Genomic DNA, 72,089 nt, shown 5'->3' on the forward strand with positions numbered 1-72,089 from the left:
TCATTGCCCGTGAGGAATTTGGAGTTGAGACATTTATACTTTCGAGATTTTTCGATACTATTTGTGTTATGACTTGCAATAAAAAGAATATGATTTGATGCACACACACACACAACTCTGAAATCGCAACTGAAATAGCTTAGATAGTCATTTCTGACTTCTTGCTGATACTTTGAAAATGCTTGGATGATTTTGCTTGGTTTGACTTGATTATTCAACTTGATAATTTTATTTTTCGCTTGAATTGCTAGGGACTAGCAATAGGTTGGTTGGGGGTTGTGATAAGTACTAAAAAATGACATTTTACTAAGCTTAAAGTTTAAATTAAATTATGTTTTAATTAATATTTTCTTAAAATTATTTTGATATATTTCTTTAATGGAAAATTTTAATTTTAATTTAATTTGTATAAAGTATGTTGCATTTTGACATTAATAAAAGCAAAAGAAAAGAAAAAGGGAAAAGAGAAAAGAGTTGAATTAAAAAGGGAATTTTTAAGGAGTAATTTTTTGTTTTGTAGCAGCCGGCCCAACTGAAGGAGAGGCCCAAGCCCAGCAACCCAAGCTGCCAGCCCCTCCACAGCCAGGTGGCGCCTTCTCCTCACGCCACGCAGCCCAGCACCTCTCGCCTGTCCTTAGCCATTCGAAGCTTATCCCAGCGGGCCTAGCTTCTCTCCAGTGGCCCATCAGCAACTCACGCCCCAGGTCCTCGAAGCACCCAAGCTTCTCCAACAACCAACCCACGTTAGCAACCCGAGTTCAGCACCTCCCAGCAGGCCCAAAGCCAGCCTCTAACACCCAGTGACCCAAACTTCCAGCAGCCCAATCTCTCCAGATTTCTCTTCCCAGCTAGTCGTCCACGTGTCGTCTCCCCATTGGCTGGGAATGGGTCAAAACCAACTTCTACCACCAGCCACCTTTAACCCATATTTTGTCGGTATTGAGCCTTGCAAATTGTTATTTTGAGCTTTAAAGTTCACACTTTGTGGTATTTTAGAAAAAGAGCATTTTAAACATGCACCAAAATAACTAGGTTAATATTTATAATAAGATATGATTTTTCAAAATCATATTTTATTATTAATATTTCAGATTTATTTTGTAAACCCCATTTTGTTGTTTAATTTCTTTTTAGCCCTTTTCTCCCTCTATAAATAGGGACTCTTTCTTTCCAATTGATATGTAATTTTTAGAGTAAAGAAACTATAGCAAAATTTCTACTCACTTTCTTCTCATATTTTCTTCTTATAATTTTGTGAGAATCATGAACATAATGGTCTAATCTTCCTCGGAAGGTTAGGGATGATTCCATATGCTAGTGATGTTATTTTGCTACTTTGAGTTACTATGTTCTTAATGTAATGTATTTGAGTTATTTATGTTCTTTCATCTCCATCTCTATTTTGTTATCTTTATTTACTTATGCTAATAGTATATAGGATTAGTCATGCTCTTTCTATGTGCTTCTAATTAGTAAAAATAATATTGACACACAATTTTATGTCAAATCTTCTATTGCATTATTGCCCTTGGGTATTTTGTCATTTTTAGATTTTTCATAAGATTAACATTGTGCTTTTAAAGTAAAGAACTTTATGACTCAAATGGACTTTTGTTAGAAAAGAACATGGACTTTAATGTAAGATTTTCCAAGTAAATATTGGGATGTGAACTATTTACTTGTGTATTTTTGTAAATCAAGTAACCAAGTAACTAAACAAGCATATGGATGATTCTTGAAACCTTTCCATTTCTCAAACTCTTGATTACATCTTACCTTTATTTCACTTACCTCCTTTATCATTTCATCAAAAAGACAACACCAAAATCTAATATCTCTTTTCATTTACAATTTTATTTATCTCTTGTTACTAACTTTTTGTGTTATTTTCTACTAATCTTTCAGTTTTAGGTTACCTCCTTGTGGATTGACCGCTTCGATTATACTACAACCACCGCTTAGTGTTGTCACGATTTGGGTGTTAAACACTCAACCAAACAAAATAATTAAAATTCAATTCCTATTATCATTACCATTACCATTAAAGGGTGTTTGGTAAATTTATTTTTAATGACTTGGGTGTTTGTGTTTCCAAGTGAGTCTCATTTTTTTGCTTGATTCGAGGGTAATATTAATCCTTTTAAACACTTCAGTTTCATATTTGTAACACCCTACTTCCTTAGAGCTGTTACTAAGTGAGAGTAAAATATGCAATTAACTCGCTAATCGAGATTTTAAGACAAAAGTGTAGTTAAAACACAACAGAAATCACATACTTTAAAAATATATCCATTCATTGAAAATTATAAGCATTTAACATTTGGGATCCCAAAATACTGTTTAGAAATGTTTACAACTCAAAAATATAATTAAAGTCGACTAAATGACAAAATTAGGTTTAATACAAACATCTCCCCAAAATACCCCTGGCCGTGGCAGCCAGGCAGGCCAAACATGTACGCATCGCCTCACACTCTCCGTACTCATGGTTGGTCAACTCTCCCCTTTCCCTTACCTGCACCATAGAGCACCCGTGAGCCGAAGCCCAGCAAGAAAACTCACACAAGCAGATAACATATGAACATCAATCATTCAACATATAATCAAGCCGCCAACAGGCTAAACACATACGGTTATGTCATCCTAGGTGCTTAACCAGGCTCTGGGTTCGCAGTCTACACCATGAGGATATCCCACGTATTTTTTAGGGTCTCGCCCTGGAAACTCGCACTCCGCATGCTAAACGCTGCTCCTGTCCCCTTGCCGTACTCAGCCTTGCCGTTCTCGGCCCTCGCCATTCCCGACTCTTGTCGTTCATTCACACATGTATGCACACATAGCATAATTAAACAAATACTTCAACATGTATAAACATAATCAATGGGGCTACACCCTGCAACACAACTATATAGGGACGTTCCCTGCAACACAAACTATAGGGCATCGCCCTGCTCTACCAGTACAACAGTTTTCTTACCTGTGTCCCGAGCTTTCCAAGCACAATCCCCTAGTCCGAGTCTCACTGAAACCCTAGTTACAACGCATCAACAATATCCATCCATCAAGTTCTAATCCATTAATTAACTTTGGGTTACCTTTCTAGTCCCCAAAACTTTGAATTATATCAATCCGGGTGATAAAATCCATCCTGAGCCTTAATAATTGGGTTCCCAAGCCAAAAACCCACAAACACCCAACATTTTGAACTAGGGCCGCGGAATGCCTCAAAAAAGAGGCAAAACACCTCCCTGGAAGGAGACACGGGCCATGACATGCTTAGCCAAGCGTCGCGGCGCGCCTTAAGATTAGAGGCCTCTCAAGGCCTCGCGTGCACACGAGCCACGACATGCCCCTCCTAGGGCCGCGGCTCGACCTGCAAACCCAGAAAACCAACCTTTCCTTCAAGTTCTTCCCTGAGCTTAATCCCATTTCTCATACCCCAAACTTCAGCCAACCCCAGAATTAAGTCTAGAATTCATATCCATATGGCCTAAACATCCCACCAAGCTCATAAACTAATTCTTACACCCATAAACATACAAAACCAATCTTGAGCACCAATCCATGCATGCCTAAGTTCTAGCAATCAAACCAGCAGAATTTCAGCTTGTTCATCAAGTTAAAAGCTTACCTTTGAGCTTGATTAAATCCTTGAATTACTCCTCTAAGTTCCAGCTTCTAGCCCCCAAAGTCAGATTTGAATTCCTCCAATCATGATACTGACTCATTAGTCAGAATTGGCAAAGGTGTTAGTATCAACTGTGAAGTTGTGACTCATTAGTGAGGTTCAACAGTGGTACTGGGCACTGGTCACACGGTGCTGACTCATAAGTTAGGACGGCCTTAGCGTGTTCAACGCAAGCCAATAAAGATTAGATCTAATCGATATCTGCATTGGATGACTCAAAGAGCATTAATGCCGGACCGACCTCAAGTTCGATGAATATTATAAGCACTTGTGTGGCTTACCCATCAGTCACTCATCTGTTAAGTTAGAGACTTACCTATATGTCTCTCATCTGTTTAAGGCTAGTGGCTTACCTAGCAGCCATTCTTCTGTTTAAATTAGTGACTTGCTTGTCAGTCACTCAGTATGGTTTTCTAGAACCACAAAGTGATATTCAATCATCTGGTCAAAGCTATAAGCTCTGTATGATCATTTTGATCATCATATGCATGGCCTTGGGTGCTGAGCCCCGTAGTGACTTGCTTGTTGGTCACTCAGTATGGTTTACCAGAACCTCAAGTGTGGAAACACTTATCTGATTAGGATTGACTTAATAGTCATCCAATTAGAAGGGCAGGATTTCTTATCCTGGATACCCCAACATTGTTTGAATTCATTTGCATGCTTGAATAAAGTTATATTTGCTAGGCATGCGAGATATGATTTGATATCATGATATGACTGTTCATGAGCATGTTGAGTTTTCTTGCTAGGCTTCAGCTCACGGGTGCTATGTGGTGCAGGTAAAGGCAAGAGAAAGCTGGACCATCCTTGAGTTGGAGAGCTTAGGTGACAATGTGTACATATGCAGCTGCTCGACCGCCACGGCCAAGGTTTGAAGGAAAGGAACCAGGGCTGAACCCTGTTTTGCCGCTTAAATCGGCTGGTTGTAAATATTTTCTTGTAATAGACCTTTAAATTATATTTTCGGGATCCCAATGTATACAGTAAACGTTCTAGTGAAACGTTATATCCTAACCGAAATTTTTAATCCCTAAACCGCTAATCATACCTAGTTACACGTTTATGGCCAAATGACTCGATTAGCGAGTTTAGCACTGTTTACAATATGCACCATAGCGGTCCCTGGAGTTGGGGTGTTACAATTTTGGTATCAGAGCCTGTCAAGGTTTATGGGTTCCTGAAGACAAGCTGGGCATGTACACCCATCACTGAAGATAGCTTCTGTAATGCCCCAAATTTCCTAATAAGGTTTAGGACCTTGATTAGGAGGCCGGGAGGGCCATAATTGATTTATTATAGTATTTAATGATTATATGCATGTTTACGTGAATTATATTATTATATGATGGTGAATGCATGCATATGGGAGAATTTATTATTGTGAGGGTATTTCAGTAATTTGGCCACTGTGGGCGTAATTGTATATTTTGGGTGCATGGTTGTGATTAATTAATATAGCCACATTATAAGGTGGATTGGTTCGAGCTAATCGACATGAGACGATCATGAGATGTAAGTGTTCGGTCTAGTCATAACAAGTTTAAGTTCGGGGCTCGGGGTGAGTCTCGGGGTGAATTTAATGATTAAAGCATTACCGGGAATTCAAGGGTAATGGGATATGATTTATTGGTATTTGGGATTATTGAGAATAGCGGGAATTGGAGAGCGTTAATTATAATTAACGAGATAGGCGGGAAATGACAGTTTTACCCTCGGAAGCCTTTAGGGGGAATTTATTTGGCTTAAGGGCATTATGGTCTTTTAACCCTAAGGATATATATGACATGAAGGCTGTAGAAAATATAGAACTAAAATAGAGCCATCCTCACCCTCTCTTCCTTTCTCTCCCGTACAAACTCTCCTCCATCTTTCTTCCAAATTTTGAGAGCCATCTTGAGGTTTTGAGCTAGGAAATCAAAGGTGGCAGCTAGGGAGCTTGTTTTAGCCATTAAAGGGGATTCAAAACCATGTTTGAGGTGAGTTCCAGTTATGAATTTAATGGTGTGCTCTGTTTTTAAGCTTTGGTTTTCAGCCTTTGATTCTTGTTGGAAGTTTGGATTTAAAGGGGTTTTGATTGATGGTTAAATTGGGTTTTGATGAGGGAAGGTTATGGGTGATGTATGGAGGTTTGAATGAGTGTTTGGAAGAGGTTTTGGGCTGATTTGAGGGGCTAGTTTGAGAGGAAAAACACAGGGGAAGAACTGAGATCGCGTGTGGTGCGCCGCGGCCCTTGGCGTCTGGCAGGGGGGAGCCCTCTCTGTTTGAGGGCGCGCTGCGGCCCTTAAGGCCATTTTGACCAAAAACATGTTTTTAGCTTGGGGATTCAAGCCATAGGCCTCGGGGTTGAACCTAGTACCCGGTTAAGTGGGGATTGATGTTCCGGAGGCTAGATATTGATTTGGGAACTTATGTTGATCATTTTTATTGATGATACCTTATATTTGGTTATGAATAGGTGACCGCTAAAGGACTAAAAGTTGATCATTCTCATGGGTCGTTCTTTTAATCGTTCTAGCTCGACTTTGAGGTAAGAAAATTGCACCCTGTGTATATGTGACATGCATGGCTATTATTGATGCATGTTGGTTGGTTAACGAGAATGATATGCATGGCTATTATTGATGCATGTAGGTTGATTAATAAGTATGACATGCGTAGCTATTATTAATGCATGTTGGATTGCTGGATATTGCATATAATGCATGAGGAACATGTGATTAGGACATGCTTTGTATACTGAGTATGATATCATCCAGAGCTTGAGCCTCTGTGTTTATGCATGGTCCTAATTGTACTAATACCTATTTAGTAAGCATGTTGTATACCTTGTTTATGGATATGGAACATGTGATATATGATTGGCGGCGTGACTTACTTGTGTATGACACTGACTAGTCAGAGACCGACTCTAAAGTCGAGAATCATGCATTGAGTGGCTCTAAGGCACTAATGCTAGACCGACCCTAAGGTCGATGAATCATGCATTGAATGGCTCCATGGCATTAATGCTGGACCGACTCTAAAGTCGAGAATTGTGCATTGAGTGGCTCTAAGGCACTAATGCCAGACCGACCCTAAGGTCGATGATCACGCATTGAATAGCTCCATGGCATTAGTGCAGGATCGACCCTAAGGTCGAAGAACTTATAAGTGCTTGCCTAGTCTATGACCAGATGTTTATAGCCAAGGTATATGACCCCGGTGACTGTTTGTCACATGGATAAGGGACGCTGTCCATAGCACGACTCTAGAGTCGGGAGGAAGGTTATGTTGGTGACCATTCACCATGCACCTGTCCTGATCAAACTTATGAAAGAATCACTTATCAGTTAAGCCCTGGTGACCCTATCGTCACATGGCAAGAGGGAGCTATGCTCATTATCGTGACTTTTGGCTATTGTCACCTATTTGCTTGGACTGATAGTCCTGAATGGTTATTATGATCGTTGTTGATATTATATCATGCTTTATCATGTTTTCTTGCTGGGCTTCGGCTCACGGGTGCTACGTGGTGCAGGTAAAGGCAAGAGGAAGCTGGACCACCCTTGATTTGGAGAGCTTAGGTGATGACGTGTACATATGCAGCTGCTCGTCCGCCACGGCCGAGGTTTAAAGTGGAACTAGGGTTGAACCCTGTTTTGCCGCTTAGAACGGCCTGTTGTAAATATTTTCTGTAATAGACTCTGAAATTTTATTTTCGGGATCCCAATGTATATATTAAACATTCTAGTGAAACGTTACATCCTAGCCAAGGTTTTTAATCCCTAAATCGCTAGTCATACTTAGTTCACGATTTTGGCCAAATAACTCGATTAGCGAGCTTAGCACTGTTTACAAGGCACACCGTTACGGTCCCACGAGTTGGGGCGTTACAGCTTCACTCAGGGAATTGTAACTATTTTTGTAGTTATGTGCTTAACTACTTAAATAGATTGTAAATGCTTTACCTGCATATTGTATTAGGGAGCATGAGATTCTGATAGAGCTTGGCTCTTGACTATATGATTATATGCTCTGTGAATATATCTATGAACATGATCATTTGATTACCTGCTCCATGATTACATAATTATACTATTTGCATGCTGGAGTTGGAGGCATGGTGTGAATGATGGAAGAGCAGGGAACATGATTAATGTATGAATGTCGTGGGCATGTTTTAAGCACAGCAAGTGGTTTGTGATTGTGGTGTGGTAAGATTTATCCCGTGGGGGAAAGCTCTTGATATGCTCATTATGATTAATGGGTCAAGTTATTGACTACAGATCCAAACAACAGGTTTATAGCCAAGGCAGATAATGAGGCCTGGTGGTGGTTATACAGAGGCTGGAAATTACAGTCAAGGTATCATTTTTTCATCTGCTCCTATGAATTTTCAACAGATAGTCACAGATTTGCAATCAAGATTGCAGAGGCATGAGGAAGAGATTATGTGTCTAAAGCAACAGCGGAGTCTGTTGGGGAGCACTTCTTCCTTGGTTATGCCAGGAGTGGCATCAGCTTTGGCTCAGCCTAGGGTTGAGAGCAGATGGGAATTTCTCTGTGGAAGATTCCAGGAGTATTACCCTCCAGTGTTCGAGGGAGGCCTAGATCCATTCAGAGTTGAGAAATGGATGGCCATGATCAGTTCCATTCTTGACATTATGGGGCTGGTAGGTCACGTTAGGGTGGCTTGTGCGACATATGTATTGCGGGATGATGCCCAAACGTGGTGGGAAGTAGTGTCCCAAACACGAGACACAACTGTGATGGACTAGAAAGAGTTTAGGTAGCTGTTTAATGAAAATTATTACTGTGATGTAGCCAAGACAGCTAAGATGAATGAGTTTCTGAATATCGTTCAGGGTAAGGCAACAGTAACCGAGTATGTAAATAAATTTGATGGGTTGGCCAAGTTTTCTTTTGATTTGGTACCCACAGATGTAGCTCGGAGGGAAAGGTTTATTCAAGGATTGAATCCTGGAATAGCTCAAGGCATTAGAGCTGCCCCAATGCATGAAGTCTCTACCTTTGCTCAGGTGGTAGAGAAGGCTCTTGCCGCTGAGAGCATAAGTGATGAAAAGAAGAGTGTTAAGGAATATGGAGCTCAGATGGTAGTATCTCCACTTATTGGAGCGAGCAAGAAGAAAAGCTGGAAGGCTTATTCGACATGCACTCGGTGCAAGAGGCGTCATCTAGGAGAATGTCGAGCAAAGGCATGTTTCACATGTGGTATGGTTAGGCATATTGTGAAGAGGTGCCCTGTGTTAAGAAAGGATGAGAAAAAGGGGATAGACAGCTCGACTCCAGCTCGAGTATTTATTCCAAGGCAGTCAGAGTCTGAGACCGAGACTAGCTCCTCAGGAGTGACAGGTCAGTTTTCTAGTTTTGAGTTATGCTAATTGGTTTTGGTGCCATGTTGTTCCTTTGTTTGTTGTATATATAGAAGCATAAGGATGACATGTAGATCACATGGTCATGTTGTGATAGGAAGATGATACTGTATTGGTGACTTAAGGAATAAGTGGGGGTTGTGAGAAAAAGGACTCCTCAGTGGTTTGGATAAAGCTGGTTATGACTGGCTTTGGTTTGATCTGAGATATGGATAAATTAAGTAAGTATGGGGAAATTTTAAATGGCAAGGAAAGAATAGTATTTCTTGGGCTTGAGAGTGGAAAGCTTTGTGGCAGTTGGCACTGTGCATAGATTTGGTATGTTGATGACATCTGTATTGAGGGCTAGAGTTTTATTGCAGAGAGATGCATAAAACTCTTAGCTAGTGTGGTGGAAACCACTTAGGTTGTGCCAGTGAGATCAAGACAGACTGGACTAGTCTGTGAGTTTCTAGATGTGTTTCCAGGGGATTTGCCAGGGTTCCTTTATGTGAAAGAGATAGAATGGTGACTGGATTGGTATCAGGAATGGATTCAGTTTTAGGGCACTGTATTGAATGGGATTTGTGATTGACTTGGACAATGATTTGTGGTATTTTCTTGACGGAAATTTTCCAAGGTTAGGGAACGCCCTAGGGGCAGGAGTGTCCTTGGGTGGTAAGGATATTACAGGTGCCTTGGGAAATAGTTCTAACTCTTCTTGCATATCAGAACCAGTTAGTGGGTTGTTATGATATCTCAGTGACAAAGAAAAGTAATTGCCTACACAACATGTTGGTTAAAGTATCTGACTAGAACTAGAGTAGAATTTCTGGTGGACCCAGTGGTCAGTTTTATTGTTTGAGATTATTATCTCAGAGAAGATCAAAAGGAAAGATGGTTAAGTGAGCCACATATAGGAAAGATCGAATGGAAATCTTAGCTGGATTAGCTAAGGGTTTTGCAATATCAGGTATGCGTTTATTGTGGTGTAAGGATCGGACTTGGGATCTGATAGACATTGAGATTTATTGGGAGATTCTGGATGAATCTCATGTTACTCTTTTATTCTCTTCATTTAGGTATCATGGGAATGTGACATGATATGAAAGTTTTATAATGGTGGCCTAAGATGGAGAGGGATGTAATGGAATGCGTGGTAAAGTTCTTAGCCTATTAGCAAGCCAGATCAGAGGGTCAGAAATCAGTGAGGCCATGGTAGCCTTTGAGTGTTTTATAATGGAAATAAGAAAGCATCGCGATGGGTTTCGCGGTGGGATTGGCCAGGTTAGTGGGCCAGTATGAGTTGGCACTGAGTCAATGTGGGCCATCAGTCCAAATGAGTTTGTCTTTATCGGTAAGGATAAGTGACACAACCGATCAGTACTCAGATCTCTTTGAGGGAAGAAGAGAGTTATTCAGTGTTGAAAAGGTATCTTATGAAATAAGGTATGATAGAGTGTATTCGTCACCCATGTGTTGGAATGAGATGGGAGAGATGTTATATTTGGATCATGAGATGGTTCAAGGGACCATTGAGACTACTAGAGGTTGGAGCTTCGATGCTCACTTCTCATAGTAAATGGAAAAGTTTTGCTGAATTGAAAAGCAGGAACATAGAGTTCCAAGTAGAAGGTTATGTCTTCTCCAAAAGTATCACCATGGAAAGGGGTGATGGGTTAAGGGCAAGTTGAGCTCTACAAAAGTATAACAGTTTGAGTCCTGAATAGGACTGGTCATGTTGACTTGATTCGATCATGTTTTGGTACTGTCAAGTATATACAGTGTATTTTGTATTTACATGCTGTGAACATGGGTTGAAAGAAACTCATGAGTTGAGTTATGGGAATTTGGAGACTGAGGCTAAGTTATCTTGAAAAGAATAGCTAGTCTAGATATGAGACAAAAAGAATAAGGTTCTGAGGAACAAAGTGTACCTTGAGTCAAGGTATGTTGCAGAAACAATGAGGTCGAGGGAACGACCTGGGAAAACTGGAATTAGTTGTGTGGAATTAATATTCCGGCAGTGTGGATAAATTTCGAGGACGAAATTTCTGTTAGGAGGGGATAATTGTAATGCCCCGAAATCCCTAATGTGGTTTAATGGCTGGATTAGTAGGCCGGGAGGGCCATACTTGTTTAATTATGCCATTAAATGAATATATGCATGTCTATGTGAATTATATTATAATATGATGTTATATACATGCATGTGGGTCCACAACTGTTTATTAAACTGTTTTGGCAATTTTGGCCGTTTAGAGCATAATTGTGTATTTGGGTGCATTTTGTGATTCATGAATGAGATCCCATCATTATGGAGATATATTCAAGCTATTTGGCATGAGACGGTCATATGTAATGGATTAGCGGTTTTGTCATAACGGGGTCAATTATTGGGTAATAAGAATGTTTATTTGATGATAAATTGGGAGTATTTGAGATCAGGAGGAAATTCTGGAAGTTTTGACTATAATATCCTCGGGGGTGTTTTCGGGACCCCGAGCACTAGGTTTTATTTGAGGTTACTTAAGCTTGAAGTAGCTTGTCAGATAGAACCGTACGTTAGAAAACATTTCCTCTCTCCTTCGTTAGCTCATTTTACCGTTCGAAGCCTTTTTGAAGAAATCTTGAGTTCTAGGAGTCGGAATCAAGTAAGGATCGAGGCATAGTGATCCTAGGAAAGATTAGAAGCGTCTTAATCAAAGGATTTTATGGAAAACAACTCAATTGAAGGTAATCTAAGTTTAAGTTTTGAGTTTATAGAGTTTCTAAGCTTTGAATTGGATTTTGTGAATCGTTGAGTTTTTAGTTCGTTTGAACCTTGGGTTTTAATGGTTTTGGACCATTGGGAAGCTTGGGAACTTTGATTTGATGATTGGGTAATGTTTAGGTATGTTTTGGAGGATTTGGAAAGTTGAAAAGTCGAGTTTGGGTGTGTTCTGGGTTGGGCGCCACGACCCAGTTCTTGGAGAGTCGCGGCCATAGCTCGAAGAAGCAGGTGGGCGGTTTTGTGCTTGCTGGGCACCGCGACCCTTGCTTCAGTGATGGCTGGGGGCCGCGGCCCAAGGTGCCAGGGCTGCAGCCCTTGAGCAGGGTTGAGCCCGTTTGAGTGTTTTGGCCGCAGGAACATGGTTTTAGGCCTCAAGATCACTCTTACTACTTAGATTAGTTTAGATTGATGTCCCAGAGGCTAGATATTGGTTTGGGAACCTATATTGTTCATTTTATTGATGGTGTCCCATGTTTGGTTATGGTTAGGTGACCGCTAAAGGACTCAAAGTCAGATCGTTCTCAAGGGTCATTCTTTTATTCATTCTAGCTCGAATCAAAGGTAAGAAAACTACACCTCATATGTGACATGCATGGTTATTCTTGATGCATGTTGGATGTTTAAATGTAAACATTGATAGCATAATGAATGCTTGACAATCTTGCTCATTTGCATATGGTTATTATTGAGGCATGCTGAATGATTAAGTGTGATGCATGAGAAATATGTGATTAGGGCATGCCATGAGTATTAACTGTGAGATTGATCAGAGCTTGAGTCTCTGTGTTTGTGCATGATCATAATTATGCTAGCAACTGTTAAGTAAGCATGTTAAATGCCCTACGTTTGAATATTCAACATATGACATATGTTTGGTAGCAATGCTTACTTGTGCATGGTACTGACTCATTAGTCAAAATTGGCAAAGGTGTTAGTATCAACTGTGAAGCTGTGACTCATTAGTCAGGTTCAGCAGTGGTACTGGGCACTGGTCACACGGTGCTGACTCATAAATCAGGACGGCCTTAGCGTGTTCAACGCAAGCCAATAAAGATTAGATCTAATCGATATCTGCATTGGATGACTCAAAGAGCATTAATGCCAAACCGACCTCAAGTTTGATGAATATTATAAGCGCTTGTGTGGCTTACCCATCAGTCACTCATCTGTTAAGTTAGAGACTTACCTATCAATCTCTCATCTGTTTAAGGCTAGTGGCTTACCTAGCAGCCACTCTTCTGTTTAAATTAGTGACTTGCTTGTCAGTCACTCAGTATGGTTTTCTAGAACCTCAAAGTGATATTCAATCATCTGTTCAAAGCTATAAGCTCTGTATGATCATTTTGATCATCATATGCATGGCCTTGGGTGCTGAGCCCCGTAGTGACTTGCTTACTGGTCACTCAGTATGGTTTACCAGAACCTCAAGTGTGGAAACACTTATCTGATTAGGATTGACTTGATAGTCATCCAATCAGAAGGGCAAGATTTCTTATCCTGGATACCCCAACATTGTTTGAATTCATTTGCATGCTTGAATAAAGTTATATTTGCTAAGCATGCGAGGTATGATTTGATATCATGAGCATGTTGAGTTTTCTTACTAGGCTTCGGCTCACGGGTGCTATGTGGTGTAGGTAAAGGCAAGAGAAAGCTGGACCATCCTTGAGTTGGAGAGCTTAGGTGATGATGTGTACATATGCAGCTGCTCGACCGCCACGGCCGAGGTTTGAAGAAAGGAACCAGGGCTGAACCTTGTTTTGCCGCTTAGATCGGCTGGTTGTAAATATTTTCTTGTAATAGACCTTTAAATTATATTTTCGAGATCCCAATGTATACAATAAACGTTCTAGTGAAACGTTATATCTTAACCGAAATTTTTAATCCCTAAACCGCTAATCATACTTAGTTACACGTTTATGGCCAAATGACTCGATTAGCGAGTTTAACACTGTTTACAATGTGCATCGTAACGGTCCCTGGAGTTGGGGCGTTACAGCAGAAAAGTAAATTCTCCCAATATTCCCTCCTAAACATTCTAACCTCAAATATATCTCCAAATATTTATTTTCATAACCCGAAAACGCAATAAAATATCTAGTACCCGAAATACCTCTCGACTCGCCCCGAGTCGGGTTTTCGACCCCGTTATGACTTTCTAGCTAACTGCTCCCTAAGACTGTCTCGGATCGTGCAACACAGATATATCACAAATATATCATAATAATCACATTTATGCCCTCAACAGGCTAAAATTAAAAACATGCCCCTAATAACCAAACGGGGCTTACATACATATTTAATTCACCTAAACATGCATTTATAATCACATATTCATGAAATTCACACATTAGCACATTAAATCACTTATTTCCCTCTACGCACTCTAATCAAGGCCCTAAGCCTTATTAGCAAATTTGGGACGCTACAACTATCCCCTCTTTACAGAAATTTCATCCTCGAAATTACCTGAAAACCTCGGGATACCGCTCCCGCATCTCTGATTCAAGTTCCCATGTCGCCTCTTCAACCTTGCTGTTCCTCCACAGAACTTTCACCAAGGCGATGGTCTTGCTTCACAAGACTTTATCCGTCTGATTGAGAATCTGAACCGACTTCTCCTCATAAGATAAATCCTGGTCCAGCTACAAATTCTCATAACTCAGGACATGCGTCGAATCTGATACATACTTCCGGAGCATGGGCACGTGAAAAACATCATGAAACCCTAATAAGGCTGAAGGCATCGCCAGTCTGTAAGCAACCTGTAACACCCTAAACTCCAGGGACCGTTACAGTGTGCCTTATAAACAGTGCTAAACTCGCTAATCGAGTCATTTGGCCAAAATCGTGTAACTAAGTATGATTAGCGGTTTAGGGATTAAAATTTTTGGTTAAGATATAATGTTTCACTAAAACGTTTACTGTATACATTGGGATTCCAAAAATATAATTTAAAGGTTTATTACAAGAAAAAATTTACAACCAGCCATTCTAAGCGGCAAAACAAGGTTCAACCTAGTTCCTCTTTCAACCCTCGGCCGTGGCAGTCGAGGAGTCGCATATGTACATATCGTCACCTAAGCTCTCCAACTCAAGGATGGTCCAGCTTTCTTTTGCCTTTACCTGCGCCACATAGCACCCGTGAGCCAAAGCCCAGCAAGAAAAATCAATATGCTCATGAACAGTCATATCATGGCATCAAATCATATCTGGCATGCCTAGCAAATATAGCTCTATTCAAGCATGCAAATAAATTCAGACAATGATGGGGAATCTAGGATAAGAAATCATGCCCTCTTGATTGGATGACTATCAAGTCAATCCTAATCAGATGAGTGATTTAACACTTGAGGTTCTAGTAAACTATACTGAGTGACTGACAAACAAGTCACCATGGGGCTCAGCACCCACAGCCATGCCAATGATGATCATTATGATCATACAGAGCTTATAGCCCTGAACAGATGAGTGAATATCACTTTAAGGTTCTGTTAAACCATAATGAGTGATTGACAAACAAGTCACTACGGGGCTCAGTACCCACAGCCATGTGACGAAACTTCCACCTAGACTTTCTGGCAATGACTTTAATCAGATGAGTGACTGTTGGGTAAGTCATTCGAGCTCAACAGCCATAGCCATGTGACTAAACAGTCACTGGGGCTCTCTGGCCCTGGCTCTAAGTGACTAGCCTTTGGCAAGACAAGCGCTTTTAGTTTTCATCGAACTTGAGGTCAGTCCGACATTAATGCTCATTTGAGTCATTCAATGCAGATGTCGATTAGATCTAATCTTTATCGGCTTGTGTTAAACACGCTAAGTCCATTCTTGACTTTTTAGTCTTTACCAGGTGACCAGTGCTCAGTACTACTGTCAAACTTGACAAGTAGATCACAGCTTCATAGTTAATATTGACACCATTGCCAATTCTGACTAGTTAGTCAGTGCCACGCACAAGTAAGCAATGATATCATGCATATATCATATGTCAAATATTTAAATGTAGGGCATTCAACATGCTTACTTAACAATTGCTAGCATAATTATGATCCTGCACAAATACAAAGACTCAAGCTCTGATCAATCTTATATTCAACATTCATGGCATACCCTAATCACATGTTTCTCGTGCATCACATGCATTGCATTTAAACATCCAACATGCATCAAGAATAACCATGCATGTCACATATGGGGTGTAGTTTTTTTACCTTTGGTCCAAGCACAAGTTACCAATAAATGAACCACAAGCACGATCCTGATTTCAAGCCCCTAGTGATAACCTAGTCACAACCATAATATAAAACCTTATCAAAATGAGTAAATAAATACTTCCAGACCAAGTCCTAGCCTTCGAGACGTCAAATCCTACCAAACCGGGTAGTAAGATCGATCCCGAGCCCTTAGGTTTAAGCTCCCATGATTAAAAACCCATTTTGGCCATTTTTCCCCTTTTGAGTCGCGACCCCAAACATTAGAGCCGCAGCCCCACTCAAGTCAGGCCCAAAAATCTTCTCTGACAGCAATTAGAGCCGCAACTCAAATAGCCCAGCAGCCCCAAACCACCAGCTTCTTCAAGCTTGAGCCGCGGTGCCCAAGAAAAGAGTCGCGACTCAACCTCGAACCCAGCCAGAAAACCTCAATTTCTTCATTTAAAAACCTTCCAAAAACCTACCCAAACATATCCAAATCCCAAAATCAAAGTTCCCAAACATCCCATGATCCAAAACCAACAAAACCCAAGCCTCAATCAAATAAAAAACTCATCAAAACACAAAATCCAATTCAAGCTTAAAAACTTTAAAAACTTAGAACTTAAAACTTGAATTACCTCCGATTGAGTTGTTCCCAACTAAATCCTCTGGCTAATAAGCTTCTAATCTTCCCTAGGATCGCTATGCCTCGATCCTCGCTTGAATCCAAGTCCTAGAACTCAAGTTTCCTTCGAAAATGCGATCGGGAGACGAATATGGAACTTAGAGGGAGAGAGAACTTACTGAACGTTCTTTTTATTTCTTAAAAGGTTACTTCAAGCTTAAGTAGCCTCAAACAAAACCTAATGCTCGAGGCCTTGAAAACGTCCCCGGGGGAAAAATAGTCAAAACCTCCAGAATTTCCCCCTGATCTTACTAACTTCCAATTTATCATCAAATTCTTATTCCCATTACCTAATAACTCGGTAATACTCTAAAAACCCATTGACTCACTTCGAGTCAAGAATAATTCCCGTTGTGACTTTCCCACTAACTTACCTCCTAGGATCGTCTCCTGCTGAGTAACCCTAGCGTAACCAAATAATAATACAGCACCACACACATATCACACATATGCCAAATATGCCTGAAATGGCCAAAATATGATAATCACCCAATTAATCAGAAATGGGTTCACATGCATATTTAATACACCTAAACATGCATATTATCATTAAATAGCATAATAAATCAATTATGGCCCTCCCAGCCTCCTAATCAAGGTCCTAAACATTATTAGGAAATTTGGGGCATTACACTACCTCTCCAACCCGTTCCAAAATCTCAAAGGGGCCAACAAACCTAGGGCTCAGCTTGCCTCGAACATCAAACCGTTTCACTCCCCTCAAAGGTGAAACCCTAAGGAACACATGGTCACCGACCTGAAACTCTATGCTTCTGCGTTTCAAGTTTGAGTAACTCTTCTGGCGACTCTGGGAGGCGAGCATTCGAGCTCTAATCTTTTCAATCGCCTCGTTGGTCAACTGAACCATCTCAGGACCTAAGTACCTCCTCTCACCCGTTTCATCCCAATGAATAGGTGATCTGCACTTCCTCCCATACATCATCTCATATGGAGCCACTCCGGTAGTTGCCTGATAACTATTATTGTACGAAAATTCAATCAAAGGGAGATACTTGCTCCAAGATCCCCCAAAATATAGCACACAGACTCGTAGCATGTATTCCAGTATCTGAATCGTCCTCTCAGACTATCCATCTATCTGAGGATGATAAACAGTACTAAATTGCAACTACGTGCCCATAGCCTTCTGCAGACTCTCCCAAAACTTGGAGGTGAATATGGGGTCCCTGTCGGATACTATCGACCTCGGAGCCCCATGAAGTCGAACAATTTCCTTCACATATAACTTAGCATACTGCTCAACAGTATAAGTCATCCTGACAGGTAAAAAGTGGGTGGACGTGGTATACCTATCCACAATCACCCACACTGAGTCATGCTATCCCACGGTCTTCAGCAAACCAACCACGAAGTCCATGGTGATATCTTCCCACTTCCACTCTGGAATCCCTAGAAGCTGCAGTAACCCCGCTAGCCTCTGATGTTCAGCCTTTACCTGTTGACAAGTTAAGCACTTGACCACATAATTCACCACATCCCTCTTCATGCTTGACCACCAATACAAGGCTCTCAAATCTTGGTACATCTTTGTCGTACCTGGATGTAAGGAATAGGGAGTGGTATGCGATTCATCCAAGATCTCTCACCGAATATCAAAATCCATCGGAACACAGATCTGACCCTTGTACTCAGTAACCTCATCTCCGAGATAGAGAAGTCCTTAGCTACTCCGATTAAGACATTCTCTCTGTGCCCTCTCATCTGGGAATATTTCCCCTACGCCTCCTTGATCCTCTCAAGGAGTGTAGACTAAAGAGTGATGTTGGCTAACCAACCAACCACCAACTCTATACCCGCTCTAGTCATCTCCTCAGCTAGCTTATCAGATATCTATCTCAAACTGAACAACTGTCCTGGGCCTCTCCGACTCAATGCATCAGCCACAACATTAGCCTTCTGAGGATGAAATAGGATATCACAATCATAATCCTTTACCAACTCTAACCACCATCTCTGTCGCATATTCAGATCCTTCTGAGTAAAGAAGTACTTCAAACTCTTATGGTCGGTGTATATCTCGCACTTCTCACCATACAGATAATGTCTCCAAACCTTAAGTGCAAATACCACCGCTGCCAACTCCAAATCATGTGTGGGATATCTCTACTCATACTCCTTTAACTGTCTCGATGCATAGGCTATCACCTTTCCAGCTTGCATCAGCACACACCCTAAACCCTGTCTGGAAGCATCACAATAAACCACAAACTTCTCATTGTCTGTCGGCAAACTCAACATTGGAGCGGTGATCAGACGCTGCTTCAGTTCCTTGTTCTCACATCTGTCCATCCAAACATACTTGTCAACAGCATAACTATCCTGGGATACCCCTCAACAAACCGCCGATAATATCCTGCCAATCCCAGAAAACTCCTAACTTCAGGAACACTGCCCGGTCTAGGCCAATCTCTCACTGCCTCAATCTTACTTGGGTCAACCAGAATCCCCTCCTTACTAACAATATGGCCCAGAAATGTGACTTGCGGTAGCCAAAAACTCTCACTTGCTGAACTTAGCATATAACCTATGCTCCTTCAACTGCTGCAATACCAAACGTAGATGTTGCTCATGCTCTGTTTCTGACTGAGAGTACACCAGAATGTCATCAATAAACACAATCACAAACTTGTCTAAGTATTCCTTGAAAACTCTATTCTTCATGTCCATAAAAGCTGTTGGGGCATTGGTTAATCCAAAGGACATAACCAGGAATTCATAGTGTCCATATCTCGTGCGGAAAGTGGTATTTGGTATGTCCTCTTCTTTGATCTTTAACTGATGGTAACCTGACCAAAGATCAATCTTGGGAAACACTGTCTTTCCCTGTAGTTGATCAAATAAATCGTCGATCCTAGGTAGTGGATACTTATTCTTAATGATCAACTTGTTTAGCTCCCTGTAGTCAATACACATCCTAAGAGATCCATCATTCTTCTTGATGAACAACACTGGAGCACTCCATGGCGAGAAACCGCTTCTGATGAAGCCCAAATCCTGTAACTCCTGCAACTGAATCTTCAACTCTGCCATGGCCATTCTGTAAGGTGTCCTAGATATTGGCTCCGCCCCTGGCGCTAACTCTATAACATACTCAATCTCTCGCTGCAGCGGCAACCCTAGCAGGTCTGCTAGAAATAAATCTAGAAACTCATATACCAATTTGGTCTCACCCGGTCCAACTGACACAACCCTAGAGGTATCCACAATGTTCGCTAGGAATCCTATGCAACCTTCCTGCATCAGGTCTCTAGCCTTCAGTGTTGAAATCATAGGTACCCGCGGTCCACTAACTATCCCCACAAATACAAAGGGTACCTCCCCTTCTTATTCAAAAGTCACCATCTTGCGCTTGCAGTCAATCATCGCCCCATACTTCGATAACCAATCCATCCCTAGAATTATATCGAAGTCATCCATCACTAGCTTAATCAGATCAACAGACAACTCCCTACCATCTATCTTTACTGGCAATGCTCTAACCCATCTCCTAAAGACCACCAGTTCCCTAGTTGGCAACAAAGTCTGAAAACCCCTAGCATACAAAACACTAGGTCTACACAGCTGATCTATCACTCTAGCAGACACAAATGAATGAGTAGCTCTTGAGTCAATCAATGCAGTATAAGAAGATCCAGCACTAGAAATCTAACCTGTCACAATAGAGGGGCTAGCCTCCGCCTCAGTCTGAGTCAAGGTGAACACTCTGGCAAGAGCGAGACTATCACCCTGCTTCAACTCCTCTTTCCTGGCTTGTGGGCAGTCCTTCTACAGATGATTGGCACTCCCACAGATAAAGCAGGACCTAATCCTACACTCTCCCTGATGTTGTTGTCTGCACTGTGGACACACTGGAAAACTCCTCCAGTTGTCACCTCCGCCTTGGCGGCTGCAAAAAGCACCCTGTGCCATCCTATCCGAGCTAGGAGGAACAAAAGAATCTGGGGCCTTTCTCTTCTGCTCACCGGAGCCATTACCCCAGCTAGATCCAATAAAAGCAGGCACCGTCCTCTTGGCATCGCGCCTAACTGCGCTCTCTCTCCAAATATGATCCTCGACCCCCTCAGCTGTAAGGGCCTTGTCCACGACCTGGGCATAAGTAGTAGTCTCTGGATCCAAGGTAATATTCACATCATGGGCGATCATAACATTCAATCCCCGCACAAATCTATCCCTTCTTGCCGCATCCGTCGGCACTAAATCCGACGCAAACTTCACCAACCGGTCAAATCTCAAAGCATACTCAGCAACTGTCAACCGGTTCTGAGTCAGGTTGATGAACTCGTCAACCTTCGTAGCTCGAACTGCAACACTGTAATATTTCTCATTGAAGATGTTTCTGAACTCTTCCCAAGTCATATCTGCCACATTCCTCCTCTGAATCACTACATCCCACCAGATGCGGGCATCCTCTCTGAACATGTAGCTGGCACAAGCTACCCTCTCGTTCCCTTCCACCCTCATAAAATCCAAGATGGAGGAAATCATATTCATCCACTGCTCTGCCCGCAGTGGGTCTGGTCCACCCTCGAAGGTGGGAGGATGCTACTTTCTGAACCTCTCATACAAAGGTTCCCACCTGTTCTCCACAACAGGCTGAACCGGCACTGACATCACAGCCTGTTGAACTGACAACCTAGTGGCCTGAGGAGGGGCCTGCCGCCTCAACTTTCGAAGTTCTTCCTCTGTTCGTTGCAGTCTCGCTTCCATTTCGGCAAACATCTGTTACCAATTCTGTGGGGCAGGTAGAGGGTCCTAACCCTGGTTGTCATCCTTGGTCCTACTGCCGCAGAGTCTCGATGATTGTCGAGGCATCTCAACAATATGCCTGCAATCAACGACGCCGCTCATCAGGCATGATAACAACATCCAAAACCACCTCCCAATCACAACAGCCAACCACAAACAACAGTCCACATAACATACAAATAACATATAACACTCAACAGGCCATCCCTGACATCATGCATATGTTAATTCATTCATCATGCTCTATATAAAATATGCAGGCAAACAGAGTAGCTAAGCACATAGTCAAGCATAGAATTCAATCATTACCAACCAACCCTGAGTTGAGCTTGTCACTGACAGCGAGCGTACATGTTCGGTCAATCTCCAGGAACCATAAACCTTAGCTCGCTCTGATACCAAGTTATAACGCCCTACTTCCTTAGAGTCGTTACTAAGTGAGTTTAAAACGTGCAATTAACTCGCTAATCGAGGTTTTAAGACAAAAGTGTAGTTAAACCATAACAAAAATCACATACTTTAAAAATATATCCATTCATTGAAAATTATAAGCGTTTAACATTTGGGATCCCAAAATACTATTTAGAAATGTTTACAACTCAAAAATATAATTAAAGTCGACTAAACGAAAAAATTAGGTTTAATACAAACATCTCCCAAAAATAACCCTGGCCGTGGCAGCTAGGCAAGCCAAACATGTACGCATCGCCTCACACTCTCCGTACTCATGGTTGGTTAACTCTCCTCTTGCCCTTACCTGCACCATAGAGCACCCGTGAGCAGAAGCCCAGCAAGAAAACTCACACAAGCAGATAACATATGCATATCAATCATTCAACATATAATCAAGCTGCCAACATGCTAAACACATACGGCCATGCCGTCCCAGGTGCTTTACCAGGTTCTGGGTTCGCAGTCTACACCGTGAGGATATCCCAGGTATCCTTTAGGGTCTCACCCTGGCAACTCGCACTCCGCGTGCTAAACGCTGCTCCCGGCCACTTGCCGTACTCGATCTTGTCGTTTCTAGCCTTCGCCATTCCCAGCCCTCGTCGTTCCCAGCCCTCACCGTTCCTGGCCCTCGCCGTTCCCAGCCCTCGCCGTTCCCGGCCCTCGCCATTCCCGACTCTTGCCGTTCATTCACACATGTATGCACACATAGTATAATTAAGCAAATACTTAAACACGTATAACACATAATTAATGGGACTACGCCCTGCAAGACAATTATATAGGGTCGTGCCCTGCAACACAAACTATAGGGCCTCGCCCTGCTCTATGGGTACAACAGTTTCTTACTTGTGTCCCGAGCTTTCCATTCACCGATGTCCCGAGCACAGTCCCCTAGTTCGAGCCTCGCTGAAACCCTAGTCACAGCGCATCAACAATATCCATCCAGCAAGTTCTAATCCATTAAATAACTTTGGGTTACCTTTCTAATCCCCGAAGCCTTGAATTATATCAATCTGGGTGAGAAAATCCATCTCGAGCCTTAACAATTGGGTTTCCAAGCCAAAAACCCACAAAACACCCAACATTTTGAACTAGGGTCGCGGCCCAACCCTTAAGGGTCGTGACATGCCTCAAAACAGAGACAAAACACCTCCCTGGAAGGAGACACGGGTCGCGGCATGCTTAGCCAAGCGCTGCGGCGCGCTTCAAGATCAGAGGCATCCCTAGGCCTCGCGTGCACACGGGCCGCGGCATGCCCCTCCTAGGGCCGCAGCTCGACCTGCAAACCTAGAAAACCAGCCTTTCCTTCAAGTTCTTCCTCGAGCATAATCCTATTTCTCATACCCCAAACTTCAGCCAACCCCAGAATTAAGTCTAGAATTCATATCCATATGGCCTAAACATCCCACCAAGCTCATAAACTAATTCTTACACCCATAAACATACAAAACCAATCTTGAGCACCAATCCATGCATGCCTAAGTTCTAGCAATCAAACCAGCAGAATTTTAGCTTGTTCATCAAGTTAAAAGCTTACCTTTGAGCTTGATTAAATCCCTGAATTACTCCTCTAAGTTCCAGATTCTAGCCCCCAAAGTCAGCTTTGAATTCCTCCCTTGATCCTAAAGAAAATCAGCTTTCTTTTTCCTTCCTCTCCTAGTTGCTTTCCTCCAGAGTTTTCAAAAACAGAAAGTTCAAGTATATGCCCCGTAGTAAAAACGTGAAGAATTTCCCTTCAGCCTCAAGTCTATCCACCCTTTAAGCCAAATTACCCTTTTGCCCCTTAAACCTATCCTTAACCCTTAAGTAATCCCAAGGGTAATTTAGTCATTTTCCAAATCCCGTTAAGTCCCCGAGGGCAGAATAGTAAATTCCCCCAATATTCCCTCCTAAACATTCTAACCTCAAAATATATCTCCAAATATTTATTTTCATAACCCGATAACCCAATAAAATATCTAATACCCGAAATACCCCTCGACTCGCCCCGAGTCGGGTTTTCGACTCCGTTGTGACTTTCTAGCTAACCGCTCCCTAGGACTGTCTCGGATCGTGCAACACATATATATCACAAATATATCATAATAATCACATTTATGCCCTCAATGGACTAAAATTACAAATATGTCCCTAATAACCAAACGGGGCCCACATGCATATTTAATTCATCTAAACATGCATTTCTAATCACATATTCATCAAATTCACACATTAGCACATTAAATCACTTATTGCCCTTCAGACACGCTAATCAAGGCCCTAAGCCTTATTAGCAAATTTGGGACGTTACAATATTCCCTTAATCTAAATCCCCTCTAACTCTACTCCCACAAACCCAAATACCAAACACCCCCTAATATAATATAGAGTAAATGGCTCCTAAAATACTCAATGTTTTCAAAATGTTGCACTTTTATACCCAATCTTTTTTTTTTGCGGTAGATATACTTAATGTCTTCAAAATGTTACACTTTTATACCCACACTTTTTTTTGGCGGTAAATATACCTAATTTTTTTAAAATTTTGTACTTTCATACCTATTTTTTTAAATTATTTTGAGAAATAATAGAAAAAGTGAAGGAACAATATAGGATTTTAGTTATTTTTAAAATTTTAAATTATTTTCACTTTCAAAATAATAATAATAAAAAATATTAGTAAAATTAATCAAAATAATTAAACTTATATTTTTCCTTTATTTTTTTTAAAACTTATATTTCAAATTGATGAAAATATATAAGTTTTTAATTATTGTTATCTTGAGAAAGAATAGAAAGAGAAAATAATTTAAAATTTAAAAAATAATTAAAATCATATATTTTTCATTCACTTTCTTATTATTTATCAAAATAATAAAAAATAGGTATAAACGTACAACATTTTAAAAATATTGAATATATTTATCACAAAAAAAATTGGATATAAAAGTGCAATTTTTTTTTTAAATATTAGATATTTTAGCTGTAATATACCTTTTTGTGCAAATTTCCAAAATATAATAAAAAATTATCTAAAAAAAATTTAAAAATATAAGCCGCAAATGTCACAACTAAAAAGGACATGACTGCATTATTTAATTACAGGAAATTTGCGGCAATAATACTTATGTAGTTAAGTTTGTTGCACTTAAATACTTATGTAAAAAAATTGGCAGCAATAATGCCTACCGTTAATGTTTTGGTGCAGTCGTTGGTCCCTAATTGTTAAGTCTAACCAGGGACGTACGTGGCTGCCACGTGATTGCACCTAATTTGTCTTTTTTAATTTATTAAATATATTAAAAATCATTAAAAAATCTAATCATTTCTAATTTTTAAAAAGTTAAAAATAGAAAATAAAATAAAAACAAAATATTTTTTTTCTTAATTTCTTTTTCTCCCCTGTTCTTCTCCATGTTATTCATTGGAATGAAAAAAAAATGTTTATCTTCATCCTTTCAACCTTGCTCCTGGATTGGAGCTAACATTTTCTAGGTTTCGGGTCCCATTCATCCAACACTCAAGAACATAAATAGAACAAATTTATATTCTAAGATTTTCGAAGCAATTTTTTTTTTTTTGCAATCAAGATCAATCCTAAACTACACATAAAATCAAAAAAAAAAAAATAATCTATTAAGTGATAATCACAAAATCACAGACCCACCCAGCCATTAATGAGAAGCATGTGCTCAAGCAAGAATGCAGTGGCTTGAGAAAATCTAGAACCTATCAAATGAATAGAAACACAAGCATATTAACATCATAAATTGGGGTTCAGATCAGCTTTCCTAACATTGAAATGCTTTCAAACCTTACGAAGAGTAGATGCCTATTGCAAAAGATGTTGCATTGTAGAGTCTTTAAAGCCTAATATTTGAAGCTTCTGTCGCCTCCCTTTGCCTAGGTCCACCCAACCATTATGTTGTACATCGTGAAGCTTATGTTGCTTGTCAACCAGCCATGGCGTCGATGACCTCCAAGCACGCCCAAATCACTGTCGACCCATAGACCTAAATATTTAATTTCTCTCGTTGTCTAGATTTTTGTTGACCCAAAGACCCAAATGCCAAAATCCTCCAAGATGCTGAAGAAGAGTCGTCAAAGAAGACTCGAAGAAGAAGAATTGTCGAAGAAGAAATAAGCTTTTTTTTTTCTTCTTTTTTTAATCATACTATTTCTTTTAAAATTTGTTTTTTTTTAAGATAAGATTAGTTTATTTTTTTTGTTAAGTTTGATTAGACTTTTATTTAAGTTAAATTTAGCCTTTAGATTTTATTTTAATTTAATTAACAAATATATCTTGTTTTTAATTAAATTTTAGATTTTTTTATTATATTTTAAATTATTTAAATTTTAAAAATATTTAATAAATTAAAAATTAGAATAAATAGCATTTTTGCCCCCCGAACTATGACCATTATATGATTGTGCCCCCTGAATAATTCGCGATGTTAAAAATTCCCTCCGAACTATGCACGTTACTAAAATATGGGACTTCTGTTAGATTTCGTCTTATGTGGCCAACAGATTGATGACGTAGCATATTGTTTGTTGATGTGGCAGTCCATATGTAGAATAATTATCAATTTTGCCCCCCGAACTTTGACCATTACCAAATTATACCCCTTTTATAAAAAAAATATATATATGTTTTTTCTTAAAAATAATAATTAATTCCTTGATAAATAAATTTTTTTAATTATCAACAAATAACTCTTTTTTTACTTTTTCTTAAACAATATTAATTAAAACTATTTTAGAATGAACATTTAAAATAAATACTAAAACAAAGAAAAAACTTTTAATTAAAGAGGTGGATAAAAGACTTAAATAAATAAATACAAATTTTAATTTAAGAAGAGGACATAGGGGAAAAAACTTTATTTTAGGATTTATTTTTTAATTTTTATATTAACATAGATATTGTTAAAAAAAAAAAGTAAAAAAAAATTTATTTGCTATTAGTTAGATTTTTATTTTTTGAGTATTTTAATTTTATTTAATTAATTTGAAACTTTTAATATTGATTATTTTTTTAATCTTTTAAAATGATTTTTTTTATTTTTAAGAATTTAATTATCAATTTAAAAAAAAAATTAGTCTTAATAAAAATGGTACAATTTGGTAGTGGTCAAAATTCGGGGGCAAAATTTCTAATTATTCTACACATGGCACTGCCACATCAAGAGACAAAATGCTACATCATCAATTCGTTAGCCACCTAGAACGAAATCTAATCGAAATCCTATATCTATATATATATATATATATATATAAAGGAGAGTTTCAAAGAGATGATGTGACACTCTAAAATTACTCCAAACTATTTTTTCTATTTACTCCTTAAATCTAATTTTTTTATTCATTTTTATTAATAAGGAGATGATGTGTCATTCTAAAATTACTCTAAACTATTTTTTTTATTTTCTCCTTTAATCTAATTTTTTATTTATTTTTATTAATAATTATTTAAACTTTATTTTTTTAGATATTTAAATAAGATATTTTTTTAATTAAATACCTAATAAACTAACAAAAAATAAAATAAAACAAAAACTACATTAAACTTTATTTTTTTTATATATTTAAATAAGATATTTTTTGAATTAAATACGTAATGAACTAACAAAAAATAAAATAATAAAAAAAACTACAAATATATACTACATAATATACTAATAAAATAACATCTTTGAAGCAGTATATAAAAGATTATCCAAACGAGTAATCAACATTTTGATAAAACACAAGATCCACGAGTTAATTTTAAAAAATAAAGGGTCCAAAAGGGTAATCAGCTAAAATACAAAGTCCAAAATGGTGTGTATATATAGTTTACTTTCTATAAAGAATTTTTAACACTTTGAATAAATACATAGTCCAAAGGTTAATTTTTAAAAATAAAGAGTCAAAACAAGTAATCGGCCAAAGTATAGTGTTCAGATAACCAATCTATCTATTCCTATTTTTAACATCTTGACAAAACTTGAGGTCCACAAGTTAATTTTTAAAAATAAAGACCCCAACGAGTAATCGGCTAAAATACAATGTTCAAAATGATGTGAACCCTTACAAAAAATCATAAATTATATATAATTTAATTTTTATAAAGAATTTTTAACCTTTTGAATAAATATATGGTCCAAATGTTAATTTATAAAAATAAAGGGTCAAAACGGGTAATCGGCCAAAATACAATGTTCAAATAATCGATCTATCCAATTCTATATTTAACCTTTTGACAAAATACGAGTTCTAAAAGTTAAATTTTAAAAATAAAAGGTTCAAACGGGTAATCGCCCAAAATAAGTCTTACACAAAACATAAATTTCTATATACATAATTTAGACTTTTTATAAAAAAAATCACGTAAATCGTATAATAATGATAATAATAATAAAAAATAAATGCACACTTACAACAAATTTTTTTAATTTTGTTTTCGGTACTTTAATTATTAAGAATTTTTCAAAAACTTGTAACAGATTTTATATACAATGGACACCATTATGAAGAAAAAAAATATTGTATTCAATAAGCCTTCACGTATTCATATAAGGAACATATTGTACGAGTAGAGTGAAAAAGAATCCATGTCGTAGCATTCTCCTAAAAGTATTTTAAAATATGTATATTTTTTAATAATTACAAAATACTGCTATGTTTTCTAGTATATTATAGTTTGGGGTCAAAAATCTATTTATTCTAAAAATTATTTGAGCTATTAGTTGCGGTCACGTAGCAGCAGACTGGGTGACGTCTGCACCAAAAACTTAACCGTAGGCATTATTGAGGCAAATTTCCATTTAATTACTTATTAATTAACTTACTGGACTCAACCGCACCACCGCAGCACACCACACCACTCCATTTCATACGTTTGCCGCGTAAGTTGCTGCGTCTCGTCTCGCTTCCGCCCCTAGGCTGGGACTGGTCCAACGACCCACTCAATTCAATACAATTTACAGAACAAACTGATGAAAATCTGAGCGAGAACCGATTCCATCTTTTTTTGTGGAGAATTTAGAAGGAAAAAAATGGTAATCTGGGGAGAATTACTAAAGTGGTTTATTCTTCTCTCCACGATTTCATACGCCTCCGCCATCTGCGAATTCAGTGTTACCGACCGTAACAAGCTTTACAACTTCAGCTTAGCTTCTCCTCTCCCCAAATATCCTCATGGCATTCTCAGCGAGGATGGGTATTCTCTTCTGTCTCTTATTTCAATTACTTCATTTTTTCACGATTTATTATTATATTTTCAAATCTGTGATCTGTGCTATTATCTCAACTGGGTTATAGCTCATTTTTTTGTGGATTTTGATGTGGTCTCTGTAATTTGGGTTCCGTTTGTTGAAATGGGCATTTCTTTTTTATTTATTTTTTATTTTCTGTTCTTTGGTATTTGCATTTTGTTTCCGTTGTTGTAGACGCTTTCCAATGTAGATGTTGCTTATTGTTAATATCTTTATTGGGTTTCAAGCAGGGTTTTGAATATTTCAACCGTAGTTGCTATTTTAGAGTAAAATGCCCTCTTGAAAATGACATACGCAGTATATTTTATTTTCATGCTTATGTTGCAGAAAGAGCTTGACAACGATTGATTTGGAGAAACTAGGTTTTGTACCTCTTTGATTTTTTTTGTTTTAAATTGTCTGAATGACAATTATTTCTTTATGTACGGAACCCTATACCCCAATGAGTTGATAGTAGATGTCGTTTTTCAAATAACAGTGAGATTCAGCTTATATAGTGGATGAGCAATCCGTATTATATGGTTGCATTTGTATACATATTTTTATATTTAATGAGGCCAAATTCTAATTAATTACTTGGCTTTTTTCTTGCCACTTCAATTTCACTTCTACAGGTTTTATAAGGTGGCAGTAAACGGGACTGTGATATGGTTTCAGGTTGGCTCCATCAGGTCACACATCTTTGTTTTTCTTTGAATGTTCTTATTACTGTGGTCATCTCGAATATCAGTTGTTAGGCTTAATTCCAATAGATATGGACTTCAGTTTTTCTTTTTGTATTATAGGTTTATTTAATTTATTATTAGCTAGGGGCTTAAATAAACTGGCTTTCAAACTGACACAAAACTTCTCTAGACTTAGGTTCAAGCACATTGATCTAAACCACTGCCAAAAAGCTAAGGAACTTTTTTTCTTGGGCTCTGTCTTTTCCTTTTTTAAATCGTAGCTTTGTACTAGAAATCATTGATTTTGTTTTGTTTTTAAATTTTTTTTATTTTAGAACGTATAATTTCTTATATTGAGTTTTTCTTCATTGGTCTCCTTGTGCAGCTTTGTGATGGAATGGTTTTTAACCACGATCTGCCTAGATGTCTTGACTGCAGGGTAATGAATTAAAATAGAAAAATTTATTTTACAAACACAAATTTACCCCCTTCCTCCCAAAAAAACTTCTGCTTATTTATTTCTTCTACTCGGTATTGTAGGATTGTGGGGGCCCATCACATTGTGGTATGGAGTGTAGTGCACTTGTAGCTCACAACATAGGAGGTAATGATTTTCTGAGGCTTCTTCCCTGCGTGTTTCATCTATTGTGTATTGAATATTGATATTCTGGAAATATTCAATTCCTGCTGCATAATTTTAAAACATGCTCAGTACGATGAGCAAGTGTTGGAGTGATCAATTTCTTATTGACTTTAAAAAATGTAGTGGTTGTTCATGTTAAAATTAGCTTTAAGTAGTTCTAATATGCTTGAGATCTATATCTTTTGCCTTCTAAGAAATCTAAATTATGAGATAGATATTGAAAATATAAATGTCTCTTGGATGTAGCTGTAATATATTGCTGTTTTAATTGGATTCATGCTTGATACAGGTTATCCTCTGTGCACTACCATCGGGCATGCATTAAGCACAAACATTAACATTATTGGTAAATGTTCCTATTCAAAATGGCGTTTTAAGTTCAAGTGAACGTAGGCTCGAACTACCAAATGGAAATGAAATTTGGATATTAAAGATTTGTATCTTATTATAATTTTTGGCAGATGAGAAGAATCCTCACAAGGGTGTCATTGTTAAGATGTCAAGCATAAAGAACAACTGTTCGCTTACAGTGTCTGTGATTTGTGATGTAAATGGTGTTCAGGTAGCAGATTTTTTTCATCATATCTTTTGTGATTCATAATATTCTAGAGGTTTAATACCTTATTGGTAACTATTGTATCTTTTTCTCTTCAGGGACCACAGTTGCTTAATAAAACTGGGATATGTGATTATGTAAGTGCTTTTGACTGAATAGATTTATTTTTTGTAGTTTTAGTTTTTTATTTTTATTTTTATTTTTTGGGAAAGAAAGAATAAAGAAATGCTGATTTTACTGTAATCCATGAAATTGATTTTGATAGCTACTCCTATAAATCACTTTTCATTTTATTAAGAAGAACATAGCCTACAGCTTAAGTGTCAATCCTTTGTATGCCAGGAATATTTTTGATAATTTTTCTTTAAATAATGAAGCAATTCTTAATAACTTTTTACTGGAGGTTCAAACCTGCATGCCAGTATATTTCTAACTCTTCCTACCTAGTTTCTTAATTAGCTATAATCTGGTTTAGTAGCCAGCTTTAACTTGGATGATACAGTCAGGGAGTCTAAGAAAATTATTTAACTGGACCTATCCCATTTAGATTTTACAGAATTTTTAATTGAGTTTGTGAACTTATATACAACTGCTCTGATTTTGTATGGATCAACTTCTTGCTAAAACTTTTATTAGTGTTTTGCTATGTATTATTTACGTTTTGGCATTCCTAAGCCTATTTTTAAGGGATAATTATAGTTGAGGGAATATGAAAAGTGTACAATTGCTTTATTATGTTATTGATGTGGCTCATAATAAACTTAATTGGGTGATAATGATGGCGAATATGAGATTCCATGGGGTAAAATTTTCCTAATTTTTATGTTTTTCACTTTGCACTCTTTCCATCATAATTTGATTTGACAGGCTACAGTGCTGAGACATCCTTCTGGCTGTGCTGAGATTGTGGATATTCATGGGAAAGGATGGGGCTGGTTTAGCTTTTTCTTATTGATGTATGGGCTCTAATTTTACAACTATCCAGCTTACCCTTTATCGAGCTGTTCACATGAACTAATGTTTTTTGTTGGGTTTCAGTTCTGCTTGTCTTTTAGGAGCGTATCTGCTGGTTGGTGCAGTATATCGCTACTTTCAAGGCATTCGTGGCATAGATGTATGTTTCTGTTTCAAATTTGAGCTTCTTGTTGTGCATGTGAATTGTGAACTTAGCATGATTTTGACCATACATAATATTAAATATATGCTAAATTCATGAGATTTTGGTATTTGCCGCATAATGTTCTGAAAGGGGAATGCATTTTCTTGAGATTTATGCTTCAGGTATCTAATATTCACTTCCTACTCCCTCTCCAAATTTGTTAAAGCTTGTAGCATTTGTCTCCCCAAGTTAATTATAGCAAAAAATTCTTTAGATTTTCTTCATTTTGTTATGGTGTCGAGTTCAACTATTTTCCAGCTCCTTGATTCATTCTAAGACAGTTATGGTGCCAGTATATTAGCAGCAGGGGGACTGAAGTCCCACTCAATATATGTATATTATTCATTTATTTATAATGATTTTTATTAATTAGGGAACGTTTTTAATATAGAATCCCCTAGAAAATGGCAACCAAGTCCTCCCCGAAAATTTGAAAATATAAATAGTCCCTCGGTGAGAAAAGATGGCTTATTTCTATTCTGACAGCTTACTTCTTGAACATTTCATTCATAACAACCTAAGTTTAATGCACATTATTCTGGAAAATGGAAGTAGTTGTCCTAATATCTGCAAGCCATGCCCACAAGAACTTCCCATCATGTTCCTTTACTTCTAATAATATTTGACATCTTGTTCCCTTTTTTTTTCCTTAGATAATTCCAAACTTAGAGTTTTGGAGCAGTCTACCACAAAGAACACAGGTAATTTGCCGTGTTTTTCAACACTCCTATACTTCAATTTTTATTTTATTATTTATTCTATATAATACTTAGTAACTGGAACATTTCTTTTTGTTTCTGACTGCAGAGTCTTTTTGCATCTCTGGTGCGAAAATTCAAGGGACCTTCTCAAGGTCACCGTAGCTCATATTCTGCTGTCAATTTCTGAGCATGTTTAAGATGGTGAATTCATTTTGGTAATTTCTTCTCTGACATGAACATTTCGGCAATGAAGTACAAGTTGAGCATTTTTTTTTCCTTCCGAAGCAGCTCACTCTTTCGAATTCCCATTGTTTGTTTCATTGAAACCGGTGTCTAGAATATGTAGCAGAACTAGGACTTGGATCATGGGCCACAATTATATTTAGGACGCTCAGTAGCTGCAGTCCCTGGATTCTTTATTGTAACTATTGCTAGCATTGTTCTTATTTTGAATATACTGAAATCCCTTTAGTCTTGTTTACACAATTTTGTGGTATAATACATGGTATACTATACACCGTTTGTGAAGTTGTTTTAATAAAAAAACACAAGTATTTTCTGAAGTATCTGGATGCACTTGTATTTTATTTTATTGTTCCTTGTTAAAAACGCTCGTATTCTAAACCTGTATAGAAAATTTGTAACTCAAATCACTTCTGGTTCAGATATGTTTCTTCAGATTTTTTTACTTTCTTTTTCTTTTGGAAGGTGGATTCAAACTGGGTCATTTATAAATTATTTGTGCTATATCGTTTGTTATCAAATATAATATTATAGGGATTTTGCAGCCGGTTTTCATAAATATTGATTTAAAATATTTGTTGGTAGATACATTTTGACAATGTGATTTGAATCTTACATCTCAATATTGAAAGTGTAGTATGGTTAGTATTTTAATTATTTTATATATTGTGGTGGATGGAGGAATTAGATTGCTAATCAACTAAAACATACTTAACAATTCTAATATCCAAGAGCCAACATATAACACAAGAAGATCCTTGAGAAATATATGTGGAGATTTTATTTGGTTTTTTTTATTGTTGGATCATATAATAGTTGGTGATAGTCCTATTCCAGCATTTTTTTTTTAAATAAAAAAGGTTGCTATGAACTATGAATTTTCAAGAAATTTGAAGATTTTTTAATCAATGAAACAGGACAAAAACATACCTGATACAACATTGCAAAGCCTGGATAGCATAACACCTGCCATAACCTAATAAACAATATGTTAACCCCAGAAGAAGGCTATGTAGAAGGAATTCAATGACAAAAGATGATGATGTAATCACTATTTCACTCTTCATTTTTGAATCTTCACATTCTGTTTCTTCCATCAAATATATATTTATTGACTTGTGCTGGCTATCCTCATTTATAAACTGGATTTCCATGATATAAATATATATAAAAAAAGATTGCTAAAATAGCTTTGACTGCAAACTACTTTTGTTTTCCTTTTCCTTTAATACGTTCCTTCTTCACATCCTATCAAAATTAGGACATAGAAAATGGCTGATGTTTGGTGCAATAATTTTTCCACTAAACAATCACTAATGCTGTTCATCTGTAGTTGAATAAATTATGAGGCACTAATCACTAATTAGTAGTTAGTAAATTAAAATTATATTTGTTAACACATCACCATTACCAGTTTCTGGTTGTCTGTAAGTGAACAGCCTAGAGCTAATTGGCCCAGTGTGTTCTGGTTGAGAAATGAGAAAGAAAGCAGGTGAGACTACCAACTACTTGAAAGCTGAAATCCCACCAGTTTACCATATTGCACTCTACCTCAGCCTATTCATAAATTTAATTGAACTATGGTCATTCCTCAAATATTCTATTTGGAAAAATGTATAATTTATTTTGTTATTAGTGATGTATTAGTTAAGAAAAAGAAATTCAATGTTCCATTAACACACTTGGCTTAGAAGGCAAGCAAAATCATAGCCTCAATTTTCTAAGTACAACATCATGTACACCCCACTACTGCACTTCCTTGTCACGCCCTTCATATCTTAGTTTTTCCTTTTCTAATTACCAAAAAATGATAGTTGACTGACTCTGCATACAATTGAATATTAAAGAAAAAACAAAATCTGAATAATACTATCAATAACAATTGAATGTAATCATAAGCCGGATTCTTCAATAATTAGTACTTGTAGGTAAAAGCATTATTGCGCCTTAATTATGCTAATTAAAAAATAACAGAAAATTAAGAACAATGATCTGTTTTATTTTATTTTTCTCAAGCGTTGATGTCACCAACTCATAGAGCACATGAAGTAAATATTTTATATTTAACACATTTGATACCAAAAATAAAATAAAAGGGTAATAATAATAAATAAATAAAAACTTCAACTCAACTCAACTCAGCTCAGCTCAGACGTAGTAAATAAATAAGAAGAATTTGTGTTTAAGGGCTTAAAAAGCAAAACCCAAATCGAATAATAATATTATTAACAGTTGCAACAGAGGCAGGCAGAGGGAGCGAGGTTGGTTTGAAACAATGAAACCGCCTCTGTCTTCGTCTTCATCTTCTTCCTCTGTTCTCAGAAAGCCTCGCCACCTCTCTCCCTACCTCTTCTCCTTACTAGCTTTCATTGTCTTCGTCGCCATCCTCTACGGCGAGGACTTCGTCTGCATCTTCAACCAGCAGCTCCAACTCGGTCCCGACTCAACCCGATCCTTCTCCGGAACCCGTGAGTCCTTTTCTCAACTCGTTTATGCTTCCCTTTGTTTGTTTATGTATTTTAATTAGAAACCGTGGTTCACTGAAGCGGGTTTAGTTTTCGGGGTAGAGAAGAAGAGAGAGAAGGTTCTTCCCTTCGCCATCGGTAAAACTGACCCAGGTTGCGACATTTTTAGCGGGCGTTGGGTTTATGATGAGTCTCGACCGCTTTACGAAGAATCGGAATGTCCTTATATACAACCTCAGTTGACCTGCCTTGAACACGGTCGACCGGAGACGAATTATCAGCACTGGAGATGGCAACCTGACGGCTGTGATCTACCCAGGTAAAATTCTAATTAGTTTTCTCACTATCCAAACACTCCTTTATGCTGAACAATCAATTAAATCTTTAATTAACATAATTCACATTTTAGATTTTACATTTCCAGCTTGAAAAATGAGAATCGAAATTCAGCTTCTGACTTATGTTCATAATTGAATTTTTTATTATTTCTTTCATTGCTTTCTCTTCAATTATATGATTAAATTTTCATCTTCGGAATCGATCTCTCTTTTCTGAAAAAAGTTTCGATTCTGTGCAAACTCACCGACAACGAGAAGAATGAGTACGGCTTTCCTGAGCCAGTTTAATTTCTTGTCTTATTAGCCAAGCCGGTTCTGTATCTTCTCATTGGACCGGTTCGCCGCCGGCAAGTTAGATGATCATGGTCGTACACGTGTCAAGATTTGGTGGGTCTTTATTGGTATAGATGGTCAACTGTTTGGTGCTATGCATTTTTATTTTCTGTTTGTGTAGTTGGGAGCCCAGCAATCTGTGCGTAAGAAGTAATGGAGGGCCCGTTTGGGTATGGGCCTACTATTCGTGGGCTTTGATCCACGTGTCAGTAATGGGGTAGAGTGTTCGAAATGCCAGTCCCTCTTGAGGTGGGGTGGCCTAAGTTGGGCCAGTTGCCATATCTATTGTGCGTGAGTGAACCCACATGAGGTCCAGAGGAGTTCGCTTTAACCTTTTGATAATATTTTCTTTAGAGATGGGTGGGGTGGGGTGGGGTGGGTGCGGAAACATTATATGGATATGTGTAGAGAATGTCCGTGATGGGTTCAAAACGTTCAAATGATTTGGTGCCCATTTTGGTTCGCTAATTCCAGTTCACAAAACCCATTTCTGATCTGTTTTGTAAGGAAACAAACAAATTTATTAATTTTTTTGTCAGATCAAAATAATAATTCTATGATTCTAAATTGTCATCATTTTTGTTGCTGTGGCTCCTCAGTAAAAAGTTGTGCTCTTCAGTGAAAAGCTTAGTTGAGACAATCATATGGGCCAGTAGGAGTGAGCCCAAGAGAAGCTGCGGGCCTTCTTTAATCTGGGCCCCTTTATTTAGATGTGGTTCCCACAATAGCATTTTATATCTATAAGTAGGAAATTGATTCATTTTTATATGAGAAATTACTATTCAGTTTTCAGAACAATTTTTCTTTTTTTTCTTCTCTTCATAATTGTAGGTCATGTAATAAGAACAAAGCATGTTAGTTTATGTTGGATTATTGTTTAACTGTAGATTACAAAACAATTTAACGTTGTTGTCACAAATCCTAAAAGGTTCAATGCCACGCTGATGCTTGAGACCCTGCGAGGGAAGCGGATGATGTTTGTAGGAGATTCTCTGAACAGGGGTCAATACGTCTCCATGATTTGTCTTCTTCACAAACTCATTCCTGAAGATGCCAAATCCATGGAAACCTTCGACTCATTGACAGTTTTCACTGCCAAGGTGACTATAGTTTCTTTTACTTGAAACGATGTCTTCTTCAAATTGCCCAGCTTTTGGAAAACTATCTTACCAACCATTTTTATCTTCTTTGTTATCTGTATAGGAATATAATGCCACAATTGAGTTCTACTGGGCACCATTTATTCTTGAATCAAATTCAGACAATGCTGTCATCCATAGGGTATCTGATAGGATTGTGAGGAAAGGGTCTATAAATAAGCATGGCAAACATTGGAAGGGCGTTGATATAATGGTGTTTAACACTTACCTGTGGTGGATGACTGGCTTGAAGATGAAAATATTGTACATTTCTTTCTCTTGGATCTAAAATATCTATCCCATTATTAATAATCTCAGTTAATTCTAGCTTAACTTGTCTAAACTTGCTCATTCGTATTACTTTTAGGCGTGGATCTTTCGATGACGAAGCTAAGGATATCGTGGAGTTATCAACCGAAGATGCTTATCGAATGGCAATGAAGAGTATGTTGAGATGGGTGAGGATCAATATGGACCGGAAAAAGACAAGGGTATTCTTTACTAGCATGTCACCTACTCATGCAAAGTAAGATTTTATTTTCTGTTTCCCCTTTTTTGTTTATCTATAGCTACCCTGACTTCCCACGCTTTGTTCTGAAGTAAAATAGAGAAGAATAGTAGAATGGGGAAAAAAACCATGTATCTTATGTTACTTCTAAAAGAGTAGTCATTTAACTCAAATTTTGGAAGAGTTACAAATTGATTTTCCCAAAGGCCGGTAAAGTCTAATCCTAGAGTAAGAGCACTCATATTGGGTGAGTTATATTACCAAAATATGTAAAAAATAGCTAAAACTAACAAAAATGGGTATACATTGGATGGATGATGTATTTTACAAATATTTTTACATATAGCTACAGTACCAAGCTATATTTAATATATACTATTCTTCCTTTAACCCAATATTATAATATTTAAATATATTAGGATATTATTGATAGTTATAAAAAATATTTGAAATGAATAAAAAATGTTTGAAAATATAATATTTAAATGATATAGATAAAAAAATAGAGAATCTGATGTATGTTAAAATATAAAACTTAGAGGTAAAATAAAAAAATGTGTGTTTTTTGAAGGTATTTTAAAAGTTGAAGTAGAGCATCGGATGGGAGTGCTCTAACACTGGAAAAGGACTACTTTTCAGAAAGCGATTAGTTGATCATGTTTGGGTACATAATCATGATCTTATCATTATAGGATTATCTTAAACGATGTACTGTTATAATTCGTGACAAACTTGGAACTGTTTAGGGGGGTCCTTTAACAGTAGCTACGACATAAAAATTCCAGTTCCTAAGTTTCATTATGAACTAAACTCTGAGGTTTTTGGCCTGTAGGAGCGGAGATTGGGGTGGCGTCCCAGGACGTAACTGCTACAACGAAACAAGAATGATAGAAGATCCAAATTACTGGGGTTCCGATAGCAGAAAAAGCGTAATGGATGTGATTGGAGACGTGTTCAGTAAATCAAAGTTCCCCGTTACATTTCTCAACATCACACAACTCTCATTATACCGCAAAGACGCCCACACATCAATCTACAAGAAGCAGTGGAGTCCATTGACTCCTGAGCAATTAGCCAATCCCGTCAGCTACGCCGATTGTGTCCATTGGTGCTTACCGGGTCTTCAAGATACTTGGAATGAGCTTCTTTTTGCCAAACTCTTTTACCCTTGATTTTTTATTTAGTCCAAAAAACAGCGAGCCATAATGATCATTTGACTTCCTGGAATGTACATGTAGTCACGTATTGGTGAGTGAGCTATTGCGGGAGGGGGGGTCTTTTGATTTTCTCGTTTCCAAAGTGTAACAGTAACAATGATTAAAGGGAAATTTTGTTTTTTGGGGAGGAGTGGGAGAAAGAGGAGGTTCGGTGTAAAAGCTTCATGCATATGATAGGGCATAATACAAGAAAATTTGTTTGATTGATTCATCAAAATGAGGATGTTTCTCTAGTTAAATTCACTAATATTCGAGTATTATTATTATACATATATTATTCCAAATAAGTACACCGAGATAATGGTTTTTTTTCTTCAAAATATACTATATTATATTTTTTCTATTCTCTAGCATACCTATTTTGCTAATATTATATTATTTTAAAAATATAAATAATTAAATAATGTTCACTTTGATAAGGTTTCGGTCTCCATTTTGTATGCTTTACAACACTTATGTCCTAAAATTTGATTTTGTATTAATTAGGTCCCAATTTTTTAAAATCGTATTATTTAGGTCTCTAAATATTATTTTTATTTCTTTCAAAATACATAAATAAAATATAAAAAATAGTGAATCAATTTTAAAAAAAATTGGATCACTTAATTTATGACAATATCAAACATGACATTAAAAAAAAAATTCATGACATTTTATTTTTTTTAATGGTTTTATAAATTAAATTAATTTTTCATCATCGTTATTACCAATACTTATTATGCCTCCTGAACTATTACCAATACTTATTGTGCCCCATGAACTTTTCACATTGTTTTAAATTCTCCTCAAACTATTACCTTTACCTTATTGCGCCCATTCTCTTAGTTTTCATCCTACATGGCTAACAAAGTATTGATGTGACACTTTAGGTAGTGAAGTGGCATTGCACATTGAAATTATCACAACAGAGTTCCAAATAGTAACCAAGGCATGGCCACAAGGTATACCAGTACCCTATCAACCAAATTGACAGAGAGCCACTCTTAGTCACGAAAATGTACTTGGAGTTTGTGTGAATCTATCCTAGTACACTGGCAGTGTCAGGCCACATGCTGGATCTTCTCTATGACCTCCATAATCCTCTTTTCTACAAGATGTACCCATTTGGAAACACTCTCCCTTTTCACATAGAATCTACTCATTAACCATAATTGAATCTTCTCTAACAATGTAATGATAAGCTTCTCCCTCACTTTACCCTAGACTCTAGCCCAAATCAACTTCTGGCTAGACTTGACTTTGCCTTGAACTTTGGCCCAAATCAGCCTCTTGATGGACCTGACTTTGCCTTAAACTCGGGCCCAAATCAGGTTATGGTTGGACCTGACTTTGCCTTGATCTCTGGCCCAAATCAACATGTTCTTGGACCTCACTATGCCTTGATCTTTGGGCCAAATCAGGATCATTTAACACTTGACTTTGATTCCCATGTCATCAACATCCTATACAAAGTTGGCTGGAGAATTACTTGTGCTGCCAAGGTGTGGTTGGCCATCTCAGCTTCAACTTGGGTAATGACACGCAAATCATCATCATCTTTAGCCATATCTTCCCCACCTCTGAATTGTTCCCACTCCTCACGTTCCAAAATCAACACATCTTCATCATCATCCTCTACACTTTGCACATCTTTATTATCTTTATCTTCATAATCAAACTCATCATTCTCTTCATCACTCCCCCCCCCCCCCCCCCCCCAAAATTATCAGGCATATACATAAAAAAAAATCATTTGAATTGTAACACCCCACGTCACTATGGCTGGAAAACTTCCCAGGAGGTCACCCATCATAAGATTGCTACAGGTCAAGCACACTTAACTTTGGAGTTCTCAAGTGATGGGCTACCGAAAAGAAGATGCATCTTGTTGGCATAGGTAGTACCCATCAATCCATTTAAGCCCTTTTCAACTGTGTTGTCCCATATCTACACAGTCTTAGAATCATCACACTTGACCTTCCCCAGGCAGTGTGGGATTGCACAGCTTTACCCGATCTTTCCCCTTGCGGATGACGGGATTCTGACTGTCACAATCACCCCCCTTACGGGCTCGACGCCTCGTCGGCCACACTTCCGGCTGGGTCAATGCTTTGATACCATTTGTAACGCCCCACATCACTATGGCTGCTTCCTGGAATGATGACTGGCCCTGCAAACCAACACGAGTCTTTCCAGCGTGCTTTGTCCTCACTCGCATGCTTCCTGGGAAAACTTCCCAGGAGGTCACCCGTCATAAGATTGCTCCAGGTCAAGCACGCTTAAGTTTTGAGTTCTCAAGTGATGGGCTACCGAAAAGAAGATGCATCTTGTTAGCATAGGTAGTACCCATCAATCCATTTAAACCATCTTCAACTGTATTGTCCCATACCTACACAGTCTTAGAATCATCACACTTGACCTTCCCCAGGCGGTGTGAGATTGCACAGCTTTACTCGATCTTTCCCCTTACGGATCACGGGATTCTGACTATCACAATCACCCCCCTTACGGGCCTGACGTCCCCGTCGACCACACTTCTGGCTGGGTCCTGTTCAAGTAAGGTCGTACCTCTGTGTCCTTGAGTTCTAAGGAGACAGGAAACCAAACCTAGTGGATGATTCATGACCTTGTGATCAGAGCGTGATTAACAAATTGATGCACTTCGGTTCATTGTTGCTGTAGAGGATCGTTCTCATCTAGTTCTCTAGCTGGGGTGGTCGCACTGTTGTCTGACAGTTTGTAACGCCCCATGTCACTATGGCTGCTTCCTGGAACGACGACTGGCCCTGCAAACCATCACGAGTCTTTCCAGCGTGCTTTGTCCTCACTCGCACACTTCCTGGGAAAACTTCCCAGGAGGTCACCCATTATAAGATTGCTCCAGGTCAAGCACGCTTAACTTTCAAGTTCTCAAGTGATGGGCTACCGAAAAGAAGATGCATCTTGTTGGCATAAGTAGTACCCATCAATCCATTTAAGCTCTCTTCATCTGTGTTGTCCCATACCTACACAGTCTTAGAATCATCACACTTGACCTTCCCCAGGCGGTGTGGGATTGCACAGATTTACCCGATCTTTCCCCTTACGGATCACGGGATTCTGACTGTCACAATCACCCCCTTTACGGGCCTGACGTCCCCATCGGCCACACTTCCGGCTGGGTCAATGCTCTGATACCATTTGTAATGTCCCACGTCACTATGGCTGCTTCCTGGAATGACGACTGGCCCTGCAAACCAACACGAGTCTTTCCAGCGTGCTTTGTCCTCACTCGCACGCTTCTTGGGAAAACTTCTCAAGAGGTCACCCATCATAAGATTGCTCCAGGTCAAGCATGCTGAACTTTCGAGTTCTCAAGTGATGGGCTACCGAAAAGAAGATGCATCTTGTTGGCATAGTGTTGACGCCGTTTTTCGTCAAACAGTGAAAGAAGAGCACATAAACAATAACTAAAGATGGCCAATTGAAATAAGACAACTCGAACACACGATTTTTACGTGGTTCAGCAGTTAAATCTGCCTAGTCCACGAATCTCTGTTATTAAACTCAAGATTATCTCTGGGAATTCTTCAGGAATGAATTCTCCAGAGTTTTCTCTCAAGGTTCAGAATTTTCCGTCCTTTACAATGGTGCATGGCCTCTCTATTTATAGAGAAGATCGAAGAATACTATCCCACATATTTTGGGTAGTTACTCTTTTTGTGTAAATCAAATAAATGGCTTTAAATGCCTATAATCAGATATAAAAGGAAACGTCCCCTGAAGACCAAGGGACGTATAACTGACCAAATAATATCCCACGATTCTAGGGGATTTACAATAATAAATGAGGATTACATTTCGTATAGACATCACTTATATATATTCAAGGTGGTTATCAGGTATCTCCAAGGCTTTAACTTCCCAGGTTTCCCGTCATCTGGCGAGCTAAAGGCATCTTTCGAGGTCACATGGCTTTCGAGATCGTATGTGCGTCTAGCTCGGGACCCTTGATCCGAGGTCATCCCTGAAGATGAATGCTTCCTCGGAGCTGCCTTTCGAGATCATGAACACTCCGAGGTCACCATATTCGAGGTCGTCTATGTCCTGCAGGCTTGATATTTAATCCTGGAGCATACTTCCAACTTTATGAGTCCACTTGTTTGCGAATCCAAATTTCGAGGTCATATTTAACATAGCTCGAAATCTGGGTGTAACACATAGGTAGTACCCATCAATCCATTTAAGTCCTCTTCAACTGTGTTGTCCCATACCTACACAGTCTTAGAATCATCACACTTGACCTTCCCCAGGAGGTGTGGGATTGCACAGCTTTACCCGATCTTTCCCCTTACGGATCACGGGAGTCATACTGTCACATGAATGGTAACCTTCTTCACCATCTGCCTCTTCTCATTCTACATTATCATCACCATGTATGACCCTTTCAAACTCTCTTTTATCCATGACATAATCATCTGCTTTAGCATAACAAATACGTCTTCCATAACATTATCATCATCATGCAACTCCTCAATGATACATCTTTTCAATGGAGTTAGGGGGGGGGGGGTACATATGGTGCTGGTTCCTTACAGCTATCCCAACCAAGTTTCAACACTGTTTCAGGCATAATTAGATAGACATCAACAATTCTATATTTTCACACCTTCATATCTTTCAACATCTCAAACACATCCTCATCTATCACTAATCTATTCCCATCATTCAATTCTACATCCTTCGGTCTGAACTAGACACCAAAAGGAAACTCATAACCAAGCTCCTTGACAAGTACATGCCTAACAAGCGAAAGTAATCTATTACAAAACCATCAAAACAAGCCACCTGTCCTCCCTCATACTTCCTGTTTCTAGATGGATTAAACCAATTACCCTCGTGATGTACATTTAGGGTAAACATGGATGAATTCAATCCTAACCATCCAAAATGGTCAAATATGAATAATCTCACCTACTTTTAAACTATCCTTATGTGAAACAAAAGACAACCCCATTCCAATGCAAAGATTCCCCAAAAACAATGCGGGACAGTAAAAAAACCTCACTTTATTGCCCAAATTTGTCCAACAATATTATTAATGTACGTACTAAGTATTTAGTCAATAAAAAATATATAAAACACTCATTCCATGCAAGACAAACTCTTGTGGTCCCAAAACCCATTTATCATTTCATACAAGTACAAAGGAAAAAAACAGTAGAAGAAAATATGACTTTGCAGAAACATTACCGTAAATGGGTCCTGGGTCTGCTGGTTCCCTCCACAACATTGTGCATTGTCTTCTCCGACAAGTTCCACCAAAAAAATTCCTTCTCTGTCGTCATCTTCATTAAAGCAACAATCGGGTGTTTTGGGTTCTCTGAGTGAGTAGGAGATTTTATTCTTTGGGTGTTTTTTGTGGGTTTGGAACGTTTGGTTTTTATTTTTTAGGATTTAAAAAAAAAAAAAATTTTATAAATTAGTTTTAAAAACCATTTTATTAAAATTATTTAAAAATAAAAATAAAAGTGAGTTTAATCTATGTCATACATGTGTACTCCATGACCTACTAACGAAGACCCTACTGACGGAACTTGATTGAAGTACTATTTTATGGACACTGAATATTTACTTTACCCATTAAAAAGAAGATTGGGTCTATGCCGATTACAAACCCCAAACATTGGGTACTTATGTCGCAAATGTTATGATTGGTTAAATACATTGTGAAATTGGTTAGGCACGAAGATGTGCAAAAACCATAACGGTTTCACTAAAGTCAACATGTGTGAGTTGACTTTTAGTATAGACATTTGTAAATCATCTTTTTGGGCCCAAAGTTTTTCTTTGGAGTATATAAGAATACCCAAAAAGTTTGGAGAGATTTTGAGATGTTTTGGGGCAAGTTTTGGGGCACCAAGTCAGTGGGACATGTGTTGCGTTGCTGGTCCATTGAAACACTACACATGCGACACATCGCTTGTGCGGTTCATACAAGACTGTACCGTGACATGTTTTTTACCCCAAAATTCAAATTGAAATGTTCTAATCTCATTGGATGAGTCTAATGAGGGTTCATATACTATTTAAAGGGGTCATTTGAGTTAATTGGTGAATTGATCACTCACCTCTCTCTCTCTCTCCTTCTCTCTCTTTCTAGCTTTCAAGATTTCTAGTTTTCTCCAAGATATCCATCAAGAAAGTTTGACTTGCATGAAGATCCAAGGCTTGTAAATCTCAATCTCATTCCATTGTAGTAGCTTCAAGCAATCTTAAAGGGAAGGCTAAGAATAGATATTTTTGGATATGAAATCTCAATTTGTGTCAAGCCTTGTTACATTTGTTGATTCACATAAGATCATAGACTTGTGATTTTACGTAACCAAGGTTCTACAACTCAAAGGTCAATTCTACTATTTTTTTCTTATTTGTGTTATTTCCATAATTGAAGAGTATATTATCTTTGGTTCATTCTTTTGAATTGCAATATTCAAAGTTTTGTGTATAGCCATATCCCCAACAATAAAAAATCTCTAACCCTAAACATAATCTTTATGTCAAAGATTGTCTATCTCTAAGGTTTATCTACTAACCAAGGCTATGGAAGAAAGCTCTTTGATGTGTGTCGTATGCTGTATCAAATTTAAATATGCATTTTATCAATCACTTATACCAACTACTTTAGTATAGCGGTAAATAAGGGTTGAACTATTGAGATTGGTTAAATATAATGGTTAAGATATTTACACGTTGAGGTGCAAAATAGTTAACGTTTTTCACTTAAAGATAAGTGAAGACATGAGATTGTGTAGAAGATATCTAAAAGTGACTTTTATGGGTCTAAAGTGATATAATGAGGTATCCAAACATTCACAAAGAGTTTGGTATCATTTGGAGCAATTTTAGGACCATTGGAGGGGTCAAAAGTCAAAGGGGGTGGCGATGCGTCGCCCCTTAAGTGGCGTAGCATTGCCAAAATACAAAGGGCTTCAAAAGCCCTAGTAGGCGACGTATCGCCTGTTAGGCGATACATAGCCTGGGCGGTCTTTTAGGGTCATACAATTTACGTAAAATACTCCAAATGATGTGTTTTAAATGCTCTAATCCTATTGGTTAGAATAATGATGATGCCTACACTATATATATGTGTGTGTGTTATTAGAGTTGAAAAAAATTGATCACACTTTCCAACTCTCTCCCTAACCTCTTTCTCTTTCTAGCTTTCTAAGACCAAAAGTTTCTCCAAGAAACTCATCAAGCTTTGCTTGACTTGCATGAGTTTTAAGGTTTGCTCAATCCCAAATCTCACTCTACTTAGTTAAAATTTCAAGCAATAAAGTAAGGCTTGGAATAGAGATTTTGGACAACAATATTCTTATTGTGTACAAGCCTTAGAAGTTCCCCAAGTTTGAAGATTCAAGTTGCTCAATACAAATGTTGTATCTTTCCAACCCTATTCTTGTATTTTGTTATTCTATCATATTTTCATTGTTAGTATTGATGATTAAATGTATCTAAGTTCATCTTATTATCATTTAATCATTTAGTTTTTTATATTCAAGATTCACATTCATAGTATGAACATGTTTATTTGATTATCAACATTAATATTCATACTTTGAATAAGATTCTTGCTTAGCTTTTAGGGTTTCAAATATTGAACTATTCCCATCATTAATTGTTGATTTGCAAAGAGTAAAGCCATATATTCCCAACACAAACTCACGAGGACTATGATCAAATTATTATTCAAAAAAATAACTAAACAGAAATTAGATAGGGGATTTAGTTTTAAAGACTAAAAACATAAGATAAAATGATGATTAAAGATTAAATGACTAAGGATAAAATGATATTAAAGAAATAGTCAAGAATCACTCTCCACCTTCGACAATCAGTCTATCAACAATGATAAATTCCCAATAAAACTATTAACCCCGTAGATAACACTTAAGCATTCAATCATCTCAGTTTCCCTATTATAATTAATTAAAGCCAAACACTCTTAATTAATCTTTTTTACCAAGCAATAAACCCATTAAGCATCTGATCTATTTAATCTAGGAAAAGCATTACATTCTATGGAAACAAATTAACCTAGGCAACAAATTCATTAAGCATGCAATTTATTTAACCTAGGTTCTATTTTTCATCACAATCAAGATACCCATCACAATACCTTAATTACATTTTATCACTCTACTTAGAATCCTAAACTATTAGGTGAATAGAAATCCTAAGATGATAGTAGAATAATGTAAAACCCTAATTAGTTGGCCTCCTAACAAAATATCACAATATTCATAGCATTCAATTAGAAAAATAGAAACAATTTAATACAAGGGAATATAAAGAATAAAATTTATGATTGCACTCAAGATCTTATGTCTAGGGTTTTGAAATAATCCTCAACTACAAAGAAATTACCCCATATTCAAATTCATATTCACAAACATAAATATTAAATTAAAATTGTTATCTAAGGTTAAAAGAATTGCATTCTCTTGCTTTTCATTGAAAAAATGATACATATTTATATACAAACTAGTATAACTAACTTAGGACACTATGTAAATTAGGATCTCTACAATTAATCTAATTGATAACAAATTGATAGCTATATACACGCTATAACACTCACCCTCAAACTGGAGCATAAATATTAACCAGGCCCAGCTTGTTACAAAGATAATCAACTCGAACCCCATTCAACGCTTTTGTGAAGAGATCCCCTAATTGTTCTCCTGTTTTCATATAAGCAGTTGAAATCAAACCTTGTTGAATTTTCTCGCGAACAAAATGACAATCAATTTCAATATGCTTAGTTTGCTCGTGGAATACAGGATTGGATGCAATATGAAGGGTAGCTTGGTTATTACACCATAATTTTTCGGGTACTGAAGTTTTAAGACCTACTTCAGTCAAGAGCTGATAAATCCATATTATCTCGCACACAGATTATGCCATAGCCCTATATTCCGATTCTGCACTGGATCTTGACACAACATTCTGCTTCTTACCCTTCCAAGAAACCAAATTTCTGTCAATGAAAACATAATAACCTGAAGTGGATCTTCTATCAACTTTGGAACCTACCCAATCTGCATATGAAAAACATTCAATATGAGAGTGACCATGATTTGCATATAAAATACCTCGTCCCAGTGCTCCCTTCAAATAACACAAATTTACTCTAACGTTGCCCAATGAGGAATTGTTGGGGATGTCATAAAGTGACTGACAACACTGACTGAATGTGCAATATCTAGACGTGTTACAGTAAGGTGACTTAGCTTTCCAACCAACCTTCGATATCTCTCAGGATCCTCATATAGTTCTCCATCTTTTGTAAGGTGCATGTCTGGCGCCATTGGAGCACTACAAGGCTTTGCTCCAAATTTTCCTATCTCAATTAACAAGTCAAGAACATATTTTCTCTGAGATAGAAAAATACCTTTCTTACTCCTTGTGACTTCAACACCCAAGAAATACTTTAGCATCTCCAAGTCCTTCGTATGAAACTGAGTATGAAGGAAATACTTGAGAGGTAAGATTCCCACAGTATCACTTCTAGTAATCACAATATCATCCACATACACAACTAACAGAATGATACCAACTTCTGATTGTTTGTAGAACACAGAATGATCTGACTTACTTTTCATCATGCCAAAAGTTTCAACAACCTGACTAAATTTACCATACCAAGCACGAGGACTCTGTTTCAAACCATACAGAGACTTTCAAAGATGACAAACTCGGCCATACTCCCCCTGAGCAACAAAACCAGGAGGTTGCTCCATATACACCTCCTCTTGAAGATCACCATGAAGAAACGCATTCTTTATATCAAGTTGATGCAAATTCGATTTATGAGTTGATGCCATTGAAATAAACAATCGAACAGATGCCAATTTTGCAGCCTAGGAAAAAGTATCAGAATAATCCACTCCATAGGTTTGAGAATAGCCTTTAGTGACAAGACGGGCTTTCAATCGAGCAACTGACCCAACAAGATAACGACAAAAACCCATTTGCATCCAATAGTCCATTTCCCTGAAGGTAAATCGACCAAGTCCTAAGTACCATTGTCATCGAAATCATTAATCTCCTCTATCATTGCATTATGCCAACCAAGATGAGATATGGCTTTACGGACCGTTTTAGGAATAAAGATAGAATCAAGGGAAGCAATAAAAGAACAAGATAAAGATGACTAGTGATTATAAGAAAAAAAAGAAGAAATAGGTAAGTGCACTGACGTTTACCTTTGCGTAAGGCAATAGGTAGATCATCATTTGAGACCGGATCTGATGATGAAGGAGCAGGTACAGGACATGAATTAGGAGGTGGACGCCTGGAGTAGACTTGCATAATAAGAGTTCTGTTTAGAGCTATGTTTGTGGTTGAGATAGGATCAGAAGATGTGATAGAGTATACCAACAAATCATCATCCTCCCCTTGACGAGTAGAAATAGGTAAAGATGGAAAGCAAGGTGTGTTGTAATGGCCCAAATTTCCTAATAAGGTTTAGGACCTTGATTAGGAGGCCGGGAGTGCCATAATTGATTTATTGTGTTATTAAACAATGATATGCATGTTTAGGTGCATTAAATATGCATGTGAACCAATTTATGAGTAATTGGGTGATTTTCATATTTTGGCCATTTCGGGCATATTTGACATATATGTGATATGTGTGTGGTGTTTTATTATTATTTGGTTATGTCAGGGTTACCCAACACAAGACGATCCTAGGAGGTAACCTAGTGGGAAAGTCACAACGTGATTTATACTTGACTCGGAGTGAGTCAAGGGGTATTTAGAGCATTACCAGGTTATTGGGTAATGGGAATCAATATTTGCTGATAAATTGGGAGTTAGTAAGATCAGGGGGAAATTCTAGAGGTTTTGACTATTTTGTCCCCGGGGATGTTTTCGGGACCCTGAGCGTTAGGATTTGTTTGAGGCTACTTAAGCTTGAAGTAACCTTTAAAAGAATAAAAAGAACATTCTATACGTACTCTCTCCCTCTAAGTTCCTTTTTCATCTCGCGGTCGCATTTTTGAAGGTAACTTGAGTTCTAGGACTCGGATTCAAGCGAGGATCAAGGCATAGAAATCCTAGGGAAGATTAGAAGCTTATTATCCAAAGGATTTAGTTGGAAACAACTCAATCAAAGGTAATTCAAGTTTTAAGTTTGAAGTTTTTTAAAGTTTTTAAGCTTGAATTGGACTTTGTGTTTTGATGAGTTTTTGGGTGATTTGAGACTTGGGTTTTGGATCATGGGGATGTTTGGGAACTTTGATTTTTGAGTTTGGAGATGTTTGGGTATGTTTTTGGGAGGTTTTAAAAGGTTAAATTCGGAGAAAAATGGCTGGTCCGAGGTCGGGCCGTGACCCTGTTCTTGGGCACCGCGGCCCAAGCTCGATGAAGCAGGTGGAGTGCTTTGGGAGCTCTGGGGGCCGCGGCACTAGGTGTAGGGCACTGCGGCGCTTGCCCCTGATTTTCTTGTTTTGGCTGGGTGTTGCAACGCTTGAGGGTATTTATGACCGAAATGATGTTTTAAGCTTGGGAACTCAAACCTTAGGCCTCGGGATCATTCCTACTACACAGATTGGTGGGGTTTGATGTCTCGGAGGCTAGGTTTTGGTTCCGGGATTGGTTTTAGAACTTAAAATTATTTGATCACCATTTGTGGTTGTGACTAGGTTATCACTAGAGGTTTGGAGTAAGGATCGTTCTTGTGACTCGTTTATTGGTAACCTGTGCTTGGACCAAAGGTAAGAAAATTGCACCCTGTGTATATATGACATGCATGGATATTCTTGATGCATGTTGGGTGTTTAAATGTGACATGCATGGTTATTTTTGAGGCATGTCAAGTGATTAAATGTGATGCATGTGTTGCACGAGAAACATGTGATTAGGGCATGCTATGAATATTGAATATGAGATTGTTCAGAGCTTGAGCGTCTATGTTTATGCATGGTCTTAATTATGCTAGAAATTGTTAAGTAAGCATGCTGAATGCCCTATATTAAGATATTTGACATATGATATATGTTTGGTAGCATTGCTTACTTGTGTATGGCACTGACTAGTCAGGGACGGCACTGGTCGCGTAATATTGACCTGTGAGTCAGAAACGACATAAGCGTCCTGAACGCAGGGCCGATAAAAGATTAGATCTAATCGATATCAGCATTGAATGACTCTGGGAGCATTGATGCTGGATCGACCCTAAGGTCGATGAAAATTATAAGCGCTTGACTAGTCTAGGACTAGTTACTCAGAGCCAGGGCCAAAGGCCTAGGTTACTGCTTGTCACATGGCTAGGGAGCAGAATCCCACGGTTGTGACTCTATGGTCATGTGGTAGGTTATCCTGGTGACTAGTTCACATCTTGTTTAAGCTAGTGAAATGATCACTTATCTATAAAGCCCCGGTGGCCCTATCGTCACATGACTATTGGGAACGGAACCCACCTTAGTGACTATTACAACTGTCACTCTTCTATTCGGGGCTAAAAACCCAGGATGATTATTATGATCATTGGTTGATGTTGTATATTCACCATTGCGTGAACTCATTTGCCTACTTGAATAGGGCTATATCTGCTAGACGTGTGCCTTATGATTTGATGTCATGATATGACTGTTCATGAGCATATTGAGTTTTCTTGCTGGGCTTCGGCTCACGGGTGCTATGTGGTGCAGGTAAAGGCAAAAGAAAGCTGGACCATCCTTGAGTTGGAGAGCTTAGGTGATGATGTGTACATATGCAGCTGCTCGACCACCACGGTCGAGGTTTGAAGGGGAACTAGATCGGCTGATTGTAAATATTTTCTTGTAATAGACCTTTAAATTATATTTTTGGGATCCCAATGTATATAATGAATGTTCTAAAGAAACGTTATATCTTAACTAAATTTTTTAATCTCTAAACCGCTAATCATACTTAGTTATACAATTTTGGCCAAATGACTCGATTAGCGAGTTTAGCACTGTTGACAAGGCACACCGTAACAGTCCCTGGAGTTTAGGGCGTTACATGTGTCTTCCATGAAGGTAACATCAATTGAGACGAGATATTTGTTAAGACTGAGACAATAACACCTATACCCTTTCTGAAGATGAGAATAACCAAGGAATACACACTTCAATGACTTTGGATCTAATTTAGTGACTTGCGGACGAACATCTCGAACGAAACAAGTACTACCAAATATCCTAGGATTAACTGGAAACAATGGCTTATTGGGAAAAAGGAATTTATAAGGAATCTCACCATTAAGAACAGAGGATGGCATGCGATCAATGAGAAAACATGTTGTAGAGACGACATCGACCCCAAAAGGTTTAGGAACATTCATTTGAAATAAGAGGGCTTGTGCAGTTTCAAGGAGATGTTTGTTTTTACATTCGGCTACACCATTTTGAGATGCAGTATCAACACAAAAAGTTTCATGAAGTATACAATTCTGAACCATATATGAGTGAAATAAAATAGATGTATATTCTTTGGCATTATCACTTCGCCAAGTACGAATGGAAACATTAAATTGATTTTTGATCTCAGCACAAAATGCACAAAATATAGAAAACAACTCAGAACAATTTTTCATTAAGAATAACCAAGTTACACAAGGATAATCATCCACAAAAGTAACAAAATATCTTAATCCAGGTTTAAAGAAAATAGGTGAAGGAACCTAAACATCAAAATAAACTAATTCAAAAGGAACACCAACACATTTATTGACTCTAGGACTCGAACTAAGAAGATGGTGTTTGGCCAATTGACACGACTCATAATCTAATGAAGATGCCTTACTATATTGAAGAAAAAGCTTCTTGAGAAAAGGAAGAGATGGGTGACCCGATCAACAATGAGCATCGAAAGCGGAAGTGACACTCGAGTAAGCAATAGAAGTTGATGGTAGTGGATCAAGAACGTAGAGGCCTCCAGACTTATGTACTTTACCAATAATCTTCTTTGTCATAAGATCTTGAAATAAATAATAATCGGGAAAAAGTGAGATGCAATAATTAAGATTACGAGTGAGTTGACTGACAGAAAGAAAATTAAAGGATAAATTAGGTAAATGTAAGACAGAGGACAAATGAAGCAAATGGGTAGGGTTGATAGTGCCAGATCCACGAACACAAGATCATGGACCATAAGCTAAATGGTTCGAATTATTTGGATTGGAGTAAGACTGTTCATCTTTATCTGCGGAGCATAGAAAAAGATGATCATTTAGCGAAAGATCCTCCTAAAGACAATTCAAAGGAGAAAGATGATCTTACATGGCTCAGAGAGGATGCTCGTTTGTTCCTTTAGATTTAGAATTATATTGATAGTGAGGTAATTGGCTTGATCAATCAATGTGAATTTGTTAACTTAGGAAGCATGGTGGGCCCATAACCCACAAGTCCTAGGATCGAAACCTGGCTCTGATACCATGTTATCTGAGGTGAAAAGAATTGTATTATCTTGCTTTTCATTGAAAAAATGATACATAGTTATATACAAACTAGTATAGCTAGCTTAGGAAACTATGTAAATTGGGATCTCTACAATTTATCTAATTGACAGCTATATACATGTTGTAGCAAAAATAAAGAAGTTTTGAGAAGAAAGAAAAACTAGATTGAAGAATATAGACGACAATGTATTTTCTTCTCCTCTGCTTTAGACTCTAAAATCCGCAATCCAAAGTTATTCTAAAAGTTAACCCTAACCCCTTTTATAGCCCATTGAAAATAGAAATTTAAAATTTAAAGCTGAATTTTCTAGAAGATCAGGCGCCAGCCGCAACCTGGGAAATTTCTGGCTGTGGACGCTGGGCTCTGTTGGTGTGGCCACAACTTGGGATGTGGCTGGTTGTGGGCGTAGCATTTTTTTCGTTTTTTTTTTCATTTTTCTTCAACTACAACTAGTGATGGTATTTTAACCATAACTTCCTCGATATAGCTCGAAATTGGACAATTAAAAAAGCTATGGAGAGATAAGAAAAATATCTAAGACTTGTATTTCTAGAAATATTTCCAAAAGAGTATTAAAAAATTGTCAAAATCAAGTGTGAAGTTTTAGACTTACAATTCTGAGCTTAATCATTGCTTGTAAAACATCCCAAATTCATTCTTTTTCATCCACATGTCTTGAAAATCCTGAAAACATAAAATACACTAATTAAACATATATAAATAAATAATCAAGTGCATGATCATAGAAGAATAATGAATTAAAAATAGTCAAATTCAATATTTATCACTCTTCAATCTCGACCCTCAAGTTCATGTCTCAAGATCTAGTGAGACTAGATCAATTCGATGACTCAAAATTTTGTGAGTTGGCAAGACAAGAGAAAGTTTCTTCTCACAACATTAAAGGTGCAATATATTCTTGACAAAGACTTGAAGAATTTGGATGCTCCAAAGGATGATGATACTCAAGAAATGATCAAGGAAATGAAGAAAAAGGAAAAAAGATGAGCTAATATGTAGATGTCACATACTCAACGCCCTCTCGGATCATCTCTATGATCTCTACACCAATACAATATTAGAAACTGAGATTTAGGATGAACTTGAGAAGAAATACATAACCGAAGAAGAAGGTACCAAGAAATTCCTCATAACTGAATATATGGAATTTAAATTTTTTGATGGAAAACCCTTACTCCCCCAAGTACATGAGCTACAAGTTATTGTGAATAAGTTATTTACTCTTAAGATAACATTACCAGAGTCCTTTATTGAGGGTGGGATCATAGCCAAATTACCTCCATCTTGGAGGAGCTATAGAAAGAAGATTCTCCATTAGAATGAGGATATATATTTGGAAAAGATCCTAAGACACCTTAGGATTGAAAATGAGTCTCGTTCTAGAGACAAGTGCATGGAAGAGTCCAATTGTGGGACCTCCAAGGCTAACGCCATAGAGAAAACCTCTCAATCAAAGGGAAAGACCCATAAGAAACCCCAATCGAAGAAGGAATGCAAGTTCCAAAAACCCAAGTTGGGTCCAAGGGCCATTGAATGTGTATTTGTAGGCTATGCCTCAAATAGAAAGACCTATAGGCTATTAGACTTGGAGTCTAATGTGATAATTTAATCAAGAGAAGTTAAGTTCTTTGATAATTTTTTGTATAGTGACAACAAGCCTCAAGAATCGATCTCATTAGAATGAACTCAAGAGGAGTTACCTTTAAGGGTTGTAGAGCAACTGATATTGCGTAGAAGAATCCAAAGACTTAAAGAGAGTGGATCATAAAATAAAACCTTTCAAGTGGAAACTCTTTACTTAGTAGAAGGAAATCACATGGGAGACACTTGGAAATCCAATGGTACTTTAAGTAGAGGATGAACCTAAAACATTCTAAGAATCCATGTCCTCAAGGGATTCTACTCTTTGGAAGGAGACAATAAATGATGAGATGGATTCAATTATTTGTAATGACACTTGAAATATTGTTGATCTTCCACAAGGATCAAATCCAATAGGTTGCAAGTGGGTATTTAAAAGAAAATACAACACTTTTGTGACCATTCAAGCCTATAAGGCAATGATGGTGGCCAAAATGTTTAGACAAAAGGAAGGCATAAATTATTTTGATACCTATGAACCAGCAGCAAGAAAAACATCAATAAGATTTTTATTTTCCTTATCATCAATACACAATCTATATGTTCATCTAATGGATGTCAAAATGACACTCCTAAATAGTAACCTTGATGAGGAGGTTTATATGGAACAACAAGAAGTGTTTGTTATAAGGGAAAATGAACATAAGGTGTGTAAGCTTGTTAAATCATTATATGGTTTAAAACAAGCACCAAAACATTGGCATGATGTAACGCCCCACGTCACTATGATTGCTTCCTTGAATGAAGACTGGCCCTGCAAACCAACACGAGTCTTTCCAGTGTGCTTTTTCCTCACTCGCACGCTTCCTGGGAAATCTTCCCAGGAGGTCATCCATCATGAGACTATTCCAGGTCAAGCACGCTTAATTTTGGAGTTCTCAAGTGATGGAATACCGAAAAGAAGATGCATCTTGGTGGCATGGGTAGTGTTTGGAATTGTGCCCTGAAAGCATATGTAGTAGACATTGTTTTAAGAAATAAATAAATAAATTGAATTTGTTATGCATATATTTTATGGACTATATTATTCTGTAATAATATTATGTAAGTATCAGAAAAATTCCTAAGTTCATATATGTGATCTCAAACACGTATTGGTACGGGATGATTATGTTTGAGATAAATGAACTTGAATAGTTTGCAGTAAAATAAAGTTATGAAATCTTTAGAATAATTACTGCAAGTACGGTCCACTAGTATTATGAATACATGTGATCTAGATCCGGATCACTAGTGTAGTAGGACACTTTAGTGGATGTACTTTATATATTAGAGAATATATAGAACTAGACCAAATATGTTTATTAATACTTAGTTAATACTGTTTCGAATTATTAATTAAATATATCAACTGATGATCATATACAAATAGATCTTAATCCTGAAATTACTATGAACTCTTATTTATGTTATATGAGTTCTTTGATTCACTCGTTAGGGTCTGTCAGAATGATCATGCTAGAAACTTTTGTTTTGGGAACTCATTAATGTAAATGGCTGGGGACATAATATACAATTTGGAATCTACACATTCTCGCAAGAGATTGAATAATGGTTCTCTTAAGGGTTGACTTTTGGAACTGAAAGGTTATTGAGCTCAAATTCATAATTTAGTTATGAATTAACCTTCACTAGTAAAGTCAATGGTACTTAAGGAAACAAGAGATCATTAAAAGGGTAAAATGGTAATTTTATTCTCGATTAATTATGAACAATCATTAGAGGGTTAATTTATATGTAATGATTATATCAATGGACACTTTATTGTTATAGAGTACTCAATAAATGAAATGTCTATAATTACAAGAGTGCAGTCTCATATTTATAGTGGAATAATCATGAGATTAATAAATTAAGATTATTTAATTAAAGAGTTTAATTAATAATCATAAATTTATTTGAGCTTGGAATTATAGGTCCATAGGTCCCCACAGTGGCTCTATCAACACTATTCAAGGCAAGTTGATATAAATGAAAAATGGTTAAAAGACTTATTTAAGAAAAAATTTGTTCTTCGGGCCAAATATGCAATTATATGATAATAGTGATTAATTAATTAATTACAAATTAGTTGTAACTAACAAAATTAATTAATATTTAATAATTATGTAATTTTCAAAATTATGTTAATAATTAAATTGATTTTCAAAAATTAATTAATTTTCGAAATTTATATTGATTTTAATTAGTTTGTAGAATTAATTAAATATCTTTATTTGAGTGAGAGATAATAATATGTTAAGTTCAAATTAGATTTGAATTTAAAAGATAGATATTTATTCAAATAATTAATTATAATTGATTATTAGTTAAAAATATATTTAATTTAAATTTGAATTAGTTATCAGGTTGTTAGATTTTTTCTAATAAAGTAGTTTTAATAAATAATTAAATAAAAATAGAAAATTTAAATATCCCTAAAATTAAGGGTGGTATATGACCATACACAGTCCATGGACTGTGTGTGGTGTGTACTGCATGATTTTCAGGGATAGATTTTTCAATTTTATTTAATTAATTAATTAATGGAAGATTCAAAAATTAGTTTTTGGATATTTTCATTAATGGGACAATTAATTAATTAAAAAGATAAATTATAAATTGGTTATAGATTTAATTTTTAAAAATTTAAAATTTTTCTATTTAAGCAAGACTTATCAGAAAATAGATAGAAGAAGTCTTTCGCTTTGAATAAGAAAAGAACGTTATCTTTCTATCTCTCCCTGAAAAAGATAAAGAACCAATCTCAGACCTATTATCTTGATCTCATGTATTGAGTACATCTAGTAGAATAAGAAATTAACCATCATTTATTCTCTAAGTGCCCACACACTTCTTGAGGTGTAGAGAACGCTGTGGAAGATCTTGGTGTGAGTACTTGGGAGCAGCTTGGATAGGAAGATCGTTTTTATTATGAAAAGATAGCAAGGACACTTGATAAGCTTCAAGAGGTATGATTTCTATCCTTATCTTGCTTATGATTAATGTATGTAAATTAATGGATTCGCATATTTAAAGGTAGTTTAAATATGTTACAAATTTTTTGTTGTACACTGGGCCAACCCCACCACCATTCCGCTACGCATTAGGAAACTTGTTCCTAACAGGTAGTACCCATCAATCCATTTAAGTCTTCTTCAACTGTGTAGTCCCATACCTACACAGTCTTAGAATCATCACACTTGACCTTCCCCAGGCGATGTGGGATTGGACAGATTTTTCCTGGTCTTTCCCCCTGTGGATCACGGGATTTTGACTGTCACACATGAGAAGTTTGATGAAGCCATTGTTTCAGATGGGTTTGGACACAATAGTGCAGACAAGTGCTTATATTCTAAGACTTGTGAGGACTATGTCATCTTAGTGTGTCTATATGTTGATGATATGTTGATATTAAGTAATGACATGAAAGACATAATAGAAACAAAGAGGTTTCTATCTTCTAACTTCAAGATGAAAGACCTTGGAGAGGTTGATACTATTGGGATTTGTGCCCTTAAAGTGTATTTCTATATGAACGATTACTGTTAATTAAATAAAATTAATATCTTACACTCATATTTGTATTTAGTTATACATGCCATTTATCATGAAGATCCAATATTATTGATGTGATCTTGAATTAAATATATGTATAATGATATATATACAAGAGGATTTAATTAAAGATAATAGTATAAAAATTGTCAGTAATCTCTAAATAAAGTGGGAGATGTATTTAATAAAGATTATGAGTATGATCTATCTTTTGTTTATGACAAAGTAGTTTATCCAAACTGTTAAGTGTAGTGACACAAAGAGATAGATGCACCGTATACGATATAGATTGTATTGGACTGGGACACGATGAAAGAAATAACTTCTGATAATCTCTGTTAAAATATAGAAGTTCAACATTCATCAATCGATGGTCGTTTGAGACTTAACCTCAATCTTGAAGTGAGTAATGAACTCTTATTTGTGCTTTTATGACTTTTGACTTATCGGGTAATGTTCAATATTTCTACGACCAAATTCCTGATATCTTGGAGTTATAGAACTACAAGTGGCTGGGAATATACTACACAACTATGGAATCTGCTCATTACTTAAATGAAAGCAGATTAGCTGTTCCTTTTAGTGTTGATTTGAGGCCTGGACATAGAGCGCTCAATTTTTGTTAGAGAACAGAAATTTTATTAATTAAATTTATAGAATAATGTTCGTTAGATGATTAATGGAATTAATTGATAAATACATAATTAGAGAGGTTAACAGACATTAAGACCTAACTTTAATTATGAACTAGTAGAGGGTTATCACTCATGCAATGACTAAATCAATGGACGACTTTATAGTTATAGCTTCTAATAATATAAGACTGTAGTTTTGAGAGTTCAACTATGAATTTTATATTGGAATAATTCATAGTTAATAAATTAATTAATGGAACTAAGAGTTAGTGAAATTAATTAAATTATTGGAGCTTAGAACTATGGGTCCATATTGTCCCCGTACTAGCTCAATAACGTAGATGTATGATTTTGGTATTAAAAGGAAATAATTAATATAATAAAGTATTATTTTTAATCTCACAAATTAATATTATTTGAGAGATAATATTTAAGGAAAATAAAATTATATTCACAATTTTGATTGAAAATTAATTTAATCATATTTAATTTTGTGTTATATGTGTATACTACATAAAATAATCTGGAAAAATGCCCAACAAATAACATTTTATAGAGATAAAATACCACAGGACCCATAGAACTGTAGTTGGCACCAACCATAGTCCAAATGGACTGTGGTCCACGCATAGGCCCAATGAGATTATGGCTGGGTATTCTTTCTATTGTTATATAAATATAACATAACATCAAGAGAGAAGATAAGACAATAGATGCATTTCACTTTATTTTCCAGGAGAGAAAAATAGAGAACTTTGTTCACTCTGTATTATGAGAAGGACACTCTCTCATGTGTTGAGATTCAAAAGTGTGTTCTTCTGTATCCTACCAAATAACATAGACATCCACCTGTCTCCTTCTCTTTGTACGAGCCATAGTATGAAAGATAGTGGGTTAGGAGGCTAAGACGTTATTTGATCTACACATGTTCTACATCTCGAAGGTATTTGTGATTTTCTATTTTATTTAGATTCATGTCGCATGAGAAAGATCACATTCTTGTTATGGTTCCTAGAGTGATCCATTTTTATGCTTTAAGTTATTGTTGCATTGAAATGTTATCCCATGCTTCCACTCTACTATCAATCACATGATCAAAAACCAACATATACCATACTAGTTATCAAAGTTAGAAGAAATGTGGATGGGTACACCTTAGGTCAAACTCATTATGTTGAGAAAATGCTTGAAAAATTTAGTCATCTTAATATCAAAGAGGCAAACACAACCTTCGATTCAAGTCAAAAGCTTGAAAAGAATGAAGGGAGAGCGGTGGCTCAACTAGAGTATGCAAGTGTAATTAGACGTTTGATGTATGTCATATAGTGGATATTGCATTTGTGGTTAGTAAACTAAGTAGGTTTACTAGAAATCTAAGTATCAAACATTGGAAGGTTGTACAAAGAGTATTTGGATACCTTAAAAGGACCAAAGAGTTATGCCTCCAATATTATAAGTTTCCTAAGATACTTGAAGGATATTTCGATGTAAGTTGGATATCCAGTGTAGGAGATAATCTCCCTACAACCGGTTGGGTGTTCACCCTTGGTGGGGCTATCGTTTCTTGGGGATCTAAGAAAAAACACATGTATATATCACTTAACCACGGAGTCCGAGTTTGTAGCTCTAGCGGCAACCGCCAAAGAGGCCGAGTGGCTAAGAGATCTCATGATGGAGAAACCGAAAACTGCGGTTGATGTATCGACGATCTCGATACATTGTGATAATCAAGCCACTTTGATTATAGTTTACAATAAGATATATAATGGGAATTATAAACATATAAGTCTAAGACATGACTACGTGAGAGAATAGATTGATAAGAGTGCCATATCAATATCGTATGTCAAATCGTGTGAGAATTTAGCAGATTCATTTACCAAACCTCTAGGGAGAGATTTTGTGAGTTCTACAAATAGAGAGATGAGACTAAAACTCCTTAACCAATAGATTCTCGAATGATGGCAACTTGCACTACAACAATATAAGGGTTTTATGAGTTTATTTGGGAGATATTAAAAGTATACAATGTAAGTGCACATCATTGTGAGAGATGAGAGACATCCCACGTCTCCTAGTGGGAGATGTTGAAAGGTGTCAAAAAATGTGGACTTTCAACCTCTTCCACTGGGAGACATTGAAAAGTCTCCCATTTAAATTTTTTTTATATAATTAATATTATTTTAATTTGATTTAATAATTAATTAAATTGAAATTATTTTAGTATTAATTTAAATTGAAATTGACATAATTAATAAAATGAAAATGCAAACCTTCATTAATGAAAATTTAAATTGTTTTCCAAGAAACACAATATTTGTTAGACATATACAAAATTAACAAATATTGCACTGTATATGAAAAGTAGTAAAAAGTAAGAAAACTTAACAATGAGGTCGGTAACTTTGGATTATCGGTAACATATACGTGGCCCATTTTTGTTGCAACTCATCAATTTGTGCCTCTGTATATCACATACTTGTTAGCTGCAAAAAATATAAAGTAAAATATATTAATTAATTATTTAATTACATTTATATATATGGTTTCAAAAATAATTTGTAAATTTTAATTAATAATACTGTTCTCAAGTAATGTCCAGGAATCGCATGTTCAATCAAATCCTTCAACATTCTCATTATGTAGTACCACATGCCACATTGTCCGGTTGGTGTGGACACTAATTATTTAAGAGTGTGAGTAATTCATTATTAAATTGAAACTTGGTAAAAATGCATACATAATATTCTACTTAATAATTATAAAAGTTCAAAAATTTAAGTTACAATTACTTACCTGAGGTTTCTTAATACATAGAGTATCAGGGATCTCGACATCAGGAAGATTCATAGAGAAAAAAAGATTGAAAGCGCTGACGATCATTGATACAATCTCCTCATGGTTATTCAGATCTGAATTCACCAGATCACAACAATAAACATGATATGCATATGGTGCCAAAATAAGCAACATCCAATGTTCACTGCACAAGAAAAACAAAAAAAAATTATAACTCAAATGCTAAACAAAGAAAGTATTGATATAGGTCGTACAAATGACAAATTTTAAACTTACCCATGGTTCCAAGGGACAAGCATAACTTGTTCTTTTGATTTTACGCCATTGCATCGTCTGAACAGATTTTGAACACGATCTTCGAATAAACTCCCTTGATGGTTACAATATTAGGATTGACAAATAAAAACTTATTTTGGCGACCTTGTTGTACCGCATATCTGTAAATGAACCTAATACAAAATTGTTATCTGAATGAATAAATCAAACTAGAAAATTAAATGAACGAACTTTTTGAGATATATACCTCATGTGGCTGACGACAACTGCTTGTCCAATCTTCTTCTTTCGAGCAAACTGAAGTATGTCATCTTTAAATATGTAACAGTGAGACATATCCCGATCAAAAGCTTCACACTCTGTGCCTGGATTGACACACTCGCCATCAGCCCACTGAGATACGATATTGTGTAATCGTTCCAATGGATTGTGGGGCAGTTGTGTTGGAGGAGTTTGTGGTTGTCTTCTTTCTCGTGGTTGTTGTGTTGACGGAGCTTTTGGTCGTTGTGATCTGGTCCTACTTGTAGAGGGAGCCTGTATACAATAATATCAAAAATTAAAAAAAATGCAAGCAAATTAATATACAATTGTAAAGATAATTATATAAAAATATGGCATCACCTCATGATATATATCTTCAGATATAATGACCAAATCCTTAGGCCACGCTATTGGCGTCCCAATGTCTTGAACAACTGTGTACATATCCAAATCAGGATATGCAAAAGGGAGAGGAGTCGTTGGCTTAAGAACGCTAGTAATTGTAACTCCCTAGTTACTCCAAGATCGTTACTGTGGACTTTAAACAGTGCTTAACTCGCTAAACAAGTCATTTGGTTATAAACGTGCATCTAGGTGTTATTAATAGGCTAAGGTGAAAAATCTCGATAAAAAAGAATGGATATATTTTATTTAAAACATAAAACTGTACATGGGCCCATAAAAGTATTTACAAAGTTATTTACAATCCAAAATGGTCATTATAGTGTAAAAATTACAAACCTCCGACCTAAGCGGCAAAATATAGAGTTAAACCCCTAGTCCCCTGAGAAACACCTTGGCCGTAGTGGTCAAGCGACCGCATATGTACACATCGCCACCTAAGCTCTCCACTCAAGGCTGGGTGAGCTTTTCTTTCCCTTTATCTGCACCACATAGCATCCGTGAGCCAAGGCTTAGCAATAAAACTTATTATTGCATGTATGTAATATCAATAAATGATTTTGGTAATCATGCTAGGGCTTGCAGCCCTAATCAGTGACTAATGAGTCACGAACTTGGTAGGTGACTAATGAGTCACACACTTGGTAGGTGACTAATGAGTCATACACTTGGGCTTTGCACCCTAATCAGATAAGTGACTAACGAGCCACGAACTTGGGCTCCGCACCCTAAGCCATGTGACATTACAGTCACCTGAGCCTTTTGGCCCTGGCTTTGCGTAACTATCCATTAGACTAGACAAGCGCTTTTAGTTTTCATTGAACTTGGGGTCGGTCAAGCCTTTCATGCTCATGGTGATTAGATCTAATCATTTCGGCTTGTGTTAAACACATTAATGCCACTCTTGACTCTTAAGACAATACCATACGACTAGTGCTCATATCACCGCTGAACTTGACTGATAAGTCACAACTTTAGGATCAATACAAAACATCATTGTTGTTCTCTGACTAATAAGTCAGTACCATACACAGATAAACAAAGATGCTATGCATTTACTATGCAATCAATGTCCATTTATAGAGCACTTAACATGCTTAATCAATAACCATGCATGTCATATACTAAGTGCAGTTTTCTTACCTCTGGTTCGAGCGTGAAATAATAAAAAAACGTCCTTTGAGAACGATCGATCCTTAAGTTCCTTAGCGTTCACCTAATCATAACCAATTATTAAATTCCATCAATAAAATGAGCAACTAAAGGTTCCCAGACCAAGTCCTAACCTCCGAGTTTCTATCACTTAAAACCCATTTTGGCCAAATTTCACATTTTGAGCTGTGGCCCTAAGCCGTTGAGCCGCAGCCCCCCCCCCCCCCCCCCCCCCCCCTCTCTAAAGTCAGGGGCCCAAAGCCCTTTCTGATAGCATTAGAGCTGCAATGCTCCTAATTGGTGCTACAACTCTAATAGCCTAGCAGCACCATCTTCTCCTTCGCACAGTTTGAGCCGCAGCGCCCAAGAACAGGGCTGCAGCTCGACCTGGAACCCATATTTTTCCCCTGTTTTTTCTCAAACCAAACCTTCCTCAAATCAATCCCAAAATCAACACCAATCATCACCACAACATAACCAACATTCCAACAACAAAACCCAAGCTTTGAACCATTCAAAACCACACTAAATACCCAATTCTATAATCAAATCTCTCAAGCTTTCAACCAAACCAAAAACAGAGTAAAACTTACAAAAACATGGTTGAAAACATTACCTCAGTTTCGAAATGAACCCCATTCAATGGTTGAACTAATGTCCTAAACTCCAAACTTTGATCTTCTAGCTTGAATCCTCAAATTAAGCTTCAAAAATCCAAAGGAAGAAAAGAGGAGAGAAATGATCGTGAGGTAGAAGAAGCTACTCTGTTTTTCCTTATTTCTTCTACAGCTTTCCTTTACTTTAAATATATCCTAAAGTCAAAAGACCAAAATGCCCCCAAGCCTAATTTAACTTCTTAATAGCCCCCAAGGGCAAAATCGTCCTTTCCCGTCTATCCCGTTAAATATAATTAACGTCCTCCAATTCTCGTTTTTCTCAAATAGTTAATAAATCATATCCCATTACCCTTTAATTCCTAGTAATGTACTGAAACGCCCTAAACTCTAGGGACCGTTACGGTGTGCCTTATAAACAGTGCTAAACTCGCTAATCGAGTCATTTGGCCAAAATCGTGTAACTAAGTATGATTAGCGATTTAGGGGTTAAAATTTTGGTTAAGATATAACGTTTCACTAGAACATTTACTGCATACATTGGGATCCCAAAAATATAATTTAAATGTCTATTACAAGAAAATATTTACAACCAGCCGATCTAAGAGGCAAAACAGGGTTTAACCCTAGTTCCTCTTTCAACCCTCGGCCGTGGCGGTCGAGCAGCCGCATTTGTACACATTGTCACCTAAGCTCTCCAACTCAAGGATGGTCCGACTTTCTTTTGCCTTTACCTGCACCACATAGCACCCGTGAGCCGAAGCCCAGCAAGAAAACTCAATATGCTCATGAACAGTCATATCATGACATCAAATCATAAGGCACACACCTAGCAGATATAGTCCTATTCAAGCAGGCAAATGAGTTCACGTAATGATGAATAGACAACATCAACCAATGATCATAATAATCATCCAGGGCTTTCAACCCTAGATAAAAGAGTGACAATTGTAATCGTCACCAAGGTGGGTTCCGTTCCCATTAGTCATGTGACGATAGGGTCACCATGGCTTTGAAGATAAGTGATCATTTCACTAGCTTAAACAAGATAGGTGTTCGATGAACTAGTCACCAATATAACCTACCGCATGACCATAGAGTCACAACCTTGGGATTCTGCTCCCTAGCAACGTGACAAACAGTCACCTAGGTCTTTGGCCCTGGCTCTGAGTAACTAGTCCTAGACTAGTCAAGCGCTTATAATTTTAATCGACCTTAGGGTCGGTCCAGCATTAATGCTCCTAGAGTCATTCAACGCTGACATCAATTAGATCTAATCTTTTATCGGCCTTGCGTTGATGACGCTTATGTCGTTTCCGGCTCTTAGGTCAGTAATACGTGACCAGTGCCGACCCTGACTAGTTAGTGCCATACACAAGTAAGCAATGCTACCAAACATATATCATATGTCAAATATCCAAATATAGGGCATTCAGCATGCTTACTTAACAATTGCTAGCATAATTAGGATCATGCATAAACACAGAGACTCAAGCTCTGAACAATCTCATATTCAACATTCACGGCATGCCCTAATCACATGTTTCTCGTGCAACACATGCATCACATTTAATCACTTGATATGCCTCAACAATAACCATGCATGTCACATTTAAAAATCCAACTTGCATCAAGAATAACCATGCATGTCATATACATATGGTGCAGTTTTCTTACCTCTGGTTCGAGCGAGAAACAACAATTGAATGACCCTTGAGAACGATCGATGTAACGACCCAAAATCACTAATATGGCTCAAGGGCCTTGATTAGTGCGCTGGGAAGGCATAATTGGCTTATGTGTGAATTCATTGACTTAATGCGTGATAATATGTTATGTATGATTGTATGATTATATGAATGTAAATGTGGTTAAATGTTATGTCTGTGAGAACCACATTATTATGTGGGTAGATTTGCAGTGTGCAACTTGAGACGATCCTAGGGAGCTAGATAGCGGGAAAAGTCACAACGGGGCTTAATATTTGACTTTGGATAAGTCAGGGGTATTTTAGGTATCGGGTAGCTATTTAGACTATCGGGTTATGGAAATAAATATATGGAGATGTATTTGAGGATAAAAAGCTTAGGCGGGAATATTGGGGGAATTTACCGTTTTGCCCTCGGGGACGTTTCTGGTACCCTGAGCCCTTGGGATTGACTAAACTGGCTAAGATTAGACTAAGTTAATGAAAGAAAAAGAATAAAACACAAACAGACCTTCAACTCTTCTCTTATCTTCTTTTCTCTTCCTTCTCTTTTCTCTTTCAAGAAACTACAGAAATCTAAGGGAAATCAGCTGGAAAACTCTGTGTTTGAGCTGAATTCATGAAGCTTTAGCTTAGTTCAGACTAAGGATCACTCAACCAAGATTAAGGTAAGATTTGAGTTGTGTTTTTGGGTGTTGGAACTTTGAGTTTTTGGCTGAATATTAAGGTGTTTATGATTTTTATGTTTAAGGGCTGAATTGAAGCTAAGTGCTTGGGTTCTAGCTCAGAGGTAGTCAAGGAAGTGGTTTAGCAAAAGAGGTAAGCTTCAATTCGTAATTTAGAGGTTAAAATTTGAGTTTTGCATGACTGGTTTTGGTGTTTTGAGTTGCTGGGTTTCAGAATTCAAAATGGAATTTTAGTAGGTTTTTAAGCTGGATTTATGTTAGATTATGCTGTTAGAATCATGTTAAAAGTTTTGCGATTAATGGGTTTTGAGTTAGGGTGCTTTGGGATGGTTTTGAATGAGGTTAGGATGCTATAAATGGTGGATTTTTCTGGGCACGAAGGGTAGGGCCACGACTCTGTTCTAGAGCGTTGCGCCCCTACGAAGCAAGAGAGCCAGGGAGGCTCGACCAAAGGAGAGCGCTGCAGAGCCATAAGGCAGGGCCGCGTCGCGTGTCTACTTACTGGGGGCCTGGGCTCTGTCTTAGGGGCGGGCCGCGGCTAGGTTTCAAGGGCCGCAGCCCTTAGGTGCATTTATGATCTTTTGGGGATTTTAAGCGCGGGAACTTAACCTAGGGTGCTCGGGATCGATTTCACCACCGTGCTTGGTGGAATTTGATGTCCCAGAAGCTAGTATTGTACCTAGAAACCTTTATTTGAATATTAATGGAATCCATTACCTTGGTTGTGACTAGGTGTTAAAGCTAGGGCTCGGGAAACAGATTGTGCTCGAGGGACGTCACTCGTAATCAGTGAACGTAGAAATTAAAGGTAAGAAAACTACACCCGGTTGTGTATTTGTAATGAGACTAAGGGCTCCCTAATATGTATGATTGAAAGGATGGTATTATGCCATGTAAGCAGTAAACCAACGGCCTAAGAGTGCCAAGGGTTACACTAGCACACAGGGCGCGGCTTGGCCACTGGTAGCCGAGGAAAGCTTATTATGCACTGAGCTCAGTTTAAGCGGGCCGGAGTCAGTGGGGTAAACAGAAGGTGCGGCCTAAGTTGTCAGCCCTGATTATTATGTAACTTGATTGTTATTAATGCTTGGTTACATCTTTGATTCTGAATACGTGCTACGTGGTCAATAAGAGTATTGAGTGGTTGATCATGTTTAAAGGATTACTCATCTGTTATTGTTGTTTGTGATGCATATTATGCTTTCTTGCTGGGCCTTGGCTCATGGGTGCCACGTGGTGCAGGTAAAGGCAAGGGCAAACTCGATTAGCCCTGACTAGGAGAGCTCTGTGAGCTGAATGTACATGACCAGCTGCTCAGCCGCCACGGTTGAGGGGAAAGCAGGAGCAGGGGAACCAGAAATGCCTGTTTTGCCTTAGAATGACTGATGGTTGTCTGTATTTTGGAGATTCTGTAAACCAACTTTTAAACACTGTTTCTTTTTGGGATCTCATGTGTAAAACTGTTTAAATTATTTAAATTGCATCTTTTGAGACCAAAACCCTTTTTAACCCTAGCACATTCATGGTTAGTGACACGTTTTTAATTAAATGACTTGATTAGCAAGTCCTGCACTTTAATAAGTACATAGTGTAGTGGTCTTGGCTATCCAGGGCGTTACAATCAACCCCTTTTAATCCTTTAGCGGTTACCTAGTCATAACCAAATACAATCTCCGATTAATGAAAATAATCAATAATAGGGTCTTGACCTAAACCCCACTCTTGGGACCCCGAAATGTACCCACACGGTGAGTAGATTCGATCCCGGGCCTTAAGGATTGAAACCCCGAGCCAAAAACCCTTTAAAACACTCAAAATAGGATTATGGTGAAACAGGGTAACGCCCCAGCACTACCCACTTGCGCCCCAGCACTCTTCACATAACCAAAACCGACCCCCAAGCATCCCTGGGTAGCGTTGTAGCGCCCCCTTGTGGGTGTTGTAGCGCTACCTCCAGCCTAAAGTGCCCTTGAACCTTTCTCCTTCGACTCCTTCATTCCCAACTTGATTCCAATGCTTCCAATCATAAAATTAAGTCCCAAATGAACCCAAAAACCATCCCCACCTGTCCTAGGAACCACAACCCCAAGAACCCTAGCCAAAACTCCAATCAATTCCCAACTTTCTAACTAAAAAACTAGCTGAAACTCAACTAGGAAAACAGAGCAAGAACAAGAGTTTTAATGGTTAAAACCTCACCTCAATCTCAGCAACACACCCTCTTCAATGGTAGAGCATAACCCTAGCTTATCACAGCTTGGTTCCTTGGCTTGGTTCCTCAAAAAGAGCTTGGAAATCAAAAGAGAAATGGGGGAGAAATGACCATCGGGAGAGAAGGGAAGGAGACTCTGTTTTCTACAACTTTCTACAACCTTAATGGTTAATATATATCCTTTAGGGTGAAAATACCTAAATGCCCTCAAGTCTAAAATAAACCTTAACAGCCACCAAGGGGACAATCGTCCTTTCACACCTATTTTGTAATCATAATTAACACCCTCCAATTCTCGTTATTCTCAAATACCAATAATTCATATCTCGTTACCCTTGAATTCCCGGTAATGTTCTAATCATTAAAATCACCCCGAGACTCACCCCCGAGCCCCGAACTTAATCCTGTTATGACCAGACCAAACACTTGCATTTCAGGATCGTCTCATACCGAAAGGCTAAAAAAAATCCATATATAATGTGGTACCATTCATAACTCACCCATATGCATGAAAATACACAATTACGCCCTCAATGGGCCAAATTACCAAAATGCCCTTATAATTAAAAATAAACCTATATGCATGCATTTATCATCATATTATAATATAATTCACATAAACATGCATATAATCATCTAATATCGTAATAAATCAATTATGGCCCTCCCGGCCTCCAATCAAGGTCCTAAAACTTATTAGGAAATTTGAGGCATTACAGTACTAATCATCAAATTACCCCGAGACTCATCCCGAGCCCAGTAAATAACTCCGTTATGACCAAATTGCTAACTTGCATACTAAGATCGTCTCATGCTGAATAGCTCGAACATATCCACTTAATAATGTGGCCTCATCCATACCTCACAAACATGCATGATAATATACAAATATGCCCCCAACGGGCCAAATTACCAAAATACCCTTACAATGAAAAGTGGACCCACATGCATGCAATTATCATCATATAATCATATAATCATGCATTTAATCACATAATGGTATAATAAATAAATTAAGGACCTCTCGGCCCCGTAATCCAGGCATTAAACCACATTAGGGATTTTGGGACATTACAACTATCCCCTCCTTGTAGAAATTTCGTCCTCGAAATTTACCTGAACAACCCGGGATACTAACTCTACATGTCTGACTCTAGCTCCCAGGTCGCTTCCTCGACCTTGCTGTTCCTCCATAATACCTTAACCAAATGTATATCTTTATTCCTCAGGACCTTGTTCTTTCTGTCTAGTATCTGGACTGGCTGTTCCTCATAGGAGAGATTTGCCTCAAGCTCCACATCTTTGTAACTCAAGACATGAATCACATCTGATACATACCTCCGAAGAGCTGAAACATGAAATAGATTATGCACTGCTGACAATGCCAGTGGTAAGGCCAACCTGTAGGCCACCTGACCAATCCTCTCTAGGATCTCAAATGGACCTACAATTCTAGGGCTTAACTTGCCTTTCTTCCCAAATCTCCTCAACCCTTCCCATGGTGAGACTCTAAGACATAATCTCCCACTTGGAACTCCACCTTCCTGCGTTTGGGATCTGCATAACTTTTCTGTTTTCCTTGAGAAGTAAGCATCCGAGCTCTAATATTCTCAATGGCCTCATTGGTCATCTGAACTGCCCCAGGACCCAAGTATTTCCTTTCTCCTGTCTCATCCCAATGAATGGAAGATCTGCATTTCTTACCATACAACATCGCATAAGGAGCCACCCCAATGGTAGACTGATAACTGTTGTTGTAGGAAACTCTATCAAAGGTAGATATTTACTCCAGGACCCACCAAAGTCCAGCACACATGCTCGCAGCATGTCTTCTAATATCTGGATCGTCCTCTCAGATTGTCCATCTGTCTGAGGAAGATAAGCAGTACTGAACATCAAATATGTTCCCATGGCCTTCTGTAAACTTTCCCAGAACTTGGAAGTGAAAGTGGGGTCTCGATCCGACACGATCGACCTTGGTGCTCCATGGAGGCGCACGATCTCTCTCACATAGAGATCTGCGTACTGGTCAACTGTAAAAGTAGTCCTCACTGGTAGAAAGTGTGCTGACTTGGTATAGAGATCCACAATAACCCATACTGAATCATGTTGACTTATATTCTTGGCTAATCCCACCACGAAATCCATCATGATGTCCTCCCATTTCCACTTTGGAATGTCTAGAGGCTGCAATAACCCTGCCGGCCTCTGATGCTCAGCCTTGACCTATTGACATGTCAAGCACTTAGCCACATACTCCACTACATCCCTCTTCATCCAAGGCCACCAATACAAGGATCTTACATCCTGATACATCTTTGTGGTGCCTGGATGTAAAGAGTAAAGAGTAGTATGAGATTCATCCAAAATCTCCCGCCTTATAGCAGTGTCTAACAGAGCACATATCCGACCCTTGTATCTCAACAAGCCTATCTCTGACACTGAATAATCTCTAGACACTCCAGCTAAAACATCTTCTCTAATCTTGATCAACTGTGGATCCCCCAACTAACCCTCCTTGATTCTCTCCAACAGCGTAGACTGTAGCGTAATGTTGGCCAACTAGCCCAC

General features: G+C 37.5%; 2 protein-coding genes and 1 non-coding gene across 4 annotated transcripts; all 3 read left to right on the top strand.

Moving 5' to 3' along the window:
• Positions 1 to 28,702: 28,702 nt before the first annotated feature.
• LOC133798180 (uncharacterized) lies at positions 28,703 to 33,441 on the top strand. Its single transcript, XM_062236389.1, has 11 exons — positions 28,703 to 29,099; positions 29,769 to 29,811; positions 30,205 to 30,258; positions 30,360 to 30,423; positions 30,752 to 30,808; positions 30,924 to 31,024; positions 31,117 to 31,155; positions 31,886 to 31,974; positions 32,057 to 32,132; positions 32,831 to 32,878; positions 32,985 to 33,441. Exons 1-11 carry the CDS (start codon positions 28,936 to 28,938, stop codon positions 33,063 to 33,065), a joined length of 816 nt encoding a protein of 271 aa, XP_062092373.1. The 5' UTR covers positions 28,703 to 28,935; the 3' UTR covers positions 33,066 to 33,441.
• A 1,848-nt stretch (positions 33,442 to 35,289) lies between these two features.
• LOC133798182 (protein trichome birefringence-like 33) lies at positions 35,290 to 39,338 on the top strand. 2 transcript variants are annotated; one of them, XM_062236390.1, is made up of 6 exons: positions 35,290 to 35,589; positions 35,668 to 35,905; positions 37,186 to 37,357; positions 37,461 to 37,660; positions 37,764 to 37,922; positions 38,737 to 39,338. In XM_062236390.1, the coding sequence occupies exons 1-6, from the start codon at positions 35,397 to 35,399 to the stop codon at positions 39,074 to 39,076; spliced, it is 1,302 nt and encodes a 433-aa protein (XP_062092374.1). In that variant the 5' UTR covers positions 35,290 to 35,396; the 3' UTR covers positions 39,077 to 39,338. The 2 variants fall into 2 exon arrangements, with proteins under 2 accessions (XP_062092374.1, XP_062092375.1); XM_062236391.1 differs by having other exon boundaries at positions 35,291 to 35,589; positions 35,677 to 35,905.
• Positions 39,339 to 41,625: 2,287 nt separating this feature from the next.
• Positions 41,626 to 41,839, top strand: LOC133799193 (small nucleolar RNA U3). The gene has a single exon (XR_009876388.1). It is a non-coding gene; the product is annotated as a small nucleolar RNA U3 (small nucleolar RNA).
• Positions 41,840 to 72,089: the final 30,250 nt, after the last annotated feature.

The sequence above is a fragment of the Humulus lupulus genome, chromosome 8, assembly GCF_963169125.1.
Source record: "Humulus lupulus chromosome 8, drHumLupu1.1, whole genome shotgun sequence".
NCBI classification, from domain to species: Eukaryota; Viridiplantae; Streptophyta; class Magnoliopsida; order Rosales; family Cannabaceae; genus Humulus; species Humulus lupulus.

Bases quoted from the DNA above. Each gene is read 5' to 3' on its own strand.
- LOC133798180 (XM_062236389.1), top strand. From the start codon at position 28,936: ATGGTAATCTGGGGAGAATTACTAAAGTGGTTTATTCTTCTCTCCACG. The intron at 30,809-30,923 runs GTAAATGTTCCT...AATTTTTGGCAG, and splicing joins CACAAACATTAACATTATTG to ATGAGAAGAATCCTCACAAG. The intron at 31,156-31,885 runs GTAAGTGCTTTT...TTGATTTGACAG, and splicing joins AAACTGGGATATGTGATTAT to GCTACAGTGCTGAGACATCC.
- LOC133798182 (XM_062236390.1), top strand. From the start codon at position 35,397: ATGAAACCGCCTCTGTCTTCGTCTTCATCTTCTTCCTCTGTTCTCAGA. The intron at 35,906-37,185 runs GTAAAATTCTAA...AAATCCTAAAAG, and splicing joins GACGGCTGTGATCTACCCAG to GTTCAATGCCACGCTGATGC. The intron at 37,661-37,763 runs GTACATTTCTTT...TATTACTTTTAG, and splicing joins GGCTTGAAGATGAAAATATT to GCGTGGATCTTTCGATGACG.